The following is a 70,764-nucleotide window of genomic DNA, read 5'->3' on the forward strand; positions in this document are numbered from 1 at the left end:
CCCTAACCCTCAACCCTAACCCTAACCCTACCCTCTAACCCTAACCCTAACCCTAACCCTAACCCCTAACCCTAACCCTAACCCTAACCTAACCCTACCCTACCTAACCCTAACCCTAACCCTAACCCTAACCCTAACCCAACCCTAACCCTAACCCTAACCCTAACCCTACCCTACCCTAAACCCTAACCCTAACCCTAACCCTAACCCTAAAACCCTAACCCTAACCCTAACCTTGCTATGCCATATCTCGGAACGAAGATCGCACAGGTACGTGGGTGGTACCGTTGGAAAGGCCTATATTGACTTAGTGGATTGCCACCATCAAAATGTAAATGGTACGTTCCTATCAATGTTATCTGCAAAAAACCTCCAAAATGTACCGTTCATTTTCGCAAAAAAACTGCGAATCTCCGGAACCGTAAGTCGTAGAGAAAAAATTCCAACTCACGTAGATCGGCTCAAATTGACTATGGGGGCTGTTTCCAAGCTTTTGGCGCTACGACCTTCCGATCAAGAGTTATTGGCCAAAACCCACCAAAAATGTACCGTAAAAAGTGGTTTCTTGCCCTAACCTAACCCTAACCCTAACCCCTAACCCTAACCCTAACCCGAACCCTAACCCTAACCTAACCCTAACCCCTAACCCTAACCCTAACCCTAACCCTAACCCTAAAAACTAACCTTAACCGCTACCGCCTCCACTTTTCTGGCACATTCAAGACTTTGCAACACTTACCTTCTATTTTTGACTATACCTGGACATGATCCTTGACACTAACCTTAACCGCTACCGCCTCCACTTCCTGGCGAAATTTCAGGTTGCACGCCAAACGTCCTCCTACAGCCTTGAAAGTAGTGCCAGTGGAAAGCCAGACTCTGAAAATGGGAGGGACCCTTTACATTATTACTCAGGCTGATAAATCAGCACATATGCTGACGATAGCGAAATAAGTAAAAACACAAGGAACATCCGAGAGACATGGGACCAAGACCGTTGGAAAGCCAGTCTCTTAAAACAAAGGCTCGCTCTGGTCCCGCCCTCCTATCTAGTCAGGGGGCGGCGGAGTTACACTCACCTCAACCAAAAACCGGAAGTTGTGTCCAATCGACTCAGAAGGCCCAAAAATGGCTTTTCTGTGAATATCACAATTTCCCATACAAAGTCAACACTTAGTCAATTTTCGCCTCCAGTCTCCGCCTATGGCAGGTACAAAATGGCCTGTATCTTTTGATAGGAAGGGCTAGAAGGATGCAACCAACGTCCGTCTGCTATAATTCGGGTACGGGCTTTCCAACGGTACCACCCCCGAGTCTCTACGACCTTCCGTTCAAAAGTTAGCATTTAACGAAAATTCGAAAAATCGCGATATCTCGGGAACCGAACATCGTAGAAGGACGGGGATGATACCGTTGGAAAGCCAGTAGATTACTTAGTGGGTATCGACACTGGTTCCATCCCTCTAGCACGTTCCACCGAAAAGTTACAGCACTTTGAACTTTTCAGTGCGAAAAACGAGAAAATCTTGCTTATGCCATATCTCGGAACGAAAGATCGCACAGGTACGTGGGTGGTACCGTTGGAAAGGCCTATTGACTTAGTAGGGATTGCCACCATCAAAATGTAAATGGTACGTTCCTATCAAATGTTATCTGCAAAAAACCTCCAAAATGTACCGTTCATTTTCGCAAAAACTGCGATATCTCCGGAACCGTAAGTCGTAGAGAAAAAAATTCCAACTCACGTAGATCGGCTCAAATTGACTTATGGGGGGCTGTTTCCGAGCGTTTGGCGCTACGACCTTCCGATCAAGAGTTATTGGCCAAAAACCACCAAAAATGTACCGAAAAAGTGGTTTTCTTGCCCTTAACCCTAACCTAACCCTAACCCTAACCCTAACCCTAACCCTCCTATCTAGTCGGGGGCGGAGTTACACTCACCTCAACCAAAAACCGGAAGTTGTGTCCAATCGACTCAGAAGGCCCAAAATGGCTTTTCTGTGAATATCACAATTTTCCATACAAAGTCAGCACTTAGTCAATTTTCGCCTCCAGTCTCCGCCTATGGCAGGTACAAAATGGCCTGTATCTTTTGATAGGAAGGTGCTAGAAGGACGCAACCAACGTCCGTCTGCTATAATTCGGGTACGGGCTTTCCAACGGTACCACCCCCGAGTCTCTACGACCTTCCGTTCAAAAGTTAGCATTTAACGAAATTTCGAAAAATCGCGATATCTCGGGAACCGAACATCGTAGAAGGACGAGGGTGATACCGTGGAAAGCCAGTAGATTACTTAGTGGGTATCGACACTGGGTTCCATCCCTCTAGCACGTTCCACCGAAAAGTTACAGCACACTTTGAACTTTTCAAGTGCGAAAAAACGAGAAAATCTTGCTATGCCATATCTCGGGAACGGAAGATCGCACAGGTACGTGGTGGGTACCGTTGGAAAGGCCTATATTGACTTAGTAGGGATTGCCACCATCAAAATGTAATGGTACGTTCCTATCAAATGTTATCTGCAAAAAACCTCAAAAATTGTACCGTTCATTTTCGCAAAAAAACTGCGATATCCTCCGGAACCGTAAGTCGTAGAGAAAAAATTCCAACTCACGTAGATCGGCTCAAATTGACTTATGGGGGGCTGTTTCCAAGCGTTTTGGCGCTACGACCTTCCGATCAAGAGTTATTGGCCAAAAACCACCAAAAATGTACCGTAAAAAGTGGTTTCTTGCCCCTGAACCTAACCCTAACCCTAACCCTAACCCTAACCTAACCCTAACCCTAACCCTAACCCTAACCCCTAACCCTAACCCTACCCTAACCCTAACCCTAACCCTAACCCTAACCCTAACCCTAACCCTTGCCCTTAACCTAACCCTAACCCTAACCCTAACCCTAACCCTAACCCTAAAAACTAACCTTAACCGCTACCGCCTCCACTTTTCTGGCACATTCAAGACTTTGCAACACTTACCTTCTATTTTTGACTATACCTGGACATGATCCTTGACACTAACCTTAACCGCTACCGCCTCCACTTCCTGGCGAAATTTCAGGTTGCACGCCAAACGTCCTCCTACAGCCTTGAAAGTAGTGCCAGTGGAAAGCCAGACTCTGAAAATGGGAGGGACCTTTACATTATTACTCAGGCTGATAAATCAGCACATATGCTGACGATAGCGAAATAAGTAAAAACACAAGGAACATCCGAGAGACATGGGACCAAGACCGGTGGAAAGCCAGTCTCTTAAAACAAAGGCTCGCTCTGGTCCCGCCCTCCTATCTAGTCAGGGGGCGGAGGTTACACTCACCTCAACCAAAAACCGGAAGTTGTGTCCAATCGACTCAGAAGGCCCAAAAATGGCTTTTCTGTGAATATCACAATTTCCCATACAAAGTCAACACTTAGTCAATTTTTCGCCTCCAGTCTCCGCCTATGGCAGGTACAAAATGGCCTGTATCTTTTGATAGGAAGGTGCTAGAAGGATGCAACCAACGTCCGTCTGCTATAATTCGGGTACGGGCTTTCCAACGGTACCACCCCCCGAGTCTCTACGACCTTCCGTTCAAAAGTTAGCATTTAACGAAAATTCGAAAAATCGCGATATCTCGGGAACCGAACATCGTAGAAGGACGGGGATAGATACCGTTGGAAAGCCAGTAGATTACTTAGTGGGTATCGGACACTGGTTCCATCCCTCTAGCACGTTCCACCGAAAAGTTACAGCACTTTGAACTTTTCAAGTGCGAAAAAAACGAGAAAATCTTGCTATGCCATATCTCGGGAACGAAAGATCGCACAGGTACTAGTGGGGTGGTACCGTTGAAAGGCCTATATTGACTTAGTAGGGATTGCCACCATCAAAATGTAAATGTACGTTCCTATCAAATGTTATCTGCAAAAAACCTCCAAAAATGTACCGTTCATTTTCGCAAAAAAACTGCGATATCTCCGGAACCGTAAGTCGTAGAGAAAAAAATTCCAACTCACGTAGATCGGCTTCAAATTGACTTATGGGGGGCTGTTTCCGAGCGTTTGGCGCTACGACCTTCCGATCAAGAGTTATTGGCCAAAAACCACCAAAAATGTACCGTAAAAAAGGTGGTTTTCTTGCCTAACCCTAACCTAACCTAACCCTAACCCTAACCCTAACCCTAACCCTCCTATCTAGTCAGGGGGCGGGAGTTACACCTCACCTCAACCAAAAACCGGAAGTTGTGTCCAATCGACTCAGAAGCCCAAAATGGCTTTTCTGTGAATATCACAATTTTCCATACAAAGTCAAGCACTTAGTCAATTTTTCGCCTCCAGTCTCCGCCTATGGCAGGTACAAAATGGCCTGTATCTTTTGATAGGAAGGTGCTAGAAGGATGCAACCAACGTCCGTCTGCTATAATTCGGGTACGGGCTTTCCAACGGTACCACCCCCGAGTCTCTACGACCTTCCGTTCAAAAGTTAGCATTTAACGAAATTTCGAAAAATCGCGATATCTCGGGAACCGAACATCGTAGAAGGACGAGGGTGATACCGTTGGAAAGCCAGTAGATTACTTAGTGGGTATCGACACTGGTTCCATCCCTCTAGCACGTTCCACCGAAAAGTTACAGCACTTTGAACTTTTCAAGTGCGAAAAACGAGAAAATCTTGCTATGCCATATCTCGGGAACGGAAGATCGCACAGGTACGTGGGTGGTACCGTGGAAAGGCCTATATTGACTTAGTAGGGATTGCCAACATCAAATGTAAATGGTACGTTCCTATCAAATGTTATCTGCAAAAAACCTCCAAAAATGTACCGTTCATTTTCGCAAAAAACTGCGATATCTCCGGACCGTAAGTCGTAGAGAAAAAATTCCAACTCACGTAGATCGGCTCAAATTGACTTATGGGGGGCTGTTTTTCCAAGCGTTTTGGCGCTACGAACCTTCCGATCAAGAGTTATGGCCAAAAACCACCAAAAATGTACCGTAAAAAGTGGTTTTCTTGCCCTAACCCTAACCCTAACCCTAACCCTAACCCTAAACCCTAACCCTCTAACCCTAACCCTAACCCTAACCCTAAACCCTAACCCTAACCACCTAAACCCCTAACCCTAACCCGAACCCTAACCCTAACCCTAACCCTGAACCCTAACCCTAACCCTAACCCTAACCCTAAACCCGAACCTCTAACCCTAACCCTAACCCTAACCCTAAACCTAACCCTAACCCTAACCTAACCCTACAACCCTAACCCTAACCATACCCTAGCCCTACCACTAACCCTAACCCTACCTCAAACCCTAACCCTAACCCTAGCCAAAAACCACCAAAAATGTACCGTAAAAAAGTGGGTTTTCGTGCCCTTAACCTAACCCTAACCCTAACCCTAAACCCTAAACCTAAAAAACTAACCTAACGCTACCACCCCGCTACCGTACCGCCTTCCACTTTCTGGCACATTCAAGACTTTGCAACACTTAACCGTCTATGTTTGACTATACCCTGGACATGATCCCTAACACTAACCTTAACCGCTACCGCCTCCACTTCCTGGCGAAATTTCAGGTTGCATGCCAAACGTCCTCCTACAGCCTTGAAAGTAGTGCCAGTGGAAAGCCAGACTCTGAAAATGGGAGGGACCTTTACATTATTACTCAGGCTGATAAATCAGCACATATGCTGACGATAGCGAAATAAGTAAAAACACAAGGAACATCCGAGAGACATGGGACCAAGACCGTTGGAAAGCCAGTCTCTTAAAACAAAGGCTCGCTCTGGTCCCGCCCTCCTATCTAGTCAGGGGGCGGAGTTACACTCACCTCAACCAAAAAACCGGAAGTTGTGTCCAATCGACTCAGAAGGCCCAAAAATGGCTTTTCTGTGAATATCACAATTTCCCATACAAAGTCAACACTTAGTCAATTTTCGCCTCCAGTCTCCGCCTATGGCAGGTACAAAATGGCCTGTATCTTTTGATAGGAAGGTGCTAGAAGGATGCAACCAACGTCCGTCTGCTATAATTCGGGTACGGGCTTTCCAACGGTACCACCCCCGAGTCTCTACGACCTTCCGTTCAAAAGTTAGCATTTAACGAAAATTCGAAAAATCGCGATATCTCGGGAACCGAACATCGTAGAAGGACGGGGATGATACCGTTGGAAAGCCAGTAGATTACTTAGTGGGTATCGACACTGGTTCCATCCCTCTAGCACGTTCCACCGAAAAGTTACAGCACTTTGAACTTTTCAAGTGCGAAAAACGAGAAAATCTTGCTATGCCATATCTCGGGAACGAAAGATCGCACAGGTACGTGGGTGGTACCGTTGGAAAGGCCTATATTGACTTAGTAGGGATTGCCACCATCAAAATGTAAATGGTACGTTCCTATCAAAATGTTATCTGCAAAAAACCTCCAAAAATGTACCGTTCATTTTCGCAAAAACTGCGATATCTCCGGAACCGTAAGTCGTAGAGAAAAAATTCCAACTCACGTAGATCGGCTCAAATTGACTTATGGGGGGCTGTTTCTGAGCGTTTGGCGCTACGACCTTCCGATCAAGAGTTATTGGCCAAAAACCACCAAAAATGTACCGTAAAAAGTGGTTTTCTTGCCCTTAACCCTAACCTAACCCTAACCCTAACCCTAACCCTAACCCTCCTATCTAGTCAGGGGGCGGAGTTACACTCACCTCAACCAAAAACCGGAAGTTGTGTCCAATCGACTCAGAAGGCCCAAAAATGGCTTTTCTGTGAATATCACAATTTTCCATACAAAGTCAACACTTAGTCAATTTTCGCCTCCAGTCTCCGCCTATGGCAGGTACAAAATGGCCTGTATCTTTTGATAGGAAGGTGCTAGAAGGACGCAACCAACGTCCGTCTGCTATAATTCGGGTACGGGCTTTCCAACGGTACCACCCCCGAGTCTCTACGACCTTCCGTTCAAAAGTTAGCATTTAACGAAATTTCGAAAAATCGCGATATCTCGGGAACCGAACATCGTAGAAGGACGAGGGTGATACCGTTGGAAAGCCAGTAGATTACTTAGTGGGTATCGACACTGGTTCCATCCCTCTAGCACGTTCCACCGAAAAGTTACAGCACTTTGAACTTTTCAAGTGCGAAAACGAGAAAATCTTGCTATGCCATATCTCGGGAACGGAAGATCGCACAGGTACGTGGGTGGTACCGTTGGAAAGGCCTATATTGACTTAGTAGGGATTGCCACCATCAAAATGTAAATGGTACGTTCCTATCAAATGTTATCTGCAAAAACCTCCAAAAATGTACCGTTCATTTTCGCAAAAAACTGCGATATCTCCGGAACCGTAAGTCGTAGAGAAAAAATTCCAACTCACGTAGATCGGCTCAAATTGACTTATGGGGGGCTGTTTCCAAGCTTTTGGCGCTACGACCTTCCGATCAAGAGTTATTGGCCAAAACCACCAAAATGTACCGTAAAAAGTGGTTTTCTTGCCCTTAACCTAACCCTAACCCTAACCCTAACCCTAACCCTAACCCCTAACCCTAACCCTAACCCTAACCCTAACCCTAACCCTAACCCTATCCTAACCCTAACCCTAACCCTAACCCTAACCCTAACCCTAACCCTAACCCTAACCCCTAAACTAAAAAAAGATACTTACCTGGTCCAAATTCTAATTTATGAATTGGCAGCAGACCTCTCCCTGTGAAAAAAAGAGAAAATTGTTAATTAAAAGTTTAACTCTAATATGACAATGCTTGGATATGAATGATACCTAATTTGGCCCTATATTTGCAATTGTTTCCAAAATACTCACCAGAACTCTAACTAAACCTAAATTCTATAGCCTAAGCTCATTTTGTTTTTATTAAATTACTCTAATTGGACCTTTTTGCTACCCCTTGTTTAAAAATACTCACCACAATCTGACTAACCCTAAAATCTAAAGCCTCAGCACAGGTTCGCCTATGTTTGTGTTTAGCCTATGTCCGTTTATATGAGGCCCCCTTGTACCCAAATAAAACCCAAAAGAGGGAGGGACAAGACCTTGGGGTAAATAAAACGAGGCCTAGATTGCGGCAGAAAACAGAGGAAGAAGAGCTGAAAGCGAAAGAGGATAGAAATGGAAGGTATTGTGGAAGAGAAATGAGAAGGATGGGTAGCCATTGGGGACTGTTTGGAGAAAGTTTGATGGAGAGAAAGTGTAACTGAAAGCAAAAAGAAGATAGAAAAGGAAGGAGTTATGGAGGGGAAATAGGATGAAAAAGAAGCACAGTGGAAAAAGAAAAGGGGAGGAGCCTAATAGAAATGAAACATTGCACGAACACGAACAGAATTGACAGACTATAAAAGGGAGACACACAAGGCTGGAGCACAGAAGGGAGTTAACATCAAGAGGGGAAATTTGACAGAGAGTTTACAACAGAGGGAGTTCCTAAGGGACACAGTGTGATGGAGGGCAAAATAGCCACACACACTACAAATGGTCGATAGCACCTGAAGAAGGCACAGAACAGCCGAAACGTCGCGCAGATGACCATTAAAGCTTTTTAGCTTAATTTTTTGAAACTCCCGCCACCTTCGGTGGTGGGGGTCCTTTTTTTTGGGGTTTTGGGGATCCAGTCCTGGCCTCTTGATGGACCGTGCACCGCAGACCCTCACTTTTGGTGGGGGTTTTGCACTTTAACCCTTACCTAACCCTAACCCTAACCCTAACCCTAACCCTAACCCTAACCCTAACCCTAACCCTAACCCTAACCCTAACCTAACCCTAACCCTAACCCTAACCCTAACCCTTTTTTTAATAACCCTAACCTAACCCTAACCCTAACCCTCTAACCCTAACCTAACCCTAACCCTAACCCTAACCCTAACCCTAACCTAACCCTAACCTAACCCTAAACCTAACCCTAACCCTAACCCTAACCCTAACCCTAACCCTAACCCTAACCCTAACCCTAACCCTAACCCTAACCCTAACCCTCTAACCCTAACCCTAACCCTAACCCTAACCCTAACCCTAACCCTAGGGAAAACATCCAGAGGGGAAAGATGGTTAGAAAGTAACAACAGAGGGGAGTCCTATGGGACACAGTGTGTTGAAGGCAAACCAGCCACACACACTTACCAGCTAATACACACACATGGTCAGGGGCGTCTGATGAAGGCAAAAAGTGCCGAAACATTGCGCAAGATGACCTTGTTATTTTTTTTGAAAGCGATTAGCTTAATTTTTTGACCCTCTGCCACCTTCGGGTGGCGGATTTTTGAGTTTTGGGGACCCAGTCCTGACCCATTATGGACCGTGCACCGCAGACCCTTACTTTTAGTGGGGTCTTGCACACTTACCTTTACCTAACCAGCCAGTGCCTTTTGGGTTGGGGTCTGGGACCCCTTACTCACCTTTAGAGCCCTATATAGGCTTACCCTGTAACCTATCCTAACCTAACATTCACACCTGGCCCTAAACCTAAAAATTGTGATACTTACCTGAACCTAAAATACAGGATTTGGCCCTAACCTAAAATAGTGGGATATTTATTTGAACCTAAATGATGCACACCTGGCCCTTAACCTAATTAATGATTGACAGCACACCTCACCCTGGGAAAAAGAACAAAAATTGAAAACTAAATTTTTAAAGCTAATATGGCACTTATATGAATAAAATAAAACCGAATTTGGCTCTAATATTGGAAATGCATTCTAAATTTTAATTCTAAATTTGACCTTTTTGCTACTTCTTGTTTGAAATACTTACCAGAATCTAACTTTAACCCTAAATCCTTAGCCGAAGCACAGGTTCCCTTGTGTTTTTTGTTTAACCTCAGAACAGGTTCACTTTTATTGTCTGACATTCAGCACAGGTTCGCCTGTGTCTTTGGTTTTTAGTTTGTCCGTGTGTATGAGGCCCCCTTGTACCCCAAATAAACCCAAAAAAGGGAGGGACAAGACCTTGGGGTAAAGAAAACGAGGCACAATTATGACTGAGGGCAGAGGAAGAAAAGCTGAGTTTAAGTACAATAGCCCAAAGAAGAAAAACTGGGGAAGGGACGAAAAACAGAAGATGAAAAGCTGAAAGCGAAAGGAGGATGGAGAAGGAAGGAATTGTGGAAGAGAAAAGAGAAGAAAAAGTAGCTGGGGGAAAGAAAAAGAGGAGGAGCTAAAGTGAAAGCAAGATTGCATGCACAGAGTGTGGACACTATAAAAGGGGAGACACACAAGGTTGGACCGCAGTAGAGGGAAAACATCCAGAGGGGAAAGATGGTTAGAAAGCAACAACAGAGGGGAGTCCTATGGGACACAGTGTGTTGAAGGCAAACCAGCCACACACACTTACCAGCTAATACACACACATGGTCAGGGGCGTCTGATGAAGGCAAAAAAGTGCCGAAACGTTGCGCAAGATGACCTTGTTATTTTTTTGAAAGCGATTAGCTTAATTTTTTGACCCTCTGCCACCTTCGGGTGGCGGATTTTTGAGTTTTGGGGACCCAGTCCTGACCCATTATGGACCGTGCACCGCAGACCCTTACTTTTAGTGGGGTCTTGCACACTTACCTTTACCTAACCAGCCAGTGCCTTTTGGGTTGGGGTCTGGGACCCCTTACTCACCTTTAGAGCCCTATATAGGCTTACCCTGTAACCTATCCTAACCCTAACATTCACACCTGGCCCTAAACCTAAGTTAGTGATACTTACCTGAACCTAAAATACTGGATTTGGCCCTAAACCTAAAATAGTGGGATATTTATTTGAACCTAAATGATGCACACCTGGCCCTTAACCTAATTAATGATTGACAGCACACCTCACCCTGGGAAAAAGAACAAAAATTGAAAACTAAGTTTTTAAAGCCTAATATGGCACTTATATGAATAAAATAAAACCGAATTTGGCTCTAAATGGGAAATGCTTGCTACTTCTTGTTTGAAATACTTACCAGAATCTAACTTTAACCCTAAATCCTTAGCCGAAGCACAGGTTCCCTTGTGTTTTTTGTTTAACCTCAGAACAGGTTCACTTTTATTGTCTGACATTCAGCACAGGTTCGCCTGTGTCTTTGGTTTTTAGTTTGTCCGTGTGTATGAGGCCCCCTTGTACCCCAAATAAACCCAAAAAAGGGAGGGACAAGACCTTGGGGTAAAGAAAACGAGGCACAATTATGACTGAGGGCAGAGGAAGAAGAGCTGAGTTTAAGTACAATAGCCCAAAGAAGAAAAACTGGGGAAGGGACGAAAAACAGAAGATGAAAAGCTGAAAGCGAAAGGAGGATGGAGAAGGAAGGAATTGTGGAAGAGAAAAGAGAAGAAAAAGTAGCTGGGGGAAAGAAAAAGAGGAGGAGCTAAAGTGAAAGCAAGATTGCATGCACAGAGTGTGACACTATAAAAGGGGAGACACACAAGGTTGGACCGCAGTAGAGGGAAAACATCCAGAGGGGAAAGATGGTTAGAAAGCAACAACAGAGGGGAGTCCTATGGGACACAGTGTGTTGAAGGCAAACCAGCCACACACACTTACCAGCTAATACACACACATGGTCAGGGGCGTCTGATGAAGGCAAAAAAGTGCCGAAACGTTGCGCAAGATGACCTTGTTATTTTTTGAAAGCGATTAGCTTAATTTTTTGACCCTCTGCCACCTTCGGGTGGCGGATTTTTGAGTTTTGGGGACCCAGTCCTGACCCATTATGGACCGTGCACCGCAGACCCTTACTTTTAGTGGGGTCTTGCACACTTACCTTTACCTAACCAGCCAGTGCCTTTTGGGTTGGGGTCTGGGACCCCTTACTCACCTTTAGAGCCCTATATAGGCTTACCCTGTAACCTATCCTAACCCTAACATTCACACCTGGCCCTAAACCTAAAAATTGTGATACTTACCTGAACCTAAAATACTGGATTTGGCCCTAAACCTAAAATAGTGGGATATTTATTTGAACCTAAATGATGCACACCTGGCCCTTAACCTAATTAATGATTGACAGCACACCTCACCCTGGGAAAAAGAACAAAAATTGAAAACTAAGTTTTTAAAGCCTAATATGGCACTTATATGAATAAAATAAAACCGAATTTGGCTCTAAATTGGAAATGCATTCTAAATTTTAATTCTAAATTTGACCTTTTTGCTACTTCTTGTTTGAAATACTTACCAGAATCTAACTTTAACCCTAAATCCTTAGCCGAAGCACAGGTTCCCTTGTGTTTTTTGTTTAACCTCAGAACAGGTTCACTTTTATTGTCTGACATTCAGCACAGGTTCGCCTGTGTCTTTGGTTTTTAGTTTGTCCGTGTGTATGAGGCCCCCTTGTACCCCAAATAAACCCAAAAAAGGGAGGGACAAGACCTTGGGGTAAAGAAAACGAGGCACAATTATGACTGAGGGCAGAGGAAGAAGAGCTGAGTTTAAGTACACTAGCCCAAAGAAGAAAAACTGGGGAAGGGACGAAAAACAGAAGATGAAAAGCTGAAAGCGAAAGGAGGATGGAGAAGGAAGGAATTGTGGAAGAGAAAAGAGAAGAAAAAGTAGCTGGGGGAAAGAAAAAGAGGAGGAGCTAAAGTGAAAGCAAGATTGCATGCACAGAGTGTGACACTATAAAAGGGGAGACACACAAGGTTGGACCGCAGTAGAGGGAAAACATCCAGAGGGGAAAGATGGTTAGAAAGCAACAACAGAGGGGAGTCCTATGGGACACAGTGTGTTGAAGGCAAACCAGCCACACACACTTACCAGCTAATACACACACATGGTCAGGGGCGTCTGATGAAGGCAAAAAAGTGCCGAAACGTTGCGCAAGATGACCTTGTTATTTTTTTGAAAGCGATTAGCTTAATTTTTTGACCCTCTGCCACCTTCGGGTGGCGGATTTTTGAGTTTTGGGGACCCAGTCCTGACCCATTATGGACCGTGCACCGCAGACCCTTACTTTTAGTGGGGTCTTGCACACTTACCTTTACCTAACCCTAACCCTAACCCTAACCCTAACCCTAACCCTAACCCTGACCTGACCTTAATTACTTGCACCTGGCCTAAACCTAAATAAGATTGGCAGCTAACCCTAACCCTAAAATGAATGCAAAAACTAAATATGTTAAAGCCTAATCTGGTACCTAATTTAAAAATAAAACCGAATTGGACCCTAAAATTCAAATGTTGTATAAATTCTAACCCTATGTAATTTTGAAACCTAAAAAAAACTCACCTAAGTTCTGATCTAAACCTAAATTCTACAGCTAAAGCTCTTTTTTGATCCTGCTAAATTTAACCCTAACCCTAAACTGATGCTCATTTGTTTCTGTCTGCACGTATGAGACCCCCCTGTACCCCAAATAAACCCGAAAGAGGGAGGGACAGGACGCTGGAGGTACACAAAATAAAAGAAGCCACAAATATGAGACCCCCCTGTACCCCAAATAAACCCCAAGAGAGGGAGGGACAGGACGCTGGAGGTACACAAAGTAAAAGAAATATAAAAAACATTTAAAAAAAACAGAAAACAAATGAAGCTAAAGGGGAGAAAGGGAAGGATTTAGTTAAGGAAAAGGATGGATCTTAAAGCAAAAGAGGATAGATAAAGGGAAGAATTTGGAGGAGAAAGAAGGAAGAAAAAGAAGCAAAGTGGGAAGAGAAAGAAGGGGAGGAGCTAAAGTAGAATGAACATTGGACACACACAAACGAAAATTGGCAGAGTATAAAAGGAGGGACACAGAGTTAAACCACAGAAGAGGGACAACATCAGAAGGGAACAGATATGGGAAAGTTACCATCAGAGGGGAGACTGTTGGGACACAGTGTGGTGGAGGGCAAGAGAGCCCCACACATTTGTCACACATGGTCCTATAGCGCCTGAGGAAGGCCTAATAGTGCCGAAACGTTGCGCAATGGACCTATAAAGCGTTATAAGCTTAATTTTTTGAACCCCCATCACCTTTGGGTGGTGGGACCTTGAATGTGGGGGTTCCGGCCCTGGGCTCTTGATGGACCGTGCACTGCAGGCCTCCACTGTCAGTGGGGGTCTGTACACTTACCTTTTCCTAACCTTTTCTTGCCCTTAACCTAACCCTAACCCCTAACCCTAACCCTAACCCTAACCCTAGCGACATGCGACGGCCCGTGCCTTGCCGGTTGGCTCCCCATTCCAAACTGGTCGTCCAGGGACGGCTGGGGGGGGTCATTGAGTACAAACGTAAACACTAACCCTAACCCTATATAGAAACGGGGGCACGAAGGTGTGCGGTCGGAAGGGATTCGAGCGACATGCGACGGCCCGTGCCTTGCCGGTTGGCTCCCCATTCCAAACTGGTCGTCCAGGGACGGTTGGGGGGGGTCATTGAGTACAAACGTAAACACTAACCCTAACCCTAACCCTAACCCTAACCCTACCCTAACCCTAACCCTAACCCTAACCCTAACCCCTAACCCTAACCCTAACCCTTACTTTTAGTGGGGTCTTGCACACTTACCTTTACCTAACCTTCTATTTTTGACTATACCTGGACATGATCCCTAACACTAACCTTAACCGCTACCGCCTCCACTTCCTGGCGAAATTTCAGGTTGCATGCCAAACGTCCTCCTACAGCCTTGAAAGTGGTGCCAGTGGAAAGCCAGACCCTGAAAATGGGAGGGTAGAGTTAGTCCCGTCTCTCTAGCTTTAAAGGGGGCTGATTTATAGCCAAAAACCTGTTAAAACGCTTTTACGGCGCCCCCCTCAGGTGAATAAGTATAACTTTTGATAGGAACATCCGAGAGACATGGGACCAAGACCGTTGGAAAGCTAGTACCAAATAATGTGGGGGGTTGGTCATGGTCCCACGCCCCTTGCTCGTTAGGGGGCGGAGCTATGAACCCAAAATTTTCTTGAAACGGGGTCTGGATCAAAGTTGCTCCAAATCGTCTGAAACGCGCTCTCCCAAAATATGGCAAAATTCCCATACAAAAAAACAGTCAATTTTCGTCTGAACACAGTCGAATGGAAAAACAAAATTGCCTATAACTTTTGATAGGAAGGTGCTAGAGGGATGGAACCAACGTTCGTCTGCCATAATTTGGGTACGGGCTTTCCAACGGTACCACCCACGAGTCTCTACGAGCTTCCGCTCAAAAGTTAGCATTTAGCTAAAATTTGAAAAATGGCGATATCTCGGGAACCGAAAGGGCTAGAAACATCGGGGTATGACCGCCAGAAAGGTACATGAGCTACCTATGTGTGTGCCAAGTTTGAAGTTTGTGCTTCATTCTTGTGGAAAGTTACAGCACTTTGAAGATTTAAAAACGCAAAACCGATAAATTTTTGCTATGCCATATCTCGCCAACGGTAAGTCCGAGACACCCCATTTTTTTTTGAGAGATCGTTCTTGGATGATTTAGTGGGGGTTCGTGTTGTCAAAACGGCTTGCACTCATAAGCAGAATTTTTAAAAATTTAACCCCGGCCACAAAAAGTGCACGCATTTTGAGGTTTTTTTTAGGCTAGCGGCTACATGCTAAGTGCTATCAGGTTGGTTCATATATCAAACTGTCGGGTCAATCCGTGCACTTCTTTGGTACCTATTGCACTTATATGATTTTTGTTCACAAAAAGAGTTATTCATAAAAAACCTCGATTTTTTACGATTTCGGGGTGGTTTTTCCCCCTAGAACCTAACCCTAACCCTAACCACCAAAAATGTACCATAAAAAGTGGTTTTCTTGCCCTTAACCTAACCCTAACCGGCCAAAAAATGTGCACGCATTTTGAGGTTTTTTTAGGCTAGCGGCTACATGCTAAGTGCTATCAGGTTAGTTCATATATCAAACTGTCGGGTCAATCCGTGCACTTCTTTGGTACCTATTGCACTTATATGATTTTTGTTCACAAAAAGAGTTATTCACAAAAAAACCCTAACCCTGACAGAAGGGGAGGAGCTAAAGTAAAAAGAAAAGTGTACATGCCCCAAACCGGAGGGTATATAAGACGCAGTACGAAGGCAGAGCTCAGAGAGGGAATAACAGCAGAAGGGAAGTGTTTCATGTATGGGAAAGTAAACACCAGGGGGTGTGCTTGTGGGACTCAGTGTGTTTGCAGGCTAAGTGAGCCACACACACTTGGCCAATAACGCCTGATGAAGGCCAAAACAGGCCAAAACGTCGCGTGACATTAACGACCATTAATAGGCGATCAAGCCTCATTTTTTTTTTAATCTCCACCACCTTTGGGTGGTGGACCCTGGGGTTGGGGGTTCTGGGCCTGGGTCCTTGATGGACCGTGCACCACAGGCTCCTACCAGGTGTGGGGGTCTTGTATACTTACCTTTTTTCCTAACCCCTAACCCCATATTAAAGTTAAGTTGACACGTTGCCCTTCAAACCAGGTTAGGTTATTGGCGTCTGCACTACTGCCACACACAGGTTTCCATTTCGTAGTTTTTTATGGTTCACTATCTGAAACTCTCCACATGCAGGAGTAGAGTGTTTGTTATGCAGCTGCAGCTGCAGCCACATCCTTGAAGATAAAACACTTGTGATCAATCATTGCACTACACCTGTGATTAATCAGTCTCACTCACATTTATCCCCAGATCCTCTCAATCCTGCTAACCACACACTACAAGCTAGTAATGAACAATACCAAAGTACCTCACTTCAACTACTTGAACACACTATTAATCAATATATATATCTACATTGTTTTTATGTCAGTACATTAGAGCAGTACTAACCCTAAATCTCTAATATTTTAATTCACAATAGTTTAATATGAGTACAATTATAGCACAATAATATGACTAACAATTGACCACATATTGTATAGCCATAAAACTATACTGCTGTTGAGGCTGAAGCACGAGAATTGGTAAAACTCAAAAGCGAGACTGAGATGGTAGATCACAATAAAGATGCTTAATAAAAGGGGAGATGGTGAGTTAGTGGGGGGAGAAATCCAGAATCTGTGGTAAGAGAAGTATTCCAAGGAAATAGTAGTTGAGAGGTTCCAGACAGTGAGAGAGAAAGCTGGTTAGTAGGTTCATAGTGAGGAGACAGACAAAGGTGAAATGATCTGTGTCTAGGCGGAGCTTAAATTCCACTGATAGTGAGCTCCACAGGAATCCCCGCCCGACCCCACTATTCCAAAGCATTAATAATAAAACTTAGTACAATACTAATAACTAACCATAATCATGTCAGAATTACTCACCGTTAAGCTACACACATGCACAAACTGTGTATGGTGGATTTTTAGCAAACTTGACAATGACGTCTATTGAAATACTGAAGAACTTCCTTAAAGGTACCTGTAGTGGAAATGTATAGAAAAAAAAAAGGTTAAATGTATAATCAATAAACTAAATATGTGCATATTTTATATAACACATTTAAAGCACTTTTTTGAACAATTTGAGACCTATACCATATAAAGCCACCATTTTGGTCAGAATAAAATGCACTATTGTTTATTCCAGTCAGCTTTTGTTCCATTGGTCTACAGTGTTTTGGAAGAGCAAAATATGGCTAATAACTGCAATGACAGCAGCATGAAGGATTGTGTTGTGTGAGTTATTGCTGAAGAGAGAATGAACACGTAGCTCACCATGTCAAGAACTTGATCACACCCATTAGTTTATCCTCCACAATCATTGGTTTTCATTGATTGGATGTTGAGGATCAGCACCTGAACCAACAGGTAAGTTCTCCTGACAGAGTTCATCATTTAGCCACAAGGAAATAAGAGGGAACAATGTGGTGGGGGTGTGGTTAGTGCCATGACACCCCCATAGTATCCCCCGTAAGTAGAAACGTAGTAGTGATCTAAACAAGTACGTTTACAAGCTGCATTTGACCACTTTCTGTGAAGGAATTCTGTCCATTAGCTTAGCCCATTAGCTTAGCCCACAGATCCCTCTCATACCACCCAATGTGGTGTGAATGTAAACATTTTAAGTGTATATCCAATACCATTATTATGGAGCCAATGTCTGGATAACTCTAATTTAGTGTTATTTGGCTCAGAGACGCTAAACAAATGTTTTTGTGGGGTTTTTTCTCTCGTTGTTATAGCAAACATTGGGTTTACACTACACCATTGTTCAGAAACGTGACCCAGCGCTAGACAACGATCGGTTAGTGTCACACTGCAGTTTGGCCAATCAGCATTCAGCCTGTATGATCAGAATCAGAAATACTTTATACAAACTATATTATACAAACCACATCTATTAAAAACAATAGAAATATGCATTTATAAATGTCAACTGTACAGTTTAATTACGTGCAAAATTACATGTTTGAGTCAAGTTACAGAAGGGGGTGTCAGACTACCGTAGGGAGGCGTGTTTAATGACCACAGGCAGGAATGATTTACTGTGGCACTCAGTGCTGCATCTGTATAACATAAGAGCACGAAAAACATTAAAATATTTACATTACTGTCAATCTACATTTACAAACAAATGATTAGCATTTTTCTAATATACTATTTTTCAGAGACTTACAGTTTAACAGACATCAACCAGTAGAAAATAATACTTTAAAACTTGTAGTGAGGAATCACTAACATTACAGCCTGGACTTCATAAAGAACAGTTTGTCATTAAGGTGCCGGAAAGGTTATGATGTGTAGACGTTTGTTCAGTATGCAGTCTCTTTGATAAAGTTGGTAGTGGTGGTGTTGGACACGCTGATGGAGTGGCGAGTGAACGGGCGTGAATTCCTCCTGGGAGAGCGACGGCACAGCAGGCAGAAGTATCGCAGCTTGGAGAAAAAGGTTTGTCGGTACGTGGCTGAGACCAGGTTGTAGAGAACTGGATTAATGGCTGAGCTGACGTAGAACAGCACATTGGTCAGCATGTAGAAGTAGTGGTAGAAGTCCATTAGACCACTGCAATCACAGAGAACACAGTGCTATCAATACATTGTTATTACTTTGATTTCATGTTATTTGTTAAAAAAAAAAAAAATTCTATTCTGGAAAAATGTGAAACCCCAGGTGAAAACCTTGAAGTGACCAGATGGCATTTTGAGTTATTTACAGGTTCTCAAAGCGTGGTTACTAAGCTGTCCAATGACGTCTCACACATCGCCCCTAGAGGCCAGGTTGTGTAAATTATTCAAGGTGTGGTCAGTCAATGTTCAACACACGGTTAAAGCTCAAATATAAGATGGCTCAGACTGATTGATTGATTGGTTAACTAATAAAGAAATACTGAATTATTACATTGAAGTTACTACATTATATCACTTCAATTCTCAGCAGAAATCACATGGAGCAGAAATGATGGTGAAGGATAAAGTATTTTGTGGTCGTCATTAAAGTTAATAAGCTCAGTAGTTTGATGATAAATCAATCTTAGTTAAATGTAAAGTATCGGATCAATACAAACCACTAGTAATTACTTTAAGTTTAGTTGTGCATCAAATATAAAGTGTTTCATTCTGAAACTGCTTTCAAACAATAATGTTAGGCACAAACAAAATGATCAGATTAGCCCAACTACAATTTAAGTTCATGATTTATTTTCATTTTTATACCATCAATAGTGAGAACGTTGGATGTCTTTTATTGTCTGAACTAAATTTCAGTTTCAATTTTCACTGAATTGTCACTGGTCCATGTTTGTGTGAACCAGGCTTGTATTATTGGATCATATAAAGTAGGTATTTAAGGAAAAACCAAAGGTTATAGTGTCTCTAACATTTAGTACCAGAAGATGTTCTATTGATTGTTCACAGCGTGGACTGGGTGAAGGTCAGTGATGTCATTAAACATGATTGAGGGTCTGATTGAAAGCGACAGCAGAGGTTGTGTAGAATAAAAAGTCATTCATTAAACAGTGCAAAGGATCCACGTGGTGCTCAAAAAAAAACAAAAAAACATCTGATTTGTAAAAATGTCCACGTACACTAAGTGCTTTCCCGTAAAAATAAGTCAGCAAAATGTTTGTACAGGTGAATTCACTTCCTGTCCCACCTTAGACACGTCCACATTCTACTAGAAAAGGTCAAAGGAGCTCATTAAAGGTTTTAAAATATCAAAGAGCTGCTGACCAATGGGAATTTACTCCATCTTGGCAGAGAAAGCAAGAAAAGGAATTCTGAGAACAAAGTGGAGCTAAGTTTGGGTAATGGAGGTTAGAAAAACGTAGATTTAGTGTCACAGTAGTGAGATTACTAAGAAATGTAAAGCTAGTTAGTGATTTTTATATGTAATAGTTGATGTGTCTCAGAGGTGAATAAGAAGCGAAGGTGGGGGCCAGGACACACTTCACCTCTAATGGTGAAGAAAGACGGCTCAGTAAATACAGTTAAATCAATTTATTAAATGTATGAATTAAATATTTCAGAGATTTATGAAAAGACAGTGGACTAATGCATTGTCTTCAGTAGGGATGTAACGATTCAAAATGGGACTGTACTGAAATGACTGGAAAATATTCCTTTATTTTTTTGGGGGAAAAAAAACTAGAAAATTCTGTATTATTTTCCTTTTACTTTTCATTGTCAAAAGAATCCCTTGATAAACTATTCAAACAATGCAATTTAACTAAAAATAAATCTTGAATGAAATAAATAAAGGAATAATACAAATGAAGAACAAGCCTGTTAATTTAAATTCTGGTTCTATAGTAAACAATAAAAAACTGCATAATAGTTATTTTTCTTTTAAAAGTGCAACTGAAAATGTATTTTGTGCCTTAACAATTGGACTTTAAAAAAAAAAAAAAAAACAGTCTTCACTGTATTTGCGTCATATATTTGTTTGAACCAGCAGAGGGCGCTGCTAACACAGTGGTCGGTTGGGATGCAGCTAAGTGCAGTGAAGAAGAGAAGCTATGCTAGCAGACAGGGTTAATAGAAAAACGTGACTTTTACAGATATTCACTTAATATTACAGATATTCTTTCAGTGCTAAAGGGGTAATGAATCATTTATGAACATGTTTAAGAGTAGAAGGCGGCCAAAAAGAAAGTATTAGCAGATTTCGCCCACTGCCATGACTTCTGGATAGCGTCCTCTGCTGGTTAAAAAAAGTACTGCGATTCAGTTTTCACAGCATCGATGTGAATCTTGATACCTATGAATCGATTTTTAACTGCCTTACGATTAATCGTTACATCCCTCGTCTTCAGTTTATTCGTGGTTGGAGGTGGTAGTTCTCCCAGCCTCTGAGTGAACCCTAACCCTCAGTGGTAGAGTGGGTCATCCAATACCTGAAGGGTTGAGGGTGTGCTATGCCTTGCTCAGGCATTTATATATAGAGACAGGCAGCGGGTCTGTTTCTCAGTTCACTCCTTTTATTATATCTCTCGGAACCACCTTCAACACAACACACACTTCACTATTCCCCCCCGGGAACTGGGAACTACCAACCCATACATTCCTGTTGTACATCAGCTCCCAGTACAGGGGGTTCGAATCCTGCTCTGTCCAAGTCGTTGTGTCCTTCGGCAAGGCATTTTACCCACATTACCTTGTATGAATATGTATTAATGTTGGTGGTCAGAGAGGCCGTAGACAGCCACGCTTCTATCAGTCTGCCCCAGGGCAGATTGTAGCTTACCACCACTAGCATGACTGATGTGAGTGACTGGTGTCAATGACTAATGGTTTCTGTAGGTGCTTTGAGTCTCCTTGAAAAAGGCTCTTTATAGTCTAAGCCATTATTATTATTCATTTTATTTCTGTGTGAAACCTCCATGAAGTCCTGCAAGAACCAGGTCAGAAACCAAAGGATTAGGTTGTGCTTAGTGTCTAAATCAGGGGTGCCCAACCCTGGTCCTCAAGAGCCACTATCCAGCATGTTTTAGATGTTTCCCTCTTCCAACACAACGTTATCAGGATCCTGCAGAGCTTGATGATGAGTTAATCATTTGAATGATTGTCTGTTGGAAGAGGGAAACATCTAAACATGCTGGATAGGGGCTCTTGAGGATCAGGGGTTGGGCACCCATGGTCTAAAGGCTGTAAGGATAATTCTCCACTGATTCTAACATCACAGACCAACTAAAGGATTTGAACCAAAACCACAATAAGTCACTAATCAGGGAGGGAAAGGTCATAATATTTGTGAATCACTCATAAGTTAAAGCTACTGATGGTTAGGGTTAGGGGGGCTCCCGTTGGCCTGGGGCACTGGTGGGGGGGCTGTGGCTCCCGCCTGGGGGACGGGCGGTGCCGTGCCGGGTGGGTTGGCTGGGGGGGTGGTCTCGTTGGGGGGCCTGGGGTGGTGGGGTCCTTGGCTCCGGTCCGGGGGGATAGCTTTGGGGGTGGCTGCTGCCCGGGGTCGGCGATTGCCTCCTGGGTTGCTGGGTGGCGGGGCGTGGCTGTGGGTTGCTCCGTCGGCCCTTGCGGGTCCTTGGCTTGGCTCCCTGGGGCGCACCTTTGCCAGGGATGTCGCTTGCGCGACGAGCCAGGCGGGGCCCCCTCGGGGGCTTTTTGTACGTTCGCAATGGCCGGGGTGTGGACGTTATGGCTAGAGGGGTGGGGTGGGGGGTGCTATGGGGCCTCCCCGGGGGTCGTATTGGGCGGGTGTGCGGGGGCGCGGCGCGTGGTTCCTGGCCCGGTGGATCCGCGTTGGGATTGGCTGGTCTGCTGGCTGGGTGCACCGGGCGCTGTGGGCGCGATTCCGGGGCGGGGGTGCCCCGGGGGCGGATCCTTGGGCTACGTGTCCGGGGAGGTGCTCTCCGGCCATCTGCCGGGGACCGGCCGCGGCTCGTGGCGGCGCTGCGCAGCCTTGGGCGGGGCTGGTGGCCTCGGGCCCGCTGTTGTTCGGGGTGTGCTGGCGTCGGGGGGGGTGTCTCGTGCCGGTGCGTGGGTCGTCGGGGATTGCCTCCGTGGGGGGGGGGGGGGGGGGGGGGGGGGGGGGGGGGGGGGGGGGGGGGGGGGGCTCTATTGGCGCCGTTGGTGTGGGGGGGGCGGTTCCGGGCTGGGGGTGCTTCGGTACTCTGGCTTTCCGGTCCGTGGCTGGCGGGATGGCCCTGCTTGGCGGTGGATGGCGTCCTCTCTCGTTGGGTGGGCCGGGGCCGCCTCCCGGTGGGAGAGTGTTGTATCGTGGCGCCGGGTGGGCCCTGTGCTGGCCCTGGTGCGGGCATGGGCCTCCCCCCTGCTCGGCCGCTCCCCTTGGTGGCGGGGTGGCGTTGCTCCGGGCCGGCGGGCAGCGGGGGTCGCCGGGGGATGGGGTTGGTGCCTGGCTGTGCCCGGGGGTGGGGGGTGTCGCCGTGCTCCGCGGGGCCGGCGCGGTCTGGGGGGTGCCGTGGGGGGGGGCCTCCGACTGTGCTGTTCCGGGGCCCGCAGTGCCACTTGCCCGTCTGCGCCATCTACCCTCTCGCGTGGCCCGCCACACGGACGGGCCCGGCTCGCACTGGACAGGCTTCCTACATGTTCACTTCACCCCACTCCCAGCTGGTCTGGCTCACTCACAAAATGCACCACACACCGATACCCAACCCTTGGGGGGCTGGATGGTGGGGCTGGGGGTGGAGGGGGCCGCCACCTGTGTTACTATGTAGTGGCGTGGGGGCGGCCCTCCCACCTCTAGTTGCCCTACTAATCCCTCCATTTTAATCGCATCTCAACATGCCACCCCCCGGAGGGTGTATCATCATTTACACCCTCCGGCCTATTACACCACATACACATAAATCCACAGAGGCTGGAGGGGGAGCACCGCTCCCCTCCATCCCCCTTCTTTTAATTACACCCCATACATTCACCAAACACACACATTCACACAGGGGATCGGGAAGTGCCTCTCCATTGGGGAATGGAGAGGCACCATAACAGGGTGGTGGGTTGGTACACATATTTGGGCCGGTTTGGGGGGTGGGTGTGCTGGGGGGGTGCTGGTGTCCTCACCGGGGTTGGGGCAGGGTTGTTTGGCGCCTCGGGATGATGCTGTTTACTGGGGGGGGCGGCGTTAGCTGTTCCGGTGGTTGAGGTTTGCTTTCGGCCGCCTGGTGGGTATGTCCTGCCATCTGCGGACTGGTGGGTGGGTCCGGGGCATCTTTGGCTGGGGGCTGCTGTCCCGCGCTGGATGTGTGCCGTTGGGGTGCCTCCGTCCCCGCGGTGGGGGTCGCCGGTTGCTCGCGGGCCGGCGGGGGGCGCTGCCCCGTGGCTTGCGCTGTCCGGGGGGCGGCGGGCCCTGGGCTGCTGGCCTTGTGCCGTCTGGGGCTGTGCGGTCCTGCTGGGCTGTGGCCGGGACCTGGGCTGGGGTGGGGGGCGCGTCCCGGGGGGCTTGGCCCGGGGGCTTGCCCTTGGGGGGTCCTGGTCCCTGGGGTTGCTCCTGGGGCCCGGGGTGCTTGACCGGCTGGCCGGGCCGGTCCTGGCGGGGGTCTTCTGGGGCGGGTGGCGCGTGCCGCGCCCTTGCATACCTTCTGGTGCAGCCCCTGCTTGGGCAATCCCCCGTGAGGCAGGGTGTCGGGGCCAGATTAGGGGGCCACATCCCGGCGGGGCGGTCTGGTTTGGCCTCTGGAGGGGGCCCTGGCTTTAAAGAACTGAAGCTCGTGGTGCGGGTGGCATCAGCATCTGGGGCGCCCGGGGGGGCTAGGTTGGGGTGCCTGGGGACCGGCGGGGGGACCCCCAGCGGCCCCCTGGTGCCTTATGCGGCTTGGGGTGTGGTCGTTCGCCCTGGGCGGGCTGCTCCTGGTGCTGCATCCATTCCGGGTCCTCCTGGCCTGGGGTCGGGTCCCTGATGGCTCTGGGCTCACCGGCAGGTGCCCGCCGGCTGCCCGTTCGGCGTGGCTCTGGTCGTCTGCTGGGCGTGGGCTTTGGCTCCTCCGCTGGGGTCTCGGGCGGGGGGCTCTCTGGGCCCTCCCCTCGGGGGGCTGGGCGCGGGGGTGTGGGTGGTGGTGGGGGGGTGGGGGGCCTGGGGGTTGGGGGTTGGAGTCGGTGGTGTGGTGCGCTGGGTCCTTGGCTCCTTGGGGGCTTTTCGGGTGTGTATGGGGGGGGGCAATGGCAGCCTCTCGGCTTGGGACCTTGGGGGCGTTCAGGGGGCTGCTTGGCCGTGGGGTGGTCGCCGGGGGCCCCTAGATCTCTCGCTCTTTCTGCTGGCCCGAATGCTTCTTCGGGCCCGGGGGCGGCTCATGGGTTTTGCAGTAGCGGCTCTTGGAATCACATTTGTCATGGACGCACTGGCCTCGGGCTGTGGGATAACACTCATACTGGGCTCAACCTTAGACACGTTGTTCCCAAATACCTGTTTTATGTAACTTCCACTCACTTCCTCCTCTGTTCACAGCCACCACCATTATTCCTAAACCGCACACTGGTCACCAGACTGGCTTGATAACACAACAATAAGCACAATATACACAACCACAATTTCACATCACATCACTTGAAACTTATTGACTATTCCCCACCCATTCGTTTTCCTATCTTGTATCCCTCCTCCCTGTTAACTCCCCCCCCCCACCCCCCTCACCCTGGTGTAACACTGCCCTCTCTTTTTTACATCCTCCCTTTAATAAAGTATTTACCCTTCCCTAGGGAGGGCTGGTGATGGTCACAATTATGCAATGAAATAAATTCATTTATTTCATTTCTGTTCCATCTGCTGTGTCAGCATTAATGGATCATGTGTTGTCAAACATATTTCAAGCACAGATAATTTTACAATGAATTGTACGGACATTCCTACTGCTCACATGTTTAAATATATGTTCACTCTCAGCTTTAATATGAATGTATTCAGAATGGAACAAGCCTAACATATGAGATGATCACTAATGACCTCAGTTTCTGTATTTCTATGTAGATGTAACCAAACTGAAGTAGACGTTATGGGCCTGTACTACAAAGCTGGATCGGTATATCCTGATGTGTGTGTTAGCTTCAGCTAACCAAAGTCTCTGTACTATGAAGCAGGATATAAACACATTCACTAACCCAGGTGATTTCAGCCTGGCTATGTGCGTGAGTCGTCCTCAATTTATCACGCACACACTGAGATGAGAGCACATTGTTTCACTGTAGCACCAGCCTCACTATAGAGTATTAATGAACAAACAATGAATATGTGTGTGTGTGTGAGTGAGTGAATTAATGAGTTAAGGCTTCATCAACTGTCTGTAGATCAGTCCATCAGATGAAAATCTGTATCTTTTCACGAAATGAAAGGATTACTTAATCCATTAATACTCTTTCTTTCCTAAACTCAGCTGTCAGATCTGCACCAACAAGGATCTAATAATAATGGGCAGCTCATTTTACAAGAGATCTAATTGGTCAGGAGGCGGGGCTTTAGTAATCGCTCAGATCTGATCCACTTCATAACTTGGTCTAATCCAGACTAAGTTACCATGGTGATTTAGCCCCATAGTACAGCACTCACTGATAAAACCCAGCTTCAGAGAACAGGACCTAGACCTGAACATTAAACAAACCTAACAAAAAAATAAAAAGCATAAGATATAGTTAGACCTGAGTAGTAATGAGACAAGCTTTTAGAGATTCCAGTTAAATGAATCTATCTTTGAATGTAGAAATAAACAGTTATCTGTTTGTAGAAAGGCTGATGTTCTTCCTGCTGTTACTGAATGAAAACCATAATGACTTCTCTACAGGAGGTATTGAAAAACATCATGTTAGCAGAAATCACTTTAATTAAACATGAGGCATTACTGGTGATGGTAGAAATATAACTTTGAATCACATCAATGTGTCTTCAGTGAAGTGAATAATTTCATCTTTTCAGCTGCTGTTCATTCTCCGTCTGTTCTGTCATGACCTTCAACAAAGAAAGAGCAACAAAATGCTCCAATTTACGTGGTTTTAATTTTTTGTTTCATACTGCAGTCGGTTCTGCTGATCACCCACGCGTTCTACATCATCTCCCATATAATAGGGAGGCTAAGCAACAAAGGAGACTTTTGCCTCATGAGTTTGCATCAAACCACTTTTTTTGGGCTTAATCTCCTTACTAATACTTCCTGTTTTTAGTCCACGATGAGTCTGTTTGTGTTCACGGTGCAGCTGAAGCTCTTTAGTCTTCTATTGGAAATGCTTTGAGACAGAAACAATCGCTCTAGAACGTGGTGATGATATGGAGCTCCAGGCCCTTTTGGTGCTGAAATGTCCTTATCAACGTTTCATTTGGAAAGCAAGGCCTCAGCTGTTCAATGCCTGATAAGAAACACTAACTGTTAAACTGTGGGGTAAAAATTAAACAGGAAGAGTGAATAATGTGGGATTGTTCAAACATATGCTATGATTCAGTGACCCTAACCCTGACCACTAGGGTTGGGTAGGCACGTTGCAAATCGAGACCACCAATGTCAACACCAATGACAATTTCATATGTTTCTGCTGTCAAGTGTTAATTCAATTCAAATAAATTTTATTTGTATAAAGCAATTTACAACAAAATCATCTCAATGCGCTTATCAAAATATAAAATTCATAATAAGAGAGAAAAAACCCAATAAGATCCACATGAACAAGTATTTATCATCTAACAATATCAACATCATAAACACCATTAAAGAAACATAAACATTATTTAATATAGCCTCCATACTCTCCAAAGAACATATATCTCATGACACGACAGCACATCTGTTGTTTGTGTTTGAAACACAGAAACATGGAGAAAATGACAACAACAACAACTCAGAACATCCTCAGTGAGGAGCATCCACAAAGTCAATCCTTCCTTTTGTTCCATTCACTGTAGAAAATACCAACAATGTTCTGACCTTATCTTTGCTGAAGGTCTGGTAGCTCAGGTGTTGGTCTCCATCTTTTAAAAGATGTTGTTTTTCCTCAAAACAAAATTTATTTATTGTCTCTAGTGCTGTCATCCTGACTGTAGTGTTATCCTGCTCACTAGCTAGAGAACGTAGCAGCAGCGGTCACATGGCATCAATTCACTAATGCACTGTGAACGTACGTATAGCATTTAGCATAGCACGGTTACGTCCAAAGGCAGCGTAGAGAGCTGTCTTTGGACATAAATGGTTTTCATCTTGGAGAACTGACTGAGCATGTGCAAACACATAAAAACACGCTATGGGAACAGAGGCGGAGCAGCAATGTGCTTTTGGGAGGGGGTGTGGCCTCCTCCTGCCTTACAGCAGAGTGAGACTGTGCAGCATCTCTGCTGTTCCAGCAAATAGCGACGTTTAGTTATTTAGGCAATGAAAAGCACAAAATGCTGACACTTTCAAACTCATAGGTACTGTAGGATATTGGAAATGGAAAAATAAATAATCCAAATATCAATCCACCCTTGGGTAGGCACTGCCTACCTTGCCTACCCTGACTGCATGTCACTGCTATGATTTGTTGTTAGAACATAAGCGTGTTCTGTACAGACAGGCTGTAAATCTGTCATTGGGAACTAAATCCAGGAGTGATCACCACTAATCCACCGTGCTTTCATATCAGCAAACACATCAAGGTTTAAGGTCTTTATTGATATCCTGCATTGACATTTAAAACTATTTGTGGCAGCAGAGATGATTGTCAGTCAAACGCCCCCTGGCCAACTTGTTTCAGTTTTTTTATTATGCATTACAGTTGTTTTTATTACTACCTTTGAAGGCTCTGTGTATCATACAGAGATGATTGAGATTACTAAAGGACTTAGTTAGGGACACATTAGATAAAAATACCAAGTCTTGGAGAATAGCTTGAAATAGAATGAGAGGACAAAGGAGAGAGAGAGATGATGTGAATATTAAATGAAGGCAACCTAATCAAGAAGATGTATTTGTTCCACTCCATTTAGTCAGATGTTAGTAAATGATGGTCCGTGTGTGTGTGGTAGAATGAACAAAAGAGGTAGCGTTACTTACTCAGACCAGTTGGAGACGTAGCAGAACATGAGGCGGCGTGCATGATAAGGCAACCAACAAATCACAAAGGCAATAACCACGGCTCCTAGAACCAAAGGGAGGAACATCAGTATCTAAAGGTTACTCACAGATTGTTACACAGGGGCATCTCTCTCTCTCTTTTTAAAAACACTTCCTGCTATTTTTTAAAATGAAGAAATTCTGGTTTGTTTAGTGAGTTATTGTAGGTTTTCAGTTTTCACAGCAAATCTTTGTTTTTCTCCATTTTAGATTCTTTTCAGTGTTTTGATTGCATTATTTTCCCACAGAGATATAGAATAGGTTTCGTTAAAGTGGAACTGCTGGAAGTTGTTGACAACCAAATCACAAGCTGACAGTAAAATCTCATCGGTTTCCTATAAAACTTTGATGAAATCTATGTTGTGTTTGTGTGAAACTTGAGAAAAGCACAGATGGCTTAGTTCAATAGAAACTGGATTTTTAAACACATACAACAGCTTGTCTCGGCTAGAAGTGGACGACACTAAAATAATGTGTTTGACAATAAAGCTGTTAGCCCATGTGACACCATACATTAGCTTGATTGGGCTCCAGCTTCTTTGCATGCAACACTTGTATAGTGGTGACGTCGCCTGGCAGAAGATTAATGACAGATTAAAGTTTTAGATGAAATGCATCACAAAGCAAAAGGACATCACAGAAAACCCAATGACCAAATGTTGCTGAATACTTCTCTAGTGGTAAAGACTTAAATACAGCTTATTATATTTTTTTTGTAACTTTTTTTCCTTCTTTTTAAAAGGGAATTTTTAATTTTATTTAGTTTTCTAGCCAAATAGTTCATTGCACATTTTCTACTTCAAAAGTAATTAGAGGTGATAATCATAAGTAACAGTAACACAAAAAACAGGTCATCAGTAAATGAGCTCAGAGTATTACAGTGGTTAGAATATTCCACAATATGATAATGATCATCATGACATCCACACAGTCCCAATCATGGACCATTTGTAGTCCACACATTTCCTCTGCTGAGCTGTGGGGGGCAGCAAATGTTTCATTAAAAAACTACATCTATCTATAAAGCAGCAAAGGTCTGCATGCGTGTGTGTGTTTGTGGACCGAATTTCTCCCCGATGCAGTGTCTGTTCCACTTGAAACTTTGTCAACGGCTGACACAGCCCGAGTGTGTGCATCCGTTGTTTTCTGGAGTAATTTGGTGTTGCAAAACGTTCATTTTAAGATTACGGCACTCACGGTATTGAGTGCTCTACTTCTGGTTCCAGGTTCATGATGTTACTGTGTCGCAGTTTGTTTGGGTTTAAAAAAAAGAAAAGAAAGCCAATATTAAAAATGTTTTTGTACCGCTAAAAGTAATTTAAGTTAATATTTCATGGTTATTTAAAATTATTTCCATGATCCCAAACTTTCACTTCCTTCTCCGTCTCCATGACTGTGGGCGGCGACTGTGCTGACGGTCATTAGCCAACCACATCACAAACATTCTGCTTCTTCAGACAGAGGAATGTAACGTTTCTGTGAGCGGATGTGTCCACAACACAGCCCTACTATGATTATTGTTTGTTCCGCACAATGGTGAGTGTTTCTTATATTATTCTATGTGTTAGGAAGGATGCTAGCAGCTACAATGTAAACACACACGGCTGATGTGCATGCGTGAGAGTGCCACAGTGAAAGTTTCATACAGTAGACAGTGGGCAAACTGAGCATGCGCATCCGTCATTTTGAAAAAAAAAAGGTAATAATCTTTCCTTTAATTTTTAGGGTTAGGATTTATCTAGTAGGAAAATTTAAGGTAGAAAATATTGTACTTATACGTGTAAATATTTACTATGCTATTAGTGTGAATGCGCCTGTAGGAGGTTTTCACGTGTAGGATTATTTTTCACTAGGGTTAGGGATTATGTGCATGTACGCGGCTGACGCAGGTGAGTGTGATAATAACCCACGGAGGAGATGAATACACACACACACACACACACAATAATAAAAATACTAAATGACTAAAATCAAACAAAAAACTACACAATATTTATAGTAAAAGTACAATGAACAACAGAAATGCACAAAAATATACAAAATGACTTCAAAAAACATACATTACAGAAAAATACATCAAACAACAAAAATATGACAATGACTTAAAATAAACAAAACTAAATATTTATACAAAAATACACAAAATGAAACAGAAATGCACAAAAATACACCAAAAAATACAAAAATATACAAAATGACTCCAAAAAACATACATTACAGAAAAATACACCAAACAAAAAAAAATATAAAAAAACCAAACACATTTATCATATTCATGTCCCATAGAATTAAACCAGATAAATAACACACACTTTTATTTTACACCCACAAATAAACCCTTTATAACACTACAGAGTATGTACACCTCTATGTACATCCAACCTTCAAACACATACTCATTTGGCCATAATTGACAATTCTACTTAAGCCCCTCCCACTATATGAATACATACTTCTGATGGGCACTGTACTAGTTAAATATAAAAATAAAATGTGTGTGTTTTGTTGTTTTATTTTATGTGTCTGTACTAGTTGTAACAATAAGTAAAGAACATGTAAATGACAGCAAGAGCCATGTCCACCAGCAGCCTTTGACAAACCTAAGGGTCTCTAAGGCTGTACTCACACTGGTAACCAGGGCCGTTCCTAACCAGCTCTGTACATGTGTGAAACCATGGGGGGCCATTGTCTGGCCTGCGTATGTGTGAACTGCACCACAGGGGGGTTAACGGCCCGATGGTCCTGCTAGAAGAGGTGGTCCAAACACCGTGCTAGACTGGCACGGTTGGCCACGCATGCGCACGCACAACTCGACCCGCGCGCAAAATGTGATGACGTTGGGACCGCGCGACGCTTTACGGCACATAAACATCCGCATTCCGCAATGATAGCGGTGTCAGAAGTGCTCGTTAGCTGATATATATGAACAACACCACAGAGAACTCATGGAGGAAGAGGACAACATGACCATCAGGACTTCTCTTTGTTCAGCCGACAGCGGGACAGTAACGGAGTGTAGCAGCTCATCATCAGGTCTATCCGGGTATTTCCGAGGGTATAAATATACATATAAACACATATTACTGGTATATTAACCCATATAAACCAGAAAATATGGAAATGGGACATTGTACTGCTGCTAATGTATAAATAATATAAATATATATATATATATGGTGTTTCAGTGTTCTGGGACACATACTCACTAACTCTGTAGAATGAAAACAAACACACTGTCTTGAGGAGCAAAGTGTAGTGTATTAATTTATTCATCTAAATGTAACCATAAACAGAACATCACAAATACAGCCCAAATAAATGAAATGTCTGAAAGAAAGGTAATAATTTTCCAAACAAAAATCAATAAGCCAGAAATAAAGTGCAACCTTTTGCAAAATGTAACATGAACCTTAAAAACAAAACATTTAAACATTGGAAGTACAAGGATGGGAATATTATGACAGCAGAACCTGGAACAAGACTGTAAACTATGTATTTATTTTAATCTTATTTTATTTCTCTTCTTATGTCGTGTCGTGTTAGTGAACATGTGATAATACCAATTATCAGTATGTGGAGTTCCTGTTAGTCCTGCTCAACTATAATGAATTGATCAGAAATCTACACGTGTCCTGTTCTCATAATACCAGTAATATGTTACACATTACAGCCGTAAAATGTCCCATTTCTATATATTTTGGTTTATATGGGTTAATATACCAGTAATGTGTTTATATGTATGTTTATATCCTCAACATTACCATGGAATTATGGGTTTTACTCAAACCCCTCATCATCACGTCTCTGCAGAAGAAGACCCTCCACTGCACCTCAGCACTTTAACAACTCACTAATTTCATAATTTAAATAAACTATTTCTACCTTTGTTTTTCTGTTTACATGTCGTTTACTTTGTATTTAATAAAATAGTTTCTCCAACAGTTAAATCTACACATTTATACTGTATATAATACACATACAGGATGATGTGTAACAATAATCAGTAAAATTAGCTTTAAACACATTTTGTAGAACTAAATATAAAGTTATGATGTGAACAGAAAGAAAGGAAGACGAGCCAGATAATTATAAACTTTAGAATATAATACAATCATAACTTTTAATCATAAATATGACTCTTCTCAAAACAACAAACTTTGATATCTTTGTCACACAATATCTAAGCTTCAGTGAATAATTTACAAATAAATAAATAAAAAAGTTCACTGATTACATTGAGATCTCAACGTCACCATCAGTGAACTTTTTTTATTTGTAAATTATTTACTGGAAGCTTCTCTGGTGGTGTGTGTTATTATTATTATTATTATTATTATTATTATTATTGTATGAAGCCAACATTACTGCAGCTCTGCACATCATTGTTGTCCTGTTAAAGTATTTTTATACAAAGACTTAAAAACAATCTGAAATTAGTGATGACTCAGTAAATCACCTTTATTATGCATTATAACAATCTGTTCCTTAAGTCTCTAAATTATTGAAACAATTAAAAACATCTAAAAAATAAAATTACAGAAAATGAAATAATCATTTAATATACATTTCAATAAATAAGTGCATCCCATTCTGTCTGTTGTCTGTAGAAGTGATGGGTCTAGACCTGATGATGAAACTAGGATCAGCTCATGGTTTTAATGTCCAGGGAGGGGCGTGGCCACTCTGTATGGACTTAAAGAAGAAGAAATAAAAGAAGAGTTAGATAATGTCATGTTCATCAAAAGGAAAACTGAAAGTGATGGAGATAAATATGATCAGATGGACACAGACACACAAAGTTTAAACAAACACACAAATAATCTGTCCTAAACTGTCTCACACATTAAAATCATCTATTTACACTTATATTAATGTACACAAAGACTAGCTCCACAAAATCAGAACATTTATTGATCCATAAATTAAACTGATCTTACCTTTATAAGCTCAGTTTCCTCCTTTGTTTTTAAATCCATTTGAACCTCCATTCATGGTGGTTTTTATCATCAGAGAGTCTTTCATTTTTAATAAATCCACCGTTATTTGGTCTGTTTTAATCTTTCTTTCTCACTCACTCGATTTCATCAAAACAAAGCAGCATATTTAATGTTTCTGTTACGTGTGAGTAAAATTACCGACACTGGCTGTAAAGAGCAACTTCTTATCTTTCATAAACTGGTGGAATTTCTCCGATAGAACAAATATGAGCAGAGTTACAGTCATTTAAATTAACGTGATGCGTTCAGGGGCCCTGGGAAACCCAGTCCGTGAAAAGAGCACGTGTCTGGGTAAATCTTGGTTTATAGTTACATTACGCAACAGAAAATATGAAATTAACAGAATGTACTGTCAACAACAAACCCAGAGTCGCTTAATGGTGACGTAACGCCATACGTGTGTCATAAATTAACATGATGACGTGTTTCTCTGTGGGAACCGAGTTGAGCTGGTGATCACGTCTGTTCTACCGTGTCAGGGAGGGACAAGGAGGGGGGGATTCCTGCTGTGAGCTTGGAACGGCCCCAGTTACCAGTGTGAGTTCACCCTAAGAAACCTCTTCACACAGATTAAAGTCAGCTGAAAATATGGAGTTTAAACTATAGTCAATTTAAGCCAAAATAAAAAAAGGTCTATTTTCACAAGATAGATTTGTTTTTTAGGATGAAAGTTTGAACAGATTTTGTTCATTTATTTGTACATTTTTTGTCTGCTCACTATTTTCCAGGTCTTTGTTTTCAGTCTGAAACAGGAGATTTAATTAAGCACCAATATGAGTAGTTCTCCAAAAAGTAATTCCAGGTGTCACATCAAAAAAATAAAGGATGATTGTAATATTAAAATAGTTGTAAATAAAAACTACATAACAGTTTAAGACTTTAAAATGTCTCCACTGAAGAATATAAAATGCTTTTTCTATCAAAGTTTAAGAACCAAAGTTCACCATAAAAACACTGCAAACATTTCCCTCAGTCTGCAGCATGGGCAAAGTTGATCTAATCTAATTTTTAAAACATGTCATAGTTTTTATAAAACACTAAGCGTGTCCTAGATTAGTCATACTCACGGAGAACCAGAACTCCGTGGTGAAGCGACTGTGCTCGGTTAGACTCCACAGTCACATTCAGACTGGTGGGATTGTCTTGCTCGGCCTCACGAAACATCTGCAGCAGCTGATTGGCTATGATGCCATTAAGAACAGATATGACCACCATCGGCACCACAAATGACAAGAATGCATTCACCTAAAAGGAAAGAAACAAGAAAAATTAATCAATACAGTTAAAGCATAAGGACTCATGACACCAAAATACATGTTCATTTAGTTATTTTTGTCATGAACAAATAAGTAGGAAGGTATATTTCCTATGATAAGAGACAAAAGAGGAAGTGATGTAATCACACACAGCTACAGCTTCATCCACAGCATTCCTAGGCAAACATGTTGGGTTAGGAATGCTGTGGATATGATGTCCACAGTTGCCACACAGACAAACACATTCCCGGGTTAGGGTTATAATGAGGTTTGGTGTGTCCGTCTTCCTGCGCAGAAGTTTCAAAAGATGAGATTTCACGGGAGTTGCGAGGCTCCCGCCCAAACAACTTTCAATGGAAACACATTCCATTATACTTTGTCAACTATTAGAAATATCAATAATGGAATGGAAACCCAGCTATTGATGATATGGGGCTGCATGTACGGATTACAAAGCTTGTGATGCACTTTTTAATGGTAAAACGTTAAAATAATCATTATTGGATATTATTATAGAATATTATTATCAGCGTATCTAATAACAAATTGAGTCTTACATGAATCACGTGACGATCAAGCATTTCCAACTTCCGTTGTCGCAATTTTCTCTCTATACGGCGCTGAGTCATTACATCTTCAACAAATGCACAAGTTTATGTTGACATTTTGGACACTTTTCTTATTCCCTCCATTGAGAGGATATTTGGGGATGATGACAACATCTGGTGTGATGGATAGGGTAAAGTTAGAAACCATTAAAAGCTACATTAGTCAGGGTTTGTTTAGTCTTTGTTTGGTGTAGTTTCATGTTTTAAATCATGGCTCCTCCTCCCAGTGATGTCAGTAACCCTAACCCTAACCCTAACCCTAACCCTCCTGTTTCAACTCAGGTGTGACTCGTTCCTAATCAATCCTTCCTCACTATTTATCTGAGTGTTTGGACACACACTGGTTGATGGTTCATTGTAGATGTTTCCCTATTCACGTGCTGCTGTTTTTATCTCCTGCTCCATGTTTTTCTTGTGCCTTTTGGTTTTTAGAGCACATTTTTTCTGAGGTCAATGAGACTAAACCTCACAGAGGAGGAGCTACACCATTTAAAACTTTAAAAAAGTAGGCAAAGATGAACGTACAAATCTAGGAAATTATATTTAATAAGAACACAACAGTGATGTCATGAATTTTGACCCCTTGTTTATATAACGACTCAAGGGGTTTCATGGCTGTTTTGCACACCTGCAACCAGCCAGAGTTTAAATACATGTGAGGCCTCAGTTGTTAGAGACCCTCTTATGTGCCTAAAATTGAGGTTAAATTCATGGGAATTACAGTGGGTACGGAAAGTATTCAGACCCCTTTAAATGTTTCACTCTTTGTTTTATTGCAGACATTTGCTAAAATCAAAAAAGTTCATTTTATTTCTCATTAATGCACACTCAGCATCCCATGTTGACATAAAAAAACAGAAATGTAGAAATATTTGTAAATGTATTAAAAAAGAAAAAGTCAAATATCACATGGTCATAAATATTCAGACCCTTTGCTCAGTATTGAGTAGAAACATCTTCTGAGCTCGTACAGACATGAGTCTTCTTGGGAACGATGCAACAAGTTTTTCACACCTGGATTTGGGGATCATCTGACATTCTTCTTTGTAGATCTTCTCCAGTTCTGTCAGGTTGGATGGTGAACGTTGGTGGACAGTCATTTTCAGGTCTCTCCAGAGATGATCAGTAGGGTTTAGGTCAGGGCTCTGGTTGGACCAGTCAACAATGGTCACAGAGTTGTTCTGAAGCCACTCCTTTGTTATTGTAGCTGTGTGCTTAGGGTCATTGTCTTGTTGGAAGGTGAACCTTCAGCCCAGTCTGAGGTCCTGAGAACTCTGGAAGAGGTTTTCTTCCAGGAAATCTCTGTACTTGGTCACATTCATCTTTCCTTCAATTGCAACCAGTCGTCCTGTCCACTGTTGAGATTGTGTTGGGCAGGTGATGAGCAGTGACTGGTGTTCTCCACACACACCACTTAGAATTAATGCCAAAAAGTTCAATCTTGGTCTCATCAGACCAGAGAATCTTATTTCTCAAAGTCTGAGAGTCTTTCATGTGTTTTTTGACAAACTCTATGCAGGTTTTCATATGTCTTGCTCTGAGGAGAGGCTTCCGACAGGCCACTCTGCCATAAAGTCCCCACTGGCGGAGGGCTGCAGTGACAGTTGACTTTGTGAAACTCAATTTAATTTCTTTACGGAAGTAGCAACAAACTATTATTTAGTAGAGCCTTAGCATCAAGGTGTTGTATGAGCTGCTCCGCTACAACCTTCTTATAGACCTTAGGGAGAGCAGGGAGTATGCTAATGGCTCGATAGTTACTGACCTCTCGTTTATCTCCCGACTTTTGCACAAGCGTACCAATGGCCGTTTTTAGGATAGAAGGAAATACCCCTTCCTCGACGGACTGATTGATGGTTTTGGTGAGAACTAGAGTTATCCAATCCACTTTATTTATATAGCACATTTAAACAACAAAACGTTTCCAAAGTGCTGAACATGCGACCACAACAATAAAACCAAAACAATACAAATGAGCTCTGCCACCAAATGAGTATAAAACAATAAATAAAAATAAAACAGTTTAAAAGAATAAATATAAATAAAAACACATTAAAAACTATAAATAACATAAAATAAAAGACACAGAGGACCACACAACTTACGCGGTGCTAAAAGCCAGAGAATAAAAGTGAGTTTTGAGACGAGATTTAAAACACTCCACGGTGGGGGCCGTACGGATGTGGAGGGGCAGAGCGTTCCACAACTTAGGGCCGACAACGGAAAACGCTCTGTCCCCTTTAGTTTTACGGTTCGCCTTCGGAACCACGAGCTGGAGCTGGCCCTCAGACCTCAAAGCGCGCGGGGGTCGGTAAATTTGGATGAGGTCTGTGATATACTGAGGGGCCAGTCCATTCCAAGCTTTAAAAACAAACAATAAAATTTTAAAATCAATTCTAAATTTAACAGGGAGCCAATGCAAAGAAGCAAGGATTGGGGTGATGTGTTCACGCTTTTTGGTCCCTGTTAAAAGTCGTGCCGCTGCGTTCTGGACTAACTGCAAGCGGTAAAGTGCCTTTTGGCTGATGCCCGAGTAAAGTGCGTTGCAGTAGTCCAGACGGCTAGGGTTAAAGCCTTGTGAAGTTTTACAAAGGCACTGTCTAACCCATATACAGTTATTTTGCTTTACTATTGTTCAATTTCATAATATTAGTGTTTCCTGGAACCAAAGCTGATGTTGACCTCCTTATGATCAGATGTTTCCACAGCTTTGAATAAAGCCCGAACCCTGAAGCGGAGAAAGGAGACATTCTGGACATGCCTGTCGTCCCAGAAGGTGTCTTCAGCTCAGCGCTACCCTCGATGCTGCGGTGCTGCGATGTGAAGAAAAAGGACGAGGAGGCTCTCCGCCTCTGCCTTCCAAGGAAGCCCTTGGTCTTGTCCCCACCTGCTCGCTGCAAGGTATTCTGGGCTCCTCAGTTTTGAGCTTTTAAACTGCGCATCCTGTTTATGCCTTGGCCTCCACAACCGGTGGGTCAAAATGGTGCCTTTGGTTGGCCCAGGAAGCCCACAGCCCCAGCCACACCGGCCCGACCTCTACGTGCCCCAACCAACCAGGAAGATGAAGCGGGCAGCCTGACATGGCCCTCCGCTCTCTCTTCGGTGATGTGTCTGGATGTTTCCGGTTCCACAGCTCCACCTGTTCTGCTATGTTCTCCTGGCATCCAAAGGTCCTAAAGTTATTGCTGCGTTAATGCTATTGCTAGGTTCATGCTCTTGTTAATGCTGATGCTAGATTAATGCTGCTGCTAGGTTAATTCTAATGCAATGCTAATCCTAAAGCATTTGAAATGCAATTTCTCAACTGTTTTTCTACCAATTTCCACCAAATCTGCTCAGGCTAAACCCTAACCCTAACATTGAGAAACACGACCTTGGGGTACTAACCCCTGCCACTTCTTCAGACCGTGGCTCAGGTGGTAGAGGGTCGTTTTCTGATCGAGAGGTTGGGGGTTCGATCCCAGTACCTGACTATGTGTCAAAGTGTCCCTGGGCAAGACACTGAACCCTAAGTTGCTCCCAGTGGTCGACTAGTGCCTTGCATGTCAGTCCTGTCCCACTGGTGTGTGAATGTGAGAGTGATTGGGTGAATGAGCTGATATGTAAAGCACTTTTAGACTGTTTCAGAGTGGTTATAAAGCAATATATAAATCTAGTCCATTTACCATTTAGTCCATTTACAACGCCGCTTGTGGCTTTAATTATTAATATAGTCTCTGTCTGTTAGTCAACAACACTTCTACAGTCTGAATAGAAACAAAGAGACTCTTCACATGCAATTTTAATCACGTACGTTTCCAAAGAACTTTGGTCAGAAAATACGTTAAAGAGAGAAAACAGATGATGTTTAGTTGATAAAGTTAAAAGAAAATAAGTCTGTTCATCAAATCCTGCATGAACAACAACATCAGATGCGGTTGAAATAACTTCACTATCTGAGCTGATGAATATTTGTCTGGATTGTTTTTAAAGACTTCCTGCAATAATTGTTTTTTTTTTTAAATTGTATTTCCAACAAGTCTGAATTTAATCCAGATGTTCAGACACTGGCTTCAGGCTTTGTTTACTTCACACTCACAGAATCCCGTCTAAAGAGCTCTAATATTTCAGATAAATTAAATGTTTCTTGCCTCAATACTTCACATTTATCCTGTGTGGGAAGAATGTTTATAATTAGTATTTTTATATGTTTACACAATAGTTGTGATGTTTATGATTATTATCTGCTTATTTGTTCTTCATCCTCGTATAATTATAAATTCATTACCTGTCGGATGTTTATTTGTTCTTCAGTTACTGAAGCTCAGTGTTGCAGTTAATTTAAAAGAGTGTAAATCCACTAGTATCTTTGTAACATTTAATATTTACTGAGGATTTTTAACTGTAGCAACACAAGTAACACAAGTAAAAGAATATAGAGCACTAGGAGTGTGGATAGATGAGAAACTGACCTGGAAAAAACACATACAAGTAGTTAAAAACAAAGTTGCCAAAAGCAGCTTCATCCTATGGAAATGACAACAAATACTACAAACCACATCACTGAAGACAATCTATTCTTCCCTTGTTGGGTCACATTTAAATTACTGCTCAGAAATCTGGGGAAACACCTACAAAACGTATCTTGAACCTTTATTTAAACTACAAAAAAAAAGCAATTAGGATTTTATATAAGGCACCACACAACACACACACACACAAATGAACTATTTGAAAAGGCCAAATACCTAAAGCTGCAAGAAATAATACACTACAGCACACAAATTCTCACATTTAGGGCATCACTTAAAACACTCCCATATCAAATACAAAAACGTTTCACATACAAACACACAGCTTATGAACTAAGACATAATAATGTGTTTATACAAGAAAGGGTTAAATCTAACATTGGAAAATACAGCACTGTCAATAGAGCTATTACCAGCTGGAATAACCTTGATGTAGAGACAAAACAAGCTGCAAACTTGACTAGATATAAAGAAAAAACTCGGAAGACATTTTTGCAAGAATACGAGATCAACACATCAATGAGAAAGAAGATGAACTTTTCTTTTGAACTGGAGGAACAAAAACAACGTTTGGGAATGAAATCTACGGGGAAGAAGGACGACACGAACAACGATAGAGAGGAAGAATAAAAAAAAAAAAAAAAGAAGACAACACTGACTACAGATGAGAATAAATCCTACACAAAAAAGGACAAAAAAAAATGAAAAAAATGAAATTGTGTTCAGAACCAAAGAATGTTTGACCAGAGAGACGAGCTCTGATGTAAATTTTCTGTGTTCAAAATAGGGGACGGGACTCGGATAAGCAACCTGCTTCTCTCGTCTCCTTTTTCGGCATGTACAAAAAAAAAAAAAAAAAAGAGAAAAAGAAAACTTCTGTGAATGCAACCATGTCGGAAATAAACTGAATAAATAAATAAATAAATAAAATAAAGTCAATGAATAACTTTCAAACCATCAACTCTCCCACTAGTCATTAGTAAATGTGATATTTAGTCATTATTAAAGGTGATATTTAGTCAAAGGGTTAGGGTTAGTTAAAGTCAATTCAAAGCATGTTTTTTTGCTTCTCTAATACTATTGTATTGTTGAGCCATTTTCATTGTTTGTTTTTCTCTCCTTTTTTTAGTGATTTTCTTTTCTGAGTTTAAATGTAAGTTATGTAAACACACAAGGACTTAAAAATGTCTTAGTGTCCATAATATATTTTTCCTGATTTAACTATTTATGGTAATTCTCCTAGAGGTGTTTCTAAAGAGGTCATTTAAATAAATAAATACTCAAAATATAAAACATTAGTTCAAATAATGCAAATCATTTTTTAACCAATAAAAAAAAAATAAAAATGGTTTTCAACACACACACAGGCCAGCTGTTCCTCTCTTTGTTCGTGTGCTTAACACCAGGTTGTCTAATCAGCTCAGCTTTCACACTGATGAGAACTGTTCTGTGTTTACAGCTCAGAATCTAATTATTATGTGATAAGGAAGGGACGACCAATCAGTGAGCGACACACATACGCACACACGCACACACGCAAAATGAGTAAAATCAAGCAAAAAACAAAACAATATTTAGAAAAAAAAGTACAGAAAACAACAGAAATGCACAAAAATACACTAAATGACTTCAAAAACATACATTACTGAAAAATACACCAAACAACAAAAATATGACAATGACTTAAAATACACAAAACTAAATATTTATACAAATATACACAAAATGAAACAGAAATGCACAAAACTACACCAAAAAGATACAAAAATATACAAAATGACTCCACAAAACATATATAACAGAAAAATACACCAAACAAAAAAATATATAAAAATGAGTAAAACAACAAACATTTATCATGTTCATGGCCCATAGAATTAAACCAGATAAATCTGTTGTTTGTGCCTATGGGCCAAACAACAGCCCAGAGTATCCACCCTTCTTGGATTCCTTAGAGGGAGTACTGGAGAGTGCTCCTTCTGGGGATTCCCTCGTTCTGCTGGGGGACTTCAATGCTCACATTGGCAACGACAGTGAGACCTGCAGGGGCGTGATTGGGAGGAATGGCCCCCCTGATCAGAGCCTGAGCGATGCTTTGTTATTGAACTTCTGTGCTTGTCACAGATTGTCCATAACAAACACCATGTTCAGGCATAAGGGTGTCCATATGTGCACCAGGACACCCTAGGCTGCAGTTCGATGATCGACTTTGTAGTCGTGTCATCGGACTTGCGGCCACGTGTCTTGGACACTCAGGTGAAGAGAGGGGCGGAGCGGTCAACCACCTGGTGGTGAATTGGCTCCAATGACGGTGGAAGATGCCGGTCAGACCTGGCAGACCATCTGAGAAAGCTTCAACCATGTCTTGGGGGAGGCAGGGGACATTGAGTCAGAGTGGGCCATGCTCCATGCCTCTGTTGTTGAGGCGTCTGACCGGTGCTGTGGCTGCAAGGTAGTCGGTGCCTGTCGTGGCGGCAACACTCAAGCCAATTAGTGGACACCGGGGGTGAGGGATGAAGAAGCTTAAGTAGGAGTCCCATCGGGCCTTCTTGGCCTGTGGGACTCTGGAGGCAGCAGACAGGTACCGACGGGCCAAGCGGAGTGCAGAAACGGCGTTCGACGAGGCAAAAACCCGGACAAGGGAGGACTTTGGCGAGGCCGTGGCTTCGAAAAGGTTATGGTCCACCATCCAGCGTGTCAGGAGGGGGAAGCAGTGCACTGTCAACACTGTGTATGATGCGGATGGTGACCTCGATTCGAGAAGTTGTGGATCGGTGAAAGAAATACTTCAAAGACCTCCTCACGGACACGCCGTCCGATGAGGAAGCAGAGTCTGGGGACACGGGAATGGACAGTCCTATCTCTGGGGCTGAGGTGGTTAAAAAGCTCCTTGGCGGCAGGGCCTCAGGGATGGATGCAATCCACCTGGAGTTCCTCAAGGCCCTGGATGTTGAGGGACTGTCATGGTTGACACGACTCTGCAGCATCGCTTGGACATTTGGGGCAGTGCCTCTGGATTGGCAGACCAGGGTGTGTGTTCCAACTATATAGGGATCACACTCCTCTGCCTCCCCAGTCAGGTTTATTTAGGGGTATTGGAGAGGAGGGTCCGCCGGATAGTCGAACCTCGGTTCAGCGGGGAGCATTGCGGTGTTCATCCTGGTCGTGGAACTGTGGATGAGCTCTACACCCTCAACAGGGTCTTTGAGGGTTCGTTGGAGTTTGCCCAACCAGTCCACATGTGTTTTATGGACCTGGAGAAGGCATTCGACCGTGTCCTTCGGGGATTCCTGTGGGGGATCCTCTGGGAGTATGGGGTATCGGACCCCCTGATAGGGGCTGTCCATTCCCTGTACGACCGGTGTCAGAGCTTGGTCCACATTGCTGGCAGTAAGTCAACCTTATTTCCAGTGAGGGTTGGAAATGAGGTCCTCAGAGTAGAGCCGCTGCTCCTCCACATTGAGAAGAGCCAGATGAGGGGGCTCGGATGCCTCCCTAGTGAGGGATCATCACCCCCCCCCCCCCCCGGGGGAGTTGGATGAAGTGGCCAGCGACCCGACAATGGATAAGCCGAAGAAAATGAATAGTGAAGTGAGAGTGAAGTGAATGTGTCTGGATCTCGTCTCTGCCATGGTTAACATCCTGTGAGAAGATAATAAAATAAACACAAACATGCCTTTACAACGTTTAAAACCAGGTCTGTATCACTGAGTCTAAGTTTAGATTAACTCAGTTGTCACATGCAGATGACTTTAACCTAAACACTGACCTGCTGCTTATTTAACTAATACATGCCACGAGACTGAACCATTCATTACCATCTCTATCCACTTTATTACGTTAACATTTCTAAAGTGAACAAACTGTTTATTTTAACTTGTTGATTTGGCATCATTAGCCTTTTGTTTAAAACATCACATCATGACGCGCGCGCGCACACACACACACACACACACACACACACACACACACACACACACACACACACACACACACACACACACACACACACACACACACACACACACACACACACACACACACACACACACACGGGGCCCTCAGCTCTAGTCCATGACAAATGGAGTTAATATTAACTCATTCAGTGCCATTGACGAGAACACTCGCCAATTGTGTTTTATCACAGAGATTACTAGAGCACACCCTGGAGGAGGTCATGTATGGACCTGAGTGGATTATCGATAATGTTGCAATCGTGAGATGAAACCATCAACAAACCGGGCCAAACGGGTCATCTCTGCGTGTCGGGAGGAAGAGGAAGTTACATCTGTGTGATTGACGGGGGGTTAGGGTTAGGAACAAAATACAGTAAGCAAAACATTTAACTGTGAGCCAGATAAAATAATAATTTTGCAATTAAAAGCCTCATCTCAGTGTTATTTTTTTAAGAAGGAAACCAATGTTCAGATGTTATAGTTTTCAATAAAGCAAAAAACAAAATTGCTTCAAAGTCACAGATTTTTTTTTAAAAATGCCTGTTTTCTGTAAAACTTGCTCTATTCAACTGCTGATTACAGAATAACTAAACAAACTACAAATATTTTTTTTGATGAAAGTAGAGACTTTAATCTTTCAGAATCTGGTGTCAGATTTCAGATTGTCATGGCACAAAATATTCTGTAGGTTTTTAAAAATGAGTCAAAATGCTCTAAAACGGCTGGCACTGAATGAGTTAAATACTGCTGTGTGATAAAGTTTTAGTATTAAATTAACCACCTTTAAATGTTTATTTTCATTAAAAAAAAATGCTGCAGATTTGGTGCATGGGTTGTGGTATGTTATATATAATATATTTTTAAAAATGCAAGGTGGATTCTGGTAAAATATGATATACTTGTTGCCTTTTATAAATGTTACATGTGGTACGATCAGTTAATAGTTGTTTGTTATGGAGCATGTACGCTATCTTACATTTAAGTACCGGTTTGGTACAAACAGAGAACGATACAATTATTATTATTATTATTATTATCATTATTATTATTATTATTAGGGCTAGAGTCAGAAGCCTAGATTTAACTCAAGGAGTGAAGAGTAAAGACACTGAGCACAGTTCTGATTTTTGGTGATACCTTATATTGTGATAATGACATTGAATTAACCAACATTTAGACATTTACAACAAAAGACATGAAACAAATGACCATACACAGAAAAATACAATATATACAATTTCTTGGTGTCAGTGGGCATCCAATGATTGTGCAGCGCACATAGTCCATAAATGTATAACTAGAGTTCCAGGTTTCCTGTATGGCGCTATCCACAGTTTAACGGCCTGACCATTGACTGTCCATAGTAGGATAAAGTCCACGTATTGGAGATGAATGTATATGAGGTGTGTTAGTGTTACGTGTTAGTGGGATGCAAAGAGGAGAAAAAAAGAGCAGCTGCACAAAGGAGCCTCCTACCAGTGACCACAGCAGGTAGAATCTTCAGTTTAGTTCCAGACTAGGTTCTAGTTCACCATCAACTGGCCTGTATGACAAACAGGTCCAATTAAATATCCAGTGTTGTGCACACATTAAGAAACATTCAAACATACTGGTGCTCCATAACACAAGCTGTAATATATTTAACAGTATTTCAATAATCAAATATTGTACAATATAATTGGTTCATGGTATATAAATATGATTCAAGTAATTATATTTGTAATATTAATCAATTCATTAGTGATTGACTGGACTGCATTAAAGTGCATTGATAACCAGGAACTGGTTTAAAGTGTTTAAAGTGCATTAATTCTCATCAACACAGCCATGAGAATAAACTATAAATCCAACGTTTCAGTCAATAGATCATAATTAGAGAAAGAAGACATACAAGATGTTGTTAAATGTGCCAACCAAAGAGCAGCGGTAGCAGCTAAGCTAAGCTAAGCTAAACTTACCAATTCTGTGGTTCAGTCCGTAAATGTCTCCGGTATTCGGCTCCTAAAGCTGGACATTTGCTGCCTTTAGTTTGAAGACCTTCACGAAACAAACACCATAAACATACCTGCAGCAAACATCTCCGTCTCTTGACTCTGACTCTCACTTTCACTTCTTCTTCTTCTGCTTCTGCTTCTTCTTCTGTGATTTATTGGCGGGTGGCACTCATCAGAGAAAGGTGTATTTTGCGCCACCTACTGTATCGGAGTATGAACCAGAGTTTTATCCTTTTCCTAAGTAATAATAGCTTAAGAAAAAAAACAACTATATTTTCCCATAACTTTTTAATCATTAAGGAATTTGATTAGTCTTTTCATTTTAACATTATTCAAAACATGACCCACATTAATCTCTATCTCCTGACGGTGTAAATCCTGAAGCATAATTTGTCTTTTTATATCTACTACATCTTAGGAGAACATGCTCCACGTTCTCTTGGTCGTTGCAATGCTCACATAATCCTGTTTTATGCTTTTTGATGAGATGTGAAGTCACAGCTGTGTTTATATTACGGTGATTTGCACGCGCTCTCACACGACGGTGCGACGTTACGGCATGACGCAAAGCCATGATGTGATGGCGTAATACGTAAATATGCAGTATTTTATATAAAGGAAGGAAAAATAATAAATTAATTAATATTAAAGGGTTTTCCACCCAGGTTACAGTTAGTAGGTAGTAAAATAGGAAGATGATTATTTTCTATGAAATGTAATGAAAATGAAACAATTGCATAATTTAGGAGAAACAAAGTGTTTCATGTTGAAACTTAAACATTTCCTACCTTTTGAAGTTACTGCTAGCCTTCTTTATTACCTAACGTCTAATTACAGTGAAAGTGTGAACATTTAGTATTTAATAAGTGATATTCTAACCATTAGCCCTTCAGACTGTACCGTAGCTATGAAGTAGTCCTGTTCTAATATATGTCCATGTGAACTTTAATGCATCCCAAACGTCTTCTTCTATGTGCTAAAGCTCTGTAACATGGGTTAGGAGCTAGGGGCTAACCCTAACCCCTAACCCCTATTCCAGGGGTAAAGCTCTGTAACATGAGCGTCTCAGACCCTCCCCTCCCTGTCCTGTGTGAAACACATTTTTCTAATAATAAACTTTATTGCTGTGATGAAAGATAAGATGCGTTGGTTTTGGCTCTGATTCAGAAACAGAGAAAATAGGACGAGACGATAGTGACGAGGTGTTATTTTGCAGATATTCTGAAGAAGCTCCTCCAATCAGAACCAGGCACAGATTATATGACCTACGACCTGTATGAGCTCATGATTTATCTTTGAAAAATAGCTTTTAGTTTGTGTGAAAGTGGTTCCTACACTCACTGTCACTCATCATCATCATTCTATATCCATTATTTCACACACACTGAGGAGCAGCTACAGAGACATTCAGAGATTGATTAAATGCTTCGGCTTTAAGTGTCAACTTCTACATTTCTACAGTTTCATTTATCAGATGCTTTTATTGAAAGTGATGTCAAACATAATCACATAGAGTTAAAGTGAAAGGATGAACATCCCTATGATTACAGCCTGATTCATTAACCCTTAGACCACCACTGACCCTGATATGGACCAATCACTACCAGGAAACCATAACTAGAGGGTGTTTCAGAAAGGAGGTTCAACAAACTCTGAGTCTATCCATAAACTCAGAGTTAACAAACTCTGAGTATCTGGTTCTATCAGAATCAGAATCAGAAACAGAATCAACTTTATTAACCAAGAGTGTATGAATACACACGAGGAATTTGTCTTGGTGACCTGAGCTCTCTCAGATAGTGTAACATTAAATAATAACAATCAACTAGAATAAATAAAAAAAGAAGTATAAACATAAATATAAGAGTAGTTAGACTAATATGTGCAAACTAAATAAAATAACAAGATAATAAAATAATAGTAATAGTAACGAAATAAAATAAAAATACAATAATAATAATAATAATAGTGCAGTAGTGCAGGTGAACATTTAAATATTATATGTTTATGTACATGAACATTCACAGTGACAGGTTGATCCAGGGTTGTTATGTTTAGTTCCAGGTTATTTCACAGTAACAGAAACAGGTCTGACTCTCTATGACTGTTTAGTGTTGATCACAGTGACAGCCTGGAGGAACAAACTGTTTTTATGGCGTACAGTGATCTGTAGCGACTGCCAGAGGGGAGGAGTTTAAACAGATTGTGTGCAGGGTGGGAGGAGTCTGCAGTGATGTTACCTGCCCGTTTCCTGACCCTGGACAGGTATAAGTCTTGGATGGAGGGCAGATCAACACCAATGATCTTTTCTACAGTCCTGATTATCCTTTGTAGTCTGTGTTTGTATAGTTTGGTTGTAGATCTAAACCAGACAGTGATGGAGGTGCACAGAACAGACTGAATGATGGAGGTGTAGAACATGATCAGCAGCTCCTGGGGCAGGTTGAACTTCCTCAGCTGATGCAGGAAGTACTTCCTCTGCTGTGCCTTTTTCCTGGTTGTGTCTATGTGGGAGGTCCACTTCAGGTCCTGTGAGATTGTGGATCCCAGGAACCTGAAAGAGTCCACGGTAGCTACTGTGCTGTTCAGAATGGTAGGGGGGGGAGTGGGGGGGGATTTCTGCTGAAGTCCACTGTCATCTCCACAGTCTTGAACAGGGTCAGTTCCAGATGTTTCTGACTGCACCAGAGATCCAGCTGTTCTACCTCCGTCTGAAGGCAGACTCGTCCCCATCCTGGATGAGACCGATGACGGTGGTGTCGTCTGCAAACTTCAGGAGTTTCACAGAGGGGTCCCCTGAGGTGCAGTCATTGGTGTAGAGGGAGAATAGCAGTGGGGAGAGAACACACCCCTGGGGTCACCAGTGCTGAGTGACCGGGTGCTGGATGTGATGTTTCCCAGCCTTACTTGCTGCTACCTGTCAGACAGGAAGTTGGTGATCCACTGACAGGTGGAGGCCGGCACTGTGAGCTGGGTGAGTTTCTGGTGAAGGATGTCCAGGATGATGGTGTTGAACGCAGAGCTGAAATCCACAAACAGGATCCTAGCGTAGGTCCCTGGGGAGTCGAGGTGATGCAGGATGTAGTTCAGTCCCATGTTGACTACATCCTCTACTGACCTGTTTGCCTGATAGGCAAACTGCAGGGGGTCCAGCAGGGGTCCTGTGATGTCCTTCAGGTGGCTCAGCCTCTCAAAGGACTTCATGACTACAGACGTCAGAGCAATGGGTCGATAGTCATTGAGTCCTGTGATGGCAGGTTTCTTTGGGACTGAGATGATGCTGGAGCTTTTGAAGCAGAAGGTACTTCACACACCTCCAGTGATGTGTTGAAGATCCATGTGAAGATGTGGACCAGCTGCTCAGCACAGGCTTTGAAGCTGATATGAAGTGAATCAATCAACTCTGAGTATAGAAACCTGGAGTTTCTCACGTGCACGAGCGCCATAAAAAGCCATCATCAACCATTGAGCAAAGATAACATGAGCTACCATGGCAACCAGCCGGAAGAGAGCGATTTATTCACCCTGATGGAGCTAGAAGTTCTCTTGATGTTTATAGGAGAATATGAACCTGTTCTCTCTCTCTCTCTCTCTCTCTGTGTGTGTGTGTGTGTGTGTGTGTGTGTGTGTGTCAGCTGATGTCCACAGGTTGTAAATGTTATTTCTTAAAGTATTTTGTTGAGTTTCATCTTTACATACAAACGGCTACAGGTTTTTGTTGTTGTTGTGTCAGATCTCAGTGATCAGCCAATGAGAAGAGACGATACAAAAAGACAACATTACACACGTTAAGTCAGACACACACAGACACACACACTGCCCTCACTAACAGCTACTGTACAAACACAGTTACACACAGTGTGTGTGTCCACATCAGGCTCATAGTGCACAAAGGGCCTGTACTATGAAGCCTGATAACTATATCTTAGACTTATCTACGTTACCAAACATTCTCCATCAGACAGAAGCTGTCCTATGAATCTAGACATCAACTCACTAAGCTAACCACGTGATTTCAGCCAGGCTACGTGCACACTCCTGTGACAAGGGCGGAGTTATCAGCGTCAGACCAATCACAATCACAGAGAAACTGGAGAATAACTTGCATCACAAATAAGGAATAATTCTTTAAAAATATGAAGAATTAAAATCCATAATTCAGACCAAAAACAAAACTGTTGCTGCAGTAAAAGCAGAAAGTAATGAATGCAGGAATTAATGAGTGTTAATGATTAAATCAGTGAGATTATAAACAGACACTGATCACTTTCTCTTTGATATTGTCTGTGTCTCTGATGCTGCGTTCATACAGATCTACATCATAAGGTGGAATATATTTATATTAATATTATCTACAGGACTGAGGCTCTCAGCGTCACCACACAATATATTCATTCATTTATTTATTTATTCTTTTATGGGTCTGAAAGCCCCCGACGTACACAGGTTTTATCAGCTGACAACTGTAGATATGAATCTGTTTCCTAGAGGATGTGATGGTAAATAAAGGATAAATATTCTCTTTCCTGTCAGCGTCACATCAGATCTACACAGACATGATTGGACAGATCGTTTTAGAAGAAATCTGATTGGTCAGGAGGCGGAGCTTTAGTACTTGCTCAGATTCCAGCCTAAGTTACCATGGTGATTTAGCCTAAGTTACCATGGTGATTTAGCTCTGTAAGACGTTAGCCAGCTTTGTAGTACAGCACATACTAATTAAATCCCCAAAGTTAGCTTGATAAGAGGTAATCTAGCTATTAAAGGCCCTTCACACACACACTGAATGATGCACACGCTGCAGATAAGGATGATAAAGTGTAAATGTTAAAATACAGAAACTAACACAAAGATTGATTTCAATGTAACAAAACATTTATTTATTTTTTCGTAAAATTTTCTCTAATTTTTTTATTTTACTTGGAGAGCTGTGCAAAATTAGACTGAGGACCGTATGTGGCCCCCGGACCACCAGTTGCACACATTTAGTTTATTTAGTGTGGCAATAGACACTCATTGGACAGTAATAATCTGTTCTATAATAGTTAGTTTCATTTATTATTATTAATAAATTGAGTTGGATTTAGATCGTTGTGAGAGATGTTAGTTTTACTTTCCTGATGATGTGTTGTTGCCATAGTGATATCTCAGGTATAAGTTATTCATAATAATGGGTCGGTTTCTAGTTGTTTTGTTGCGCACGCGCACTGTCAGAGGTTCTTGTGCGTAAAGTTGACGGAGCTGTTACGCATTGTTCGCGTTCCCACTCGGTGCGTAAAAGGAGAGAAGGGCTGCGCGCAAAGCGCTCACGCGGCGCACACACACACACACACACACACACACACACGCTTACCTGTAGAACGGTCTTCATGGTGAGGTCAGAGACCACCACGGTGCAGATGTTCTCCCCCTGGCGGGTCTCCTGACCCATGATGAAGACCATCGGAGTGGAGAGGATGAAGGACGTGATCCACATGAGGCTAATCAGCTTCTTGGTGCGGCTCCTGGACATGATGCTCTTGGTTTTGAAGGGGTGTATTATGGCCATGTAGCGCTCCACGCTCAGGCTCGCGATGTTGAGCGCGGTTGCGTAAGAGCAGCTGTCCCGCAGGAAGTAGTACCCCCGACACACGGCGTCCCCGAACCGCCACGGGTGGTGGAACCAGATGAAGTTGTAGAGCTCGATGGGCATGGACAGAACCAGGATCAGCAGGTCTGACACGGCCAGGCTGGTCAGGTGGTAGTGCACGGTGCTCTGCAGGTTCTGCAGGGACCTCCTGGTGAGCAAGGCGTAAACGGTGATGGAGTTTCCTACACAGCCCACGACAAACAGGACCGCGTAGATGACGGTGACCGCAGCTTTGGAAAAAACGTCCGTGTTTACGTCCAAGTCTGCGTTGGTTCCGCTGATGTTAATATTAATATTTTCATCATTAAACACAGAATTATTCTCACACAGAACGAGCGTCGCGTTCACTTCCATCCTGCACGCGAGTGTCAGTGTGTGTGTGTGTGTGCGTGTGTGTGTGTGTGTGCTCTCAGTAGTTTTGGATTCATTAGTTGAATGTTTCCTCTGATCATGGATCATTAGCTCTGAACTCCTCCTGGTTCTCTTCATTCTGTAGAGCTCTCTTTCTCACACATACACACACATACACGCACGCAGACACACACACACGCAGACACACACACACACATACACACATACATACATACACACACGCACACACACATTACATACACGCACGCACACACACGCAGACGCACACACACACGCACACGGACACACGCACACATACATACATACACACACACACATTAATCACATCTACAGTATCACATCTGTCACATATACAACATCCGTCACATTTCTCACATATGTCACATCTATCACATTTACAGTATCACATTTATCACAGCTGAGGATGAATTGTTGCTTTTATCTGAGCAGTGATAAGAAATAAAAGCTGATATTTTCTATGTGAATGTAAATCATCCTGTTTTTTGTTCTTTTTTAAACTTATTATTACTGTTTTTATTATTTTCTTAAACACAACTGGTTTGATAAAGTGATAAAAGAAAATAATGAGTTTATTTCTTTCAATATTTGCTTTAATCTTTTGTTCAACAAAAGTTCACTGGAGAGGTGCAGTGGTATCTGCTCAGCTTTGCTCACTTCAGGTCAATCTTTGGGTTGGTGGAGGTTCTCTGTGAGATCAATGCATAGCTACAGCTGGTTGAAGGGGACCAAATCCATTAAACAGGTGATTTGGTTCCATTTTACCAGCTTTAGCAAAGCATTCAAGAGCTGAGTGTGTTGCCATGGTTACCTAGGAGGATGAATGAGTGAATGTCCTGAAGGAGACAGAGAGGAGAGCAGTTAGCAGCTGTTAGCATAGACAGACTATCAAAGGAGATAAAAATACAGCTCATGAACTTTATGAATTATAAAATTATAATAATACATTAATTTTATATAACGTTTTATCATAGACACTCAAAGTCACTTTATAGAATGAAGACATTATTCTTTCACTCCACACTTAGTGGTGGTAAGCTACTATTGTAGCCACAGCTGCCCAGAGGCAGACTGATGGAAGCAAGGCTGCCATAGTGAACCATAGGCCCCTCCCATCACCACCAACACTCACTCACATGCTACATTCATACTAGATAATGTGGGTGAAGTGCCTTGCTCAAGGACACAATGACAGATACCACAGCACTGACTGTCCCCCACTGTGGCCCCTGGATTCTCAGTGGTCTCCATCATCTACTGACCAGGACCAGACCTGCTGATCTTCTAATCAGATCAGATGATCACAGGCTAATCCTAACCATACAGCGTTTGAAGCATTTAGGTTTAGAACCTAACTATGTAATATTAATATGTAATTTATAGAATATGTAACATATAATATATGTATAATATGTAATATATGTAATTGTAGAGTGATTGAGGTGCGTTGTCATCTCTCACACTGAAGAACATACTTCTTTACATTCCATAGTTGCTATTGTTCATATGAGATTATAAAGAAGTATGTACCCCAGGGGAGACACCTGTCCTCCATCAGCAGGGGGCGGGGCTTAGACTCCCATTAGTTCACAGGGGCGGAGCTAAGACTCCCATTAAAGGGTACCTGTAGTGAAAATGTCTATAACTAAACATGATCTAGCTCCTGTATATCTATAGAGACCTGTTAGTGTCCTATCATCCAGGTAGATCACTCTGCTCTCAGTCTGATGGTCTTCTGGAAGTTCCTAAAGTATCTAGAAGTAGAACAGGAGGCGGAGCATTCAGCTATCAGGCTCCTCCCCTTTAGAACCAGCTCCCAGTCTTACTACAGGAGGCTGCTACTCTCTCTACCTTTAAGGCTAAACTCTAAACCTACTTATTTACTAAAGCGTATACTGTATAATAGCGTTAACATAAACACTAGAAACAAAGATCTAAAACTAAAAATAGGAACTAAGAACTAAGATTATTTAGTAGAACATCAACATTATATTCAAACATGATCCACCATCTACACACATAGCTCTAATGGCTGTAATGAGATGATGTCCAGTCAGACACAGTTGTACCAGGTTGTAGACCACCCCCACTTCTGTCCCTGGTTGTACAACCATCATACTGCTCACACTGATGTCCACCACATAGATCATTCTCATTCCACTGTATTACTGTATCATGTTTTTCTGCAGTCAGTGTCTTCTCCTCGTTCTTCTCTCTCTGCTCTGTTTCAGGTGAAGCTGATGATGTCACTTCCTGATCTGTGGTTCAGTCTCAACTAGTCTGGAACACTCTGATGTTCTATCTCTCTCTCCTGTTCTGTTGGTCCTTCTGTCCACTAACCACAACCAGTCCACGCAGATGGCTGCCACCAGATTTATCCTGTTCAAAGGGACTTGTTTTTTTCCACTGTCACTAAATACTTGTTCATGTGGATCTTGGTGGTTTTTTCTTTCTTATTATGAATTTTATATTTTGATAAGTGTATTGACATGACTTTGTTGTAATTTGCACTATATAAATAAAGTTAAATTGAATTTAATTTACTTGAAAATGTGTTTAATGTATTACTAACAAACCTAAATATGTGCAGCTTTTCATAATAAACACATTAAAGGATTTTTTAGAATGATTTTATACCATAGGATCATAAACTATGGAGAGTTTGCATTTTAATCAGGATATGACACACATTTGTTGATTCCTGACAGCTGTTGCTAGGCAACAGTGTTCCTTTGGTCTACAGTGTCAACAATGGTGGAGTGTAAAGCTAATGGTTGCTATGAGCCAAATAACAACACTAAGTCAGAGTTATCCAGATGTTGGCTCCATAATATGAGTACGGGATGCGTTTACATTCACACCACATTGGGTGGTATGAGAGGGATCTGTGGGCTAAGCTAATGGGCTAAGCTAATGGACAGAATTCCTTCACAGAAAGTGGTTAAATGCAGCTTGTAAACATACTTGTTTAGATCACTACTACGTTTCTACTTACAGGGGATACTATGGGGGTGTCATGGCACTAACCACACCCCCACCACATTGTTCCCTCTTATTTCCTTGTGGCTAAATGATGAACTCTGTCAGGAGAACTGGATGAACTGACTGACACTGTGACATCTTACATCAGCTTCTGTGAGGACATGTGTGTGCAGACCAAGACTTTCTGCACATACAACAACAACAAACCCTGGTTCACACCTCAACTTAGGATGCTACGTCAGGCTAAGGAGGAAGCCTACAGGAGTGGGGACAGGGACCTGTTCAGGCAAGCCAAGTACACACTATCCAGGGAGATCAAAGTAGCCAAGAGGTGCTACACTGAGAAGCTAAAACAAAGCTTCTCAAACAAAGATCCTTCTGCAGTGTGGAAAAGCCTACATGAAGTTACCAACTACAGGAAACCCTCCCCCCACCCCACTGGTAACAAAAGACTAGCTAGAGACCTGAACAGCTTCTACTGCAGGTTTTCACACCCACCCCCCAGCTCATTAGCATCAGCCCATCACCTGGACTCTGCCCTTCCTGCTCCCCCTACTCCCCCCCCTACCTCACCCTCTGTCCCCCCACCTGCCCTGAAGATCAATGAAAGAGATGTGTGCCAGCTATTCAAAAAACAAAAGATCAAAAAGGCACCAGGACCAGACAGAGTGTCTCCCTCCTGCCTGAAAGCCTGTGCTGAGCAGCTGGCACCCATCTTCACACGGATCTTCAACACATCACTGGAGCTGTGTGAAGTACCTTCCTGCTTCAAAAGCTCCAGCATCATCCCAGTCCCCAAGAAACCTGCCATCACAGGACTTAATGACTATCGACCCATTGCTCTGACGTCTGTAGTCATGAAGTCCTTTGAGAGGCTGGTTCTGAGCCACCTGAAGGACATCACAGGACCCCTGCTGGACCCCCTGCAGTTTGCCTATCGGGCAAACAGGTCTGTCGAGGATGTAGTCAACATTGGACTGAACTACATCCTGCACCACCTCGACTCCCCAGGGACCTACGCTAGGATCCTGTTTGTGGATTTCAGCTCTGCGTTCAACACCATCATCCTGGACATCCTTCACCAGAAACTCACCCAGCTCACAGTGCCGGCCTCCACCTGTCAGTGGATCACCAACTTCCTGACTGACAGGAAGCAGCAAGTAAGGCTGGGAAGCATCACATCTGGCACCCGGTCACTCAGCACTGGTGCCCCCCAGGGGTGTGTTCTCTCCCCACTGCTATTCTCCCTCTACACCAATGACTGCACCTCAGGGGACCCCTCTGTGAAACTCCTGAAGTTTGCAGATGACACCACCGTCATCGGTCTCATCCAGGATGGGGACGAGTCTGCCTTCAGACGGAGGTAGAACAGCTGGATCTCTGGTGCAGTCAGAAACATCTGGAACTGAACCCGTTCAAGACCGTGGAGATGACAGTGGACTTCAGGAGAAATCCCCCCCCACTCCCCCCCTTACCATTTTAAATAGGGAATTGGCTACCGTGGACTCCTTCAGGTTCTTGGGATCCACAATCTCACAGGACCTGAAGTGGACCTCCCACATAGACTCAACCAGGAAAAAGGCACAGCAGAGGAAGTACTTCCTGTATCAGCTGAGGAAGTTCAACCTGCCCCAGGAGCTGCTGATCATGTTCTACACCTCCATCATTCAATCTGTTCTGTGCACCTCCATCACTGTCTGGTTTAGATCTACAACCAAACTAGACAAACACAGACTACAACAGGTAATCAGGAAACAGAAAATATCATTGGTGTTGATCTGCCCTCCATCCAAGACTTATACCTGTCCAGGGTCAGGAAACGGGCAGGTAGCATCACTGCAGACCCCTCCCACCCTGCACACAATCTGTTTAAACTCCTCCCCTCTGGCAGACGCTACAGATCACTGTACGCCATAAAAACAGTTTCTTCCCCCAGGCTGTCACTGTGATCAACACTAAACAGTCAAAGAGTGTCAGTCCTGTTTCTGTGAAAAAACTCTGGAACCAAACATAACAACCTTGGATCAATCTGACACTGAGAATGTTCATGTACATACCTTTAATTTAAATGTTCTACTGCACTACTTATCAATGCTCTACTGCACTATTTTCCTTTTATTATTATTATATTTTATTATTATCTTCTTTTCTATTATTTTTCTTCTTTTATCTTATTTTTTTATTTTTATTTTGTATCTATTTAATTATTTTTTTATACTATTATTATTATTATTATTATTTTTATCATCTTGTTATTTGCACATTCTAGTCTAACTACTGTTTTATATTTATACTTATGTTTATACTTATTTTCATCTTTTCTAGCTGATTGTTTATTGTTGAAAATTTTTTGTTTTCACTATTGGAGAGAGCACAGTTGACCGAGTAAAATTCCTCGTGTGTACAACATACACTTGGCGAATAAAGATGATTCTGATTCTGATTCTGATGAACACGTCCTTTCATGCAGCTTTCATCACAGTTTCTAACCATATTTGTGCACTTCCAACACCTAACTACTCAGCCATGGCTCGTTTCTGCTGCTAACAAAAGCTCTGTTAGGCTAATTGTGATGCTGAGTGGGTGCAGGGAGGTTCACAAGAAGCAGGAAGTTGGTGAGAAGGTGATATTTAATCCTCACCTAACATACAACCTTTATCACTGAGGGAGGGGCTACACATGGCTGCTGAAAAACTACACTTCCTGTTACAACTCTACCTCCCACAATGCACCAGTTATTTAAAGTGACCATCAACCAATGTGTGTCATATCCTGATTAAAATATAGACTGTCCATAGTTTATATACATTTACACACACACACACCCAGATCAATAGTAATGTATAGGTAAAGAACAAAGGCTGAGTTGCTTCTTTAATGAATTGAAGCGTTTCTAACGTTGTCTAATGAATAGGGATGTAACGATTAATCGTAAGGCAGTTAAAAATCGATTCATAGGTATCAAGGTTCACATCAATGCTGTGAAAATTGAATCGCAGTACTTTTTTTAACCAGAAGTCATGGCAGTGAGCGAAATCTGCTAATACTTTCTTTCTGGCCGCCTTCTACTCTTAAACATGTTCATAAATGATTCATTACCCCTTTAGCACCGAAAGAATATCTGTAATATTAAGTGAATATCTGTAAAAGTCAGGTTTTTCTATTAACCCTGTCTGCTAGCATAGCTTCTCTTCTTCACTGCACTTAGCTGCATCCCAACCGACCACTGTGTTACCAGCGCCCTCTGCTGGTTCAAACAATTATATGACGCAAATACAGTGAAGACTGTTTTTTTTTTTTTTTAAAGTCCAATTGTTAAGGCACAAAATACATTTTCAGTTGCACTTTTAAAAAGAAAAATAACTATTATGCAGTTTTTTATTGTTTACTATAGAACCAGAATTTAAATTAACAGGCTTCTTCTTCATTTGTATTATTCCTTTATTTATTTCATTCAAGATTTATTTTTAGTTAAATTGCATTGTTTGAATAGTTTATCAAGGGATTCTTTTGACAATGAAAAGTAAAAGGAAAATAATACAGTATTTTCTAGTTTTTTTTCCCCCCAAAAAATAAAGGAATATTTTCCAGTCATTTCAGTACAGTCCCATTTTGTAAAATGAATCGTGAGAGAATCGTATCGTGAGTTGAGTGAATCGTTACATCCCTACTAATGAGAAACTACAGCTGCTAAGGTCTAAATAAAGCAGAGATGAACTCATCTTCTGTCCCTGGTACCAGAGCTTTAAAACCCAGCCTGTGTTTGGTTTATTTTCTGTTCTAGCTCTGCCCTGCGTGTGAATAATTCAACTAGTCATAAATCCTGCGTCCTGCCCCTGGCTCCGCCTCCGTCATGTCCCTGGGATGAAGCTGTGGATCCGCCCCCTATGGGATGTTTGATCTTGTCTCTCAATCACATCTTTACATTACAAATGTAGAAGAAAAGACACGGGTTTGAGGAAAGGCTGAAGGAGTGAACATTGATGATGATGATGAATGTAAAACTTCTGTCACTGTGTCATAGCCCAAATATTTTTAACATTAAGTTCATTTTTCTTTAATTTGATGTAAAACAGCGTGTTTTATATCACTGTTAAAATGTATACACATTAAAAATAAATCAGAATGTAAACATTTAACCTAAATATAAATGTGAAATATAAATATAAATGTTAGATCTAAATATAAATGTTAAATCGGTCACCAAGTGTAAAGCTAAACATTTAGAAATTATGAAAGTGGGCAGGTCAGCACCTCTCAATAACAAGGCCCCACCCACACTGACTGCGGCTCAGTGAGTGATAAGATGAGATTAAATTTAGATTTAACATTTACATTTAGATTTATTTTTCATGTGTACAACAGTGATATAGAACATGCTGTTTTATATTAATTTATGTACGAAATGAAAGAAAAATGAACTAAATTTACAAACTATATTGATTTTTACATTAGGTGCTCCATATAAAGCTGTGTTTATTCACTGTTACATTTTAAACATCAGTGGGTAAAGTAATTGGATACTTGGGTCAGAGCTGACGCGCTACGTGCTAGCAACGCTAGCGACAGCTGCTGATGTCCTGCTATCTGCTAGCGGAGTAAAATTAGCTGCACAAGCACGAGGGAGCACATGCTGCTCTTTGTGTGTGTGTGTGTGTGTGTGTGTGTGTGTGTGTGTGTCTATAGATAGACTGAGGGACACACTGATTGGCTGACACTTCCTGCTTAAACAATCATTTAATGTCCAAAAGGATTTACCAGCAGATTTAACGTTATGCTTGTAACTTATTTAAACTTTAATTCAAACATTGTTGGAGTTTTTCTAATTGTTATCAACGCATCGTAAATATGACAAAAAGAGAAAAATACAATTATTATTTTATTTAAAGCTTTGACCTTCTACATATTGGCTGAGTCTTAAAGTGTGTCAGTGAGATCATTTTAAATCATCTACAGTCAAAACATACATGAGTCAGTGAGAGAAACCAGAGGGTTGTACCTACCACGGGAAGAGTTGGTGATCACACAGAGATGGGATGGTGGCCCTGCAGAGTGAGGCAGTGACTGCAGGAGGAGTCTCCTCTCTACTCACCCCCCCCCACTCCCCCCACTGCTGAATCAGCAACCAAGAGTTTAAGGATGCAGAGGAACGAAGAGGAAGAGGAGGAGGAAGAGGAAGAAAAGGAGGAAGAGGAGGTGAAGCAGAGCAGGAGAAAGAAGAAGAAGCTCATCACTCCATGACTGATAGAAAGTAAAGAATGAAACGTGTCGTCACCTCATATTTAAAATTAGAACAGAGAGAACAGCTGATGGAAATACACACACACACACACACACACACACACACACATCACTCCTTATTTAGAATGACACGGAAAAAATAGACCCACTATGTGTGTGTGTGTGTGACAGATAATACAGTTTACTGATAATGTCAGTCATTGTGTTTGAGCTCTGTGATAGGCTGAAATAGGCTCCGCCCCTTGGTGGGATTCCCTCATTTTTCCACATCATTCCAATAATTCCAGCAGAGAATCATAAATTCCATCTTTAAAGGAACTAAAGCTTCATCGTGATGATGATGATTTCAACAAACCTTAAACATTCCAATAATATATAATCAATCAATCTTTATTTCAGACACAAATAATGTCCATAAAGAAAACATGTGAAAGAGATACAGAGAATATCACTATTAATTATAGTCCATATCAGCAGTTTCTCCATGGACATGAGCTTCATCATAAATTTATAAATAACATTTCTTATGACAGCGTTTAATGTGGTCACATCACTCTGCATTTAGCTTTGTATGTAATGTAAAGTAATAATAAATAATGTAAACAATACTGTATTTGAAAGGCTGTACATGCATTATCATGATTTTATTATATGTTATTATTACATTAGCAGCTCATTAAAAGACCTTTTTCACACTTCCACATTTTTAACTGTAAGTGGTGTGTAATAACTTCCTGTGGCTATAGCTTTAGCATTAGACAGTGACAAAAATGCTCATTCTCGGTGTGGTTGCTCTTGTGGAGCAAGAGAACAGCCGTACCCATCTAACCACGCTTTTCTGACGGACCTAGACCAAAGGAGGCAGTGGATCTAAGCAGTTAGGAGGAATGAGGGCTCAGAATCTGTATTCTACACTACATCAGCACTTCACTCAGGAGGATTTAGTCAGTGGATCCACCATCAGACGCCTAGAAAGTGGAGCTGTTCCATCTTTCTTTCCCTGGAATAATTTTATGTCACCACCGTAGAAGGAGTCTGACTTTGAGAGGGCTCAGAAACGGCAGCTTGTCCTCTCACAACAAGCTAGCTATGCTAAAGCTATGCTAAAGCTGCTACGGCACATCCACCCACAGGTAAATAAAACAAACACATATCAGAATGTTAAAATATAATTTAAAGGTCTATAACAAGGTTAGGGTTAACCCTAACCCTAACCTTGTTAGCAGACTAAATTAGGTTTCTTTATCACAATGTTTATACTTCATATGTTATGAAGTATAAACATTCTGCGGTTAGCAGTGGTTAGCTCATGAAGCTACTTCTTTTCTTATCTTGATAGCTGTGGATACATTCTTCATGGAAGAACTTATACTTATTAAGTTTATTAATTATGGTATTCACTGCTGCGATTGCCTCTGCATCAGCAAACAAATAAACTGGTAAGTTGAGCAACGCTGTGGAATAAATAAGAGCTATTTTCCTTTAGACCCACAATAACAGGAAGTGACTCAGCACCAGGAGGCGCTGGTTGTCGTCTGTTGGTCCAGGAACACGTCTATGAGACACTCAGAGAAAAAGGTTTTTCTGACAAAATACTAATTTTAATTTTTGTATTTTGATTGATTTTCAATTTGGAAAAGCTGTAACACACACACACACACACACACACACACACATTCCTATTGGGTCAAACAGCTCATGGTCCCACACTCTGTTCATCTGTGTGGTCTCTCACTAACAGTTTATGGGTCAGTAGATCTTTCAGGAACATTGGTTAAGGATTGATTAGTTAATGATTAGTTAATAATTGACCAATCAATTATTAACTAATCATTGATTAGTTAATGTGGTAGTGTGTGTGTGTGTGTGTGTGTGTGTGTGTGACCCTAATCTGGATGAGTGGATGAATGAATGGATGAGTCAGCACTTATCCTTCATTTACACAGAGCTTTTTTAATGTATCATTCACATCACAAACTACTCACTTATTAAAGCACATGTATCCAGTGTTCTATGATATTTAATGTAGAACATCATAAATAATAATAACACTGCTTAAATATAGCAACTTTACTCTCATTCTTTAAGATACAGTGAGGGCTGGATTTATTTTGTCAGATCCATAATACAGATTTTGAAATTTATGTTACAGAAAAGATAATCTCAAACTCTGCCTATGCAATAAACTGCACATTACAGTAAAACACATGAATATTTAAGTGGCTATTGTGATTGTGAGTCAGACAAATGCTGCTCCATGGTGTGTGTTTATCACATCAGCAGCAGAGTCAGTCAGATGTTTCAAACACTCACCAGAAATGCTACGTTGCTTTTGTCTCCTCCTCTCCACTATTAATTACAGGAATATTCTATTCAAGATGATATTCCACTGTTTGGTCCAACTCACAAACACGTCAAATCATCTCAAAGGAGATATGAGGCAGTATAACGGCTACTAAAAGTGGAACTGATTGTAACTGCTCCCTGGGTGCTACAGTGTGGCTGCCCACTGCTCCTCAGGGAGGGGTTAAATATGAGAACACATTAAGTGTGTGTAGCTTTACATACATACAATAAAGTATAATGTATATTCTATGTTAAACCACAGTGTTTGGTTTAGCTGTGAGGAAGTTTGAGAGGGAGGAGCTTACATTCTGATATTGGATAGGAGGAGCCAGGATTTTCAGGAGGAGGAGTTTCCCCCTTATGATGTAATATTAGTGGAAAAATCCAACTGTCCCATTTGGAGCAGACTTTTTATAAAATATGGAATAAAAGAGAGGAAACAGAACTTATTCAACTTTGATCCTCTGAACGAGGCTAAAGCGATGTTTATCATAGCAACACAATTAGAAAGTATTTTTTCATAATACTGCCCCTTTAAACATTTAAAAAAATAAACAATCAACTAACACTAAAACCAACAGAAGCTGATGAACCAGGTTCTTTATTTCTATATTTTACGAGGGCTGTGATTGGCTGGGATCGGGCGCTGCACAGTAAACGATGGGTCATGTGGTGTGTTTATGTTAGTAATGAGCTCTTCCTTCAGATTATTTAATAAGTTATGAAAATATCACACATTGAGAAAACGTCTGTTTTTATGGCTTTTCAGATCATTTAGCACAGAGCCATGACTCAGCTTTTATTAGCAGCAATAATGATGTCACATTAATAAAATCAGTCTTTATGATCAGTGATATTCATGATCAATACACATGATTGCTTGGTAAAGATCAGTAAAGTGTAATAATTACATTTGTTTCATGAGGGAAAATAAAATCACCTTTAATCAATCGTCTAATGTTTCCACGTCTCAGCAGATTCTCTTTGACCTCAACACATTCTCCTCCTGAATCGCTGAGTCAGCAGTATTTGCTCCATTGGTTGAAGTTGCACAGTAATCCCTGAGTCCTGCATTTAGGCGTGAGGAGCTCAGTTATTGGAGTTATTGACTTCCTGTCCTTCAGGAATCACTTCCTCTTCCTCACGCTGAGTCAGCATTGGCTCACCTCTGAAGGTAAACGTGTAATAGATTGTTTTCATTTTTACACTTTACAACAATAAGTGAGAAACGACAGACACACAAAGCTGAATAAACTAGAATATTAAAGCTGTAACGATTGGTTTAGAAACCATTTGAGTCATGATGTCATAATAATGTACCAGTGTGAGTGACATATATAAATATATATAGATAGTGGACAGTAACAGGTGACATTTACTAGATTACTGATGTTTCTTTAAGGCAGGGGTCTGCAACATGTGGCTCTGGAGCCTCATGTGGCTCTTTGACTCTTTTGCAATGGCTCCTTAAAAAATATTTCTTTTCTTACAGAGGGTATTAATGATTAATGATTTTGACACCAAATAAAATCACAATATAACAATTTTAATTAACCTGAAATAAATCACATTGTACAATGACTCAGCACATTCCTACAACATCTACAGACCATCAACTTTCCTCCACCTGTGACTAACCTTAAGTTTTAAATCCCTGGTAAGAAACTAAACCAACAAAAACACTATTTCTGGAAGAAAATACAGATTTTAATTGTGTGGGAACAGATTCATTTAACCACCAATGTACAGGTTAAATATGTATGTTTTATGTGTGGCAAGAAATGAGTAATTAGCATGTGTTAAAGGGTCCATGTTACACTAAATAAACTATTCTGTACTTTCAACATGATAAAGTTCTATTATGGCTTCATAAACATGATCAAAGTGTTTTTATCATTGATTCTGATCAATCATTAGTCAGAGGATGATTTACTACTTTCTTACACAAACACATCGCTACTATTTGATGACATGTTCACACTTTGATGATGAATTTGTCGTGATTGACATAAACAGACACGCCCACAAAGATGAGCATGTTAGCATCCTTCACACAGTGCTATGTCTGTATTTACTACAGTCTATGTATCTACAGGTGAAGGCCCCGCCCCCACACTCTGTTTATAAAGCAGCATGAGCTCAGCTACAGAGTGGGCGGAGCCATCCTCTGGCCTTACGTCACCGTGGGGGGAGGAGGAAGTCAGTGTCCTGTCTATAGACACGCCCACTCATGAATATGCATAATTAGGATGTAAATCAGCCTGTTTGTGTAGAGTTGGTCAGAAAATGACTTTTCAGAGGATCAAACTCTGTGAAAATAAACCTTTAATATGATGTTTTTGTGCTTCTTAGAACAAAAGTAGATGATGGTGAAAAATAACATGATATGAGAACTTTTACTGACATTGTTTAATCAAATTCAAGTTATTTTTTTGTAGCCCTTCAAATACATTTTCTAAAAAAAAGATTATTTACTCAACATTATCAGATATAATTGTAACTGTATATCATACACTATGTTGTCTTCATTAAGTAGGTCTTTTTTTGGCTCCAGAAGGTGAGACGAGTGTATTAATAATAATAATAATTTACCAAATAAAGGATAAATCAGTTATTGTCAGTAATTCCATAACTGTTGTTATTGTTTAAGCAGCAGCTCTACATGTGAAGGTCATTTACGGATGTGAAGGTCATCTGGTGAATAATCTGTTTTTGTGCTGAGTCACTAAAGCAGTGATGTGATGAAGCTGATGATCATAAACTAAATCTTGTTCTTTTATTTCTGTTGATGTATGGATTCATTTTCCTTCTCGTTGCGTTTCAAGGTCGTTAATGTTTCCAAACGGTTTCTCAGACGGTTTGATGATCCAAAGCTGCTGGAGATAAAAATGTTTCCTCTTCAAACAATTTATTGGAATAAATCAACCTGTCTTAATTTACAGACCTTATAGATTTTTAAACACACATAACACAGAGAAAAGAAAAGTAAAATACAAGACAGTAAATATAAATAAATTAAGAAAAATAAATACATAAATGAAAGGAAAAAACAACAACAGATAATTAAAAACAAATAAATAAATGTAATGTGGTGAGAAGATGAATGACTCAGGCTGGGTTTACAGTGTTTATCTAAATCAAAGTAATATTTCTAAAGTTTCCATAAAGTCTAACGTGTGTCTGAAGGTGTTTCCATTGAAGATTGTTTTGGGGGCGGAGCCTGGTAACTGATTAAATATCATCACGTGTAACTAACATGAAAATAAACGTTTTGAAACGTCATCATCAAATAAACAACAGTAAAAAAGTATTTTTCCTCAAAAGAGAAAAGAAAAGTCCACAGGAGCTCACGCACACACAGGAAGTGAGCTGTGTAGTAAATAGATACAGATGGTGCTCTAGCGCCCCCTCACACCCTGTGGTCAAAAGCTGAATAGGTTTCATTTCGGGGCCGTCCAGAAGTGAAATAATATTAAAATAAACATTTTGAAATGACCAAATTACTCCAAAATAACAGATACACACACTCGGGGTATTTGGAACCCATTGACAAAGTTTCAGGTTGAACTGACACCACGTCTGGGAGATATTTGCTCCACACACACACACATTAGATCAAAACATATTATTATATTAATCATGTTCTAAATTATTTAAATTCAGTGTTTCTTTAAAAAGTAGATTTATTTAAAGATGAGTTCATATTTCCATCATTAGTCTATAACACGTTGCAGAATCTACATTTATTAATGAAGGCAGTGATTTTACAAACCTTTTATCTACTGTACCCTCCCCCCTTAGAAACATAGGACCCCCCATTGTGACAAAATGATAAAAAAGGGTAAAAAAAATCTTTTTTGAAAACAAACGAAAAAAAAAAATTGGACTATTTTTCAAATCTTATAGAAAATTATGTACAATTTTGCAATCACATATTTTAGAACAAAAATACAGCTCTATATTAATACATAACAAAGAAAAACTTTTTCTATTTTTTATAATTCATTAAATCTATTTTATATCAGTATCATTTACAGAGAACTAGAATGGATGAACATGACTACCACACTATCTATAATTCATTTATTAAAAACTAGATGGAAAATAATAACAAATGCATTAATTATTCAATATTAATTATTCAAACAAATTGGGTTTTAATTCAGATTCTTTTTTTTAAAGCATAATTAAGTAGGGGTTCACGGCTGATGGGCTGTGGGGGTGCAAATGGGTGCATCTGTAGTTCATATGTCTATACCAGGGGTGAATGTGTCTCTGATCTTCTGATTTCCTGAAGCAACGAGTCTCCAGCTGTGTTGGAACAGGAACACATTAAAACCTGGTGGACCCCCGACCCTCCAGGACCACATTTAGACACACCCCTAAAACTGTATGGATGTAATGAGTCAGCAAAAAAAGTAACGAGCTGCCAGTGGAGGAGCAGTGACTTCTGTAGAGTGATCAATAGACATTAGGTGTAAACACCAGTGATCAATAGTCTGAGTTTACCTTGTACTGAGATCAATTATGAGCATATATGCTACCAGAACATTATTTTTTGCTAAAAAAAATAAATAAAATAAATTTATTTTTGGTAAATAAACCCAATAATCATGTTTTCTCACAGAAAAGTGGTCATGTGACCAGGAACGTCACATCCTGTAAAAAGAGTTTCCATTGATCTTTAATCATTTAATTAATATATAAATGTGTGAAAAACCTCCTCATGGAAAATACAAACTGTTTAGATATTTGAGTGTTTATTGAATTTATTTTATTGAGTTTATTGAACATTTCCAAAAGTAATGGAACAAAGGAGTCAGATACAGTAACATCTAGTTATTGCTTATGTTAATACATTTATTCATCAGTGAACAGAAGGTCATGAAAACATCTGCATTCAAAGATCTAAGCTAACAGGTTCTGGTATGTTCTTTAACATGGTTTGGTTCTCACTGAGGAAACACCAGGACATGTTGTATCAACATGTGATTAAAGATGTTTATATATGACTTAATTAATTAATTAATTAATTAATTAATTAAGAGACGCTCTGACCCACAGAGGAACTGACCAATAGAAACAAGTCGTCACACAGACACAAACAGCACTAATGTAACAAAGGTGGAGTGCCTTCTCCGGGTTGGAGATGAGGTTCTGCCCCAGGTGGAGGAGTTCAAGTACCTCGGGGTCTTGTTCACGAGTGAGGGAAGGATGGAGCGAGAGATCGACAGGCGGATTTGTGCGGCGTCTGCAGTGATGCGGAGTCTGCACCAGTCCGTCATTGTAAAGAGGGAGCTGAGCCAAAAAGCGAAGCTCTCTATTTACAGGTCGGTCTACGTTCCAACCCTCACCTATGGTCATGAACTTTGGGTCATGACCGAAAGAACAAGATCACGGGTACGAGCGGCCGAAATGAGTTTCCTCCGTAGGGTGGCTGGGCTCTCCCTTAGAGATAGGGTGAGAAGCTCAGTCATTCGGGAGGGGCTCAAAGTAGAGTCGCTGCTCCTCCGCATCAAGAAGAGCCAGATGAGGTGGCTCGGGCACCTAATTAGGATGCCCCCTGAACGCCTCCCTAGTGAGGCGTTCAGGGGGCGCCCCTCCGGAAGGAGGCCCCGGGGAAGACCCAGGACACGCTGGAGAGACTATGTCACTCGGCTGGCCTGGGAACGTCTCGGGGTCCCCCCGGAAGAGCTGGAGGAAGTGGCCGGGGAGAGGGAAGTCTGGGCCTCCCAACTGAGGATGCTGCCCCCGCGACCCGGAAACGGCTAAGCGGGAGAAGATGGACCCGTACGAGCTATCTGCAGCGGAATGGCACAGAGACCTGGACCTTTTACCTCCGTGCACATACATGGACATCGTAAATTACCTAGTTTTTGGTGTAAGTTACTACACAATGCAGGAGTTCAAAAGCCACAAGTCTCTGGAAAGTTACGAGACTTTCTGCTACGGCTGGGTCCAGGACTTGGTCATCTACAAGCCTCCAGCTGGTGAAAACAGTGTTGTACTGACAAAAGTAAGTTTCTTCACATGTGTTTTAGTGTGTCAGAGACAAAGGCACTACAGCGTCCACAATCACATAAGGTAACCTACACTTCCTAGCTTTAAGAGACAACTACATTAAGACATTTTAAGAGAACGTTCCAGAGTGAACATGCAGAGAACACACTCTCATCCACGGGGGTGTGCGATCGAAAGTAAGGTCCTCTCTTCTAATTGCAGCCAACCAAGCAATCCGACATCTCCTCGTCAGGTCAGACACTTGCTCTCCTAGATGCTGTGTCCATTTCGGTAACATAAAAAACTGTATCTTGTTGTTCCTCCGTCTTCCATGGCTATCGTGGGAGGTATTGGAGCAGTTCTTAACGCAGCAGTGACTTCCAGGCATTGTCAAACAGTGCAGAATAGCAAGTACCTCCTCTTCCTACTCTTGATTCCAGCACTTTAGCAAACTACAGGCCTATATCTAATCTTCCTTTTATTTCAAAGATTCTTGAGAAAGTTGTGGCGGCTCAGCTCTGTGACTTCCTTCAAAACAACAGCCTGTTCGAGGACTTCCAGTCAGGTTTTAGAGCTCAACACAGCACAGAGACTGCTTTAGTTAAAGTAACTAATGATCTACTCTGGGCTTCAGATGAAGGACGACTCTCAGTGCTGGTTTTATTAGATCTTAGTGCAGCTTTTGACACTATAGATCACTATATTCTACTAGAGAGATTAGAGAAATTACTTGGAATCACAGGGACTGCCCTAAACTGGTTTAAGTCCTACCTATCTGATAGGTACCAGTTTGTACACGTGAATAATAGGTCTTCTGTGTACATTAAAGTAAGCTACGGGGTTCCTCAGGGCTCTGTGCTAGGTCCAATCCTCTTCTGTATCTATATGCTCCCCCTTGGTAATGTTATGAGAAAATACTCTGTTAACTTTCACTGCTATGCTGATGATACCCAACTGTATGTATCAATGAAGCCAGGTGAGACAAATCAGCTATCTAAACTTGAGGCCTGTCTAAAGGACATTAGGGCCTGGATGGACCAAAATGTTCTTCTTCTCAACTCAGACAAGACTGAGGTCATTGTACTGGGCCCACGACACCTTAGAGAAACCTATGCTAGCCTAACTGCCCTAGATGGCATTACTCTGGCACGAAGCACAACTGTTAGAAACCTTGGGGTTCTATTTGATCAGGATTTATCCTTCAACTCTCACATAAAACAAACTTCAAGAACTGCCTTCTTTCATCTCCGTAACATTGCTAAAATCAGATCTATCCTGTCTCAGGGCGACGCCGAAAAGCTAGTCCATGCTTTTGTTACCTCTAGACTGGATTATTGTAATTCTCTTTTAGCAGGCTGCCCGAGCAAGTCGCTTAAGACACTTCAGCTGGTTCATAATGCTGCAGCACGTGTACTGACTAAAACTAGGAGAAGAGATCACATTACTCCTGTATTAGCCTCTCTGCATTGGCTTCCCATAAAATATAGAATAGAATTCAAGATTCTTCTTCTCACTTATAAAGCCCTAAATGGACAGGCACCAGTCTATCTCAAGGAGCTTGTAGTGCCATACAATCCCCCCAGAACACTACGCTCTCAAAATGCTGGACTACTCGTTGTTCCATTTGTCTCTAAAAGTAGTATAGGAGGAAGAGCTTTCAGTTATCAGGCCCCACTTCTCTGGAACCATCTACCAACCACGGTTCGGGGGGCAGACACCCTCTCTACCTTTAAGGTTAGGCTCAAAACATTCCTCTTTGGTAAAGCTTTTAGTTAGGAACCAGCTCATAGCTCATAGTTAAGATGCAATAGGGTTAGGGTTAGACTGCCGGGGGGGGGGGGGGTCTGGCATGCTCGGTTGGAGAGAGGTTGGAGAGGGCGTTAAGAGAGAGGTCATTTAGGTTAGAGAGGGACTGGAGAGGGTCCCATTCCTCTCTCAAACACTCCCTCTATGTCTGCTTCTTCCCTTGTGTGTTTGCTCCTGTTCTCCTTCTGGCTTTTGTCTTGCAGGTCCGTGGGATCCTCAGTGTGGAGTTACAGAGTCTCAACAA

At 42.0% G+C, this 70,764-nt stretch overlaps 2 protein-coding genes across 4 annotated transcripts; both read right to left on the reverse strand.

The window, feature by feature from the left end:
* Positions 1–18,115: 18,115 nt before the first annotated feature.
* LOC114467651 (neurotensin receptor type 1-like) lies at positions 18,116–46,273 on the reverse strand. 2 transcript variants are annotated; one of them, XM_028454109.1, is made up of 5 exons: positions 46,198–46,273; positions 45,609–45,675; positions 34,869–35,046; positions 28,745–28,829; positions 18,116–18,831 (listed from the first exon to the last, which is right to left on the reverse strand). In XM_028454109.1, the coding sequence occupies exons 3-5, from the start codon at positions 35,014–35,016 to the stop codon at positions 18,582–18,584; spliced, it is 483 nt and encodes a 160-aa protein (XP_028309910.1). In that variant the 5' UTR covers positions 35,017–35,046; positions 45,609–45,675; positions 46,198–46,273; the 3' UTR covers positions 18,116–18,581. The 2 variants fall into 2 exon arrangements, with proteins under 2 accessions (XP_028309910.1, XP_028309909.1); XM_028454108.1 differs by having other exon boundaries at positions 46,091–46,267.
* A 4,953-nt stretch (positions 46,274–51,226) lies between these two features.
* Positions 51,227–60,171, reverse strand: LOC114467649 (neurotensin receptor type 1-like). 2 transcript variants are annotated; one of them, XM_028454107.1, is made up of 4 exons: positions 60,131–60,171; positions 52,957–52,981; positions 52,082–52,255; positions 51,227–51,985 (listed from the first exon to the last, which is right to left on the reverse strand). In XM_028454107.1, the coding sequence occupies exons 3-4, from the start codon at positions 52,242–52,244 to the stop codon at positions 51,309–51,311; spliced, it is 840 nt and encodes a 279-aa protein (XP_028309908.1). In that variant the 5' UTR covers positions 52,245–52,255; positions 52,957–52,981; positions 60,131–60,171; the 3' UTR covers positions 51,227–51,308. The 2 variants fall into 2 exon arrangements, with proteins under 2 accessions (XP_028309908.1, XP_028309907.1); XM_028454106.1 differs by having other exon boundaries at positions 51,227–52,255.
* Positions 60,172–70,764: the final 10,593 nt, after the last annotated feature.

Source organism: Gouania willdenowi, chromosome 7, assembly GCF_900634775.1.
Source record: "Gouania willdenowi chromosome 7, fGouWil2.1, whole genome shotgun sequence".
NCBI lineage: Eukaryota > Metazoa > Chordata > Actinopteri > Blenniiformes > Gobiesocidae > Gouania > Gouania willdenowi.

What these genes read in the sequence shown, in the direction of transcription:
- LOC114467649 (XM_028454106.1), bottom strand. Translation starts at nt 52,244, where the DNA reads ATGAAGAGAACCAGGAGGAGTTCAGAGCTAATGATCCATGATCAGAGG.
- LOC114467651 (XM_028454109.1), bottom strand. Translation starts at nt 35,016, where the DNA reads ATGGTGGTCATATCTGTTCTTAATGGCATCATAGCCAATCAGCTGCTG. An exon ending in CCACGGAGTTCTGGTTCTCC is followed by an intron (nt 28,830 to 34,868) that starts GTGAGTATGACT and finishes CTTTGGTTCTAG; the next exon opens with GAGCCGTGGTTATTGCCTTT. An exon ending in TACGTCTCCAACTGGTCTGA is followed by an intron (nt 18,832 to 28,744) that starts GTAAGTAACGCT and finishes CTGTGATTGCAG; the next exon opens with TGGTCTAATGGACTTCTACC.